Here is a 72,089-nt window from a genome sequence, read left to right as displayed (position 1 = left end):
GGACGCACCGGAGGGACTACATGCCGGATCCCTTGTACAAAGGTGCTCACTAGAGAGTGAGACGCCAGGGGTCATTGGAAAAAGACAGCCAAAGCTGATATCTGTCCCTTAATGGTGCTTAAAGCCAGTTTCTGGTCTACTCCTCGCTGTAGGAACAGCAGGATCCTGGAAACAGAATAGGAGTGCGGACTCCACCCCATCTCCTCACACATGGAGATATAAGCCTTCCATGTACAATGGTATAGCTTCCGAGAAGAAGATTTCCATGCCCTCAACATAGTTGAAATCACAGAGTCAGACAGGCCTCAGTTCCTTAGCACCTGGCTCTCAACAGCCATGCCGTTACAACCAGCGATGGTAAAGCAGGATGGAGAATTGGACCTTGAGACAGAAGGTTATTCCACATCGGTAGCCACCAGGGAGCATCCGCAACCAGGCGTACTAGGTCGGTGTACCAGGGACACCAAGGCCAATCTGGGGCAATCAGTATCACTGGAATGCCCTCTGCCTCCACTCTGTGGAGCAGACGTAGTAACAGTTTTAGCGAAGGAAAGGCGTAGATCAGTTGGTACTGAGCCCATGGAGCCACCAATGCATCTGACGCGTCCGCCCAAGGATCTCTTGTCCTGGATACGAACCTCGGCACCTTCCGATTAAGCCGGGAGGCCAGTAGATCCACTTCTGGTGTGCCCCACCACAGGCACAGAAGCCTGAATGCCTCCGGATGCAAAGACCATTCTCCTGGGTCCAGAATCCGGCATCTTAGATAGTCCACCTGCCAGTTTTCTACTCCCGGAATGTAATTGACCAACAAGGCCGGTACATGTCGCTCTGCCCACCAAAGGATGTGAGCAACCTTCCGTGCTGCAGCCGAACTTCTTGTTCCTCCTTGATGGTTGACATATGCCACCACCATGGCATTGTCTGACTGGATCCTGATCAGACGCCCTCTTTGTCTCATCAACCATATGGAGAGACATAGCCTGATTGCTCGGAGCTCAAGCACATTGATCAGCAACTTGGATTCCTCCCCCGTCCAGAGGCCCTGGATCGACTGTACTCCCAGTACTCCACCCCATCCGGTCAGGCTGGCGTTCCGTTGTGAGCACTGTCCAATGCAGAGGTAGGAACGACTTCCCTAACCGAAGTGCCGGGGGTCTCAGCCACCAGAGCAGGGAGTCCCTGACTGACTGGCTCACCCGACTCTGCCGAACCAGGGATTGTCCCATTTTGTCAATATCTCCTTCTGCAAGACTCTGGTTTGAAACCGGGTGTACGGTACTGCCTCAAAGGAGGCCACCATGAGGCCCAGGACTCACATGCAGAAGCGCAGCGACGACCACCTGCAGTTCATCAACAGCTTCACCGCGGCTCTGAGAGTCTGCAGCTTGTCTGAAGGGAGAAACACTCTCTTTTTCACGGAGTCCAGCAGTAAGCCTAGGTACAAGCACCGACTTCTTTAGGTTCAACAGCCACCCAAATTCCTGCAGGGTTTGCATGGTGATCGCCACATCCTCCTTTAATTCTGAGGCAGAAGCTGCTCTCAGGAGGAGATCGTCTAGGTAACCCACAATTGCGATCCAGCGTTGTTGCAACAATGCCAAAATTGGAGCAAATACCTTGGTAAAGACTTGGGGTGCTGAAGCCAAGCCAAAAGGGGAGAACCACAAACTGCTAGTGGGCTTCCCCTGCTGCAAATCGTAGAAACCTCTGATGCCGGAGGCATATGGGTATGTGCAGGTACGCCAGGAAATCCCCCTGATGGAGTGCAGCGACAACTGAGCGAACTGATTCCATTCTGAACTTCTGTACTTTTACAAAGCAATTGAGGGCTTTCAGGTCCAAGATTGGACGTACCCCTTCCTTTTTGGGGACCTACAAACAGATTGGAGTAGAACCAATGAAGCCTTTCAGTTTCCAGAACAGGCACTATCACCTTGCTGCTTAGCAGGTCCCTTACCGCCCCCAACAGGGCTTCCCGGTGAGCTGGGTATGCTGGAGGGGAAGAATCTGTTTGGTGGCCAAGAGGGGAATTCTATCTTGTAGCCCGATGAAATCACTTTGCAGACCCATTGGTCGGACAACCCAGAGGCCCACCGGGCTGCAAACTTCCGAAAGCGACCCCCCACCCAAGTGACGGGTGGGGGCAAACCTTCATGCAGAAGCATTTCTGCTCGCTGGCTTGTTAGGCTTGTGAGTCCAGGGACGCCTCTGTCCCTCAGTAGTCGCCCTGCCGGACTGGGAACGTTTAGCCGAAGTCACGGGTGGACGAAAAAGTCTCTTTTTAGCAGAAAATGAGGGCCCTTGCCTGCGGCGTGGCTCCTTACTTTTCATGGCCTGTGGGAGCAAAGTGCTCTCCTCACCTGTGACATTCTTAATAATGTCATCCAACGAGGCTCCAAATAGCCGCTCCCCAAGGAAGGGTAGATCCGTCAAGGCTTTTTTAGATACCTGGTCCGCAGACCAGCATTTTAGCCCAATCAGGTGCCACAGCACCACTGCTGACACTGCAGCCCTGGAGAGCAAATGAAGCGTATCCAGGGCCGCATCACAAACGTTCTTAAGGCCGTGCATTAACTGGTCTGCTAGTTCCACGCAGACAAGAGAAGCCTGCTGCTTCTCCAATTCGTGGTGCAAAAGTTTTGCCCGTTCAGTAAGTGTCTGCAACACTAGTGCTGTGGCCAGTACTGCTCGTATTGCTGACCCCACAACCATACACAAGGAACGGGCCACTGCCTCGGCCTTCCTGTCGGTAGGGTCCTTAAATGCAGGAGTCCCCTCTACCGGGATCGTGGTTTCATTATTTAACCTGGTTACCGGGGGTCCATGACCGGAGGAGCCAACCATTTTTTAAGAAGGCTCTCCCCAAAGGGGTAACGCGCCGCCATTCTTTTGGGGACTGAGAAGGTCCGTTGCGTGCTTCCCCATTCCTTGTATATAAACTTATCGAAATAAGTCAGATACGGAAACACCTTAGGTGTAGGGATGAGCTTCGAGTTCGAGTCGAACTCATGTTCGACTCAAACATTGCCTGTTCACCTGTTCGGCGAACAGTGAACAATTTGGGGTGTTCGCTGCAAATTCGAAAAGCTGCGGTACACCCTGTCTAAGTCTATGGGAGAAATCTAAAGGCTAATATGCAAGTTACTGTCCTAAAAAGTGTTTGGGGACCTGGGTCCTGCCCCATGGGACATGTATCAATGGGACATGTATCAATGCGGGAGCAGTGATTTTAATAATGCTTAAAGTGAAACAATAAAAGTGTAATATTCCTTTAAATTTCATATCTGGGGGTGTCTATAGTATGCCTGTAAAGGGGCGCATGTTTCCCGTGCTTAGAACTGTCCCTGCACAAAGCGTAATTTATGCAGAAAAAAAAGTCATTTAAAATCACTCGTGGCTATAATGAATTGTCGGCTCCCGTACAGAGAAAGTCATTGATTAAAAAAAAAAGTGTGGGGTTCCCCCTAATTCAATTACCAGGCCCTTCAGGTCTGGTATGGATATTAAGGGGAACCCCGCGTCAAATAAAAAAAAAAAATTATGTGGGGTTCCCCCTAAAAATCCATACCAGACCCTTTATCTGAGCACGCAACCTGGCAGGCCACAGGAAAAGAGGAGGAGGGGGGACGAGAGAGCGCCCCCCCCGAACCATACCAGGCCACATGCCCTAAACATTGGGAGGATGCTTTGGGGTCTCCCCAAAGCACATGTCCCCATGTTGATGAGGACAAGGGCCTCATCCCCACAACCCTGGCCGGTGGCTGTGGGGGTCTGCAATTTTAAATGACTTTTTTCCTGCAGAAATGGACACTTTAAGCACGGGAAACATGCACCCCTTCACAGGCATACTATACACACCCCCCAAGTACAAAATTTAAAGGAATATTACACTTTTATTGTTTCACTTTAATCATTATTAAAATCACTGCTCTCGAAAAAACGGCCGTTTTTAAAACTTTTTTTTCATTGATACATGTCCCCTGGGGCAGGACCCAGGTCTCCAAATACTTTTTAGGACAGTAACTTGCATATTAACCTTTAAAATTAGCACTTTAGATTTTGAATGTTTGAGTCCCATAGACTTTAATAGGGTTCTAAAGTTCACACAAAGTTTAGGTCTGTTCGCAGGTTCTGGTGCGAACCGAACCAGGGGGTGTTCGTATCATCCTTACTTAGGTGTAGAGGCTGGCTTATAGGACCCATAGGGGAATGCTACTTCAACAGAGGATCCTGCTGTATCCTGAATTTTCAGGGTATTACGCACAGCTGTGATAAGTGCTCAAACTAGTGCTTTGTCTTGCGCAGACACGCATCCTCACTGTCAAAATAAAATAATGTAAAATGAACAATAAAGAAAAAAAAATTAAAGCGCCCCTGTCCCCATGTGCTCGCATGCAGAAGCGAACGCATACGTAAGTCCCGCCCACATATGAAAATGGTGTTCAAACCACACATGTGAGGTATCGCCATGAACGTTAGAGTGAGAGCAATAATTCTAGCCCTAGACCTCCTCTGTAACTCAAAACATGCAACCAGTAAAAACATTTAAAATGTTGCCTATGGAGATTGGCGCCATTCCACGAGCATGTGCAATTTTGAAGAGTGACATGTTAGGCATCTACTTACTCAGCATAACTTCATCTTTCACATTATGCAAAAATTGGGCTAACTACCGTTTTATTTTTTTTTAAGCACAAAACTGTTTTTTTCCCCCAAACAAAAGCGTTCGAAAAATTGCTGCGCAAATACCGTGCGAGATAAAAAGGGTTAGAACGGTTGCAACAACCACCATTGTATTCTCTAGGGTCTTTGCTAAAAAGAACTTATATAATGTTTTGGGGTTCTATGTAATTTTCTAGCAAATAAATGATGATTTTTTACATGTAGGAGAGAAATGTCAGAATTGGTCTGGGTGCTCCAGAATGCCTGATGGTGCTCCCTGCATGTTGGGCCTCTGTATGTGGCCACGCTGTGTAAAAGTCTCACACATGTGGTATCGCCATACTCGGGAGTAATAGCAGAATGTGTTTTGGGGTGTAATTTGTGGTATGCATATGCTGTGTGTGAGAAATAAACTGATAATATGACAATTTTGTGAAAAAAAAAAGGAAAAAAAATCTTGATTTTGCAAAGAATTGTGGGAAAAAATGACAACTTCAAAAAACTCATCATGCCTCTTACTAAATACCTTGGAATGTCTTCTTTGCAAAAAGGGGTCATTTGGGGGGTATTTGTACTTTTACGGCATGTTAGGGTCTCAAGAATTGAAATAGGCCGTCAGTACTTTAGGTGTGATCAATTTTCAGATATTGGCACCATAGCTTGTGGACTCTATAACTTTCACAAAGACCAAATAATATCCACCAATTTGTACTTATTTTTACCAAAGATATGTAGTAGTATAAATTTTGGCCAAAATTTATGAAGAAAAATTACTAATCTGCTAAATTTTATAACAAAAACGAAGAAAAATTCATTTTTTTACAGAATTTTCTGTCTTTTTTTCTTTTATAGCACAAAAAATAAAAAAAACAGCAGTGATTAAATACCACCAAAAGAAAGCTCTGTTTGTGTGAAAAAAGGACAAAAATTTCATATGGGTGCAGTGTTGCATGACAGAGTAGTTGTCATTTAAAATGTGAGAGCACCAAAAGCTGAAAATTGGTCTGGTTATTAAGGGTGTTTAACCACTTCAGCTCCGGACCAATAAACACCTTAAGGACCAGAGGTCTTTTTGCAATTTCGCACTGCGCTGCTTTAACTGGTAATTGCGCGGTCATGCAATATTGCACCCAAACGAAATTTGCGTCCTTTTCTTCCCACAAATAGAGCTTTCTTTTGATGGTATTTGATTGCCTCTGCGATTTTTTTTTTTTTGCGATATAAGTGGAAAAAGAGCGAAAATTTTGAAAAAAAAAGATATTTTCTTCTTTTTGTTATAAGAAAAATCGAATAAACTAAATTTTAGTCATACATTGAGGGCAAAATTTATTCAGCCACATGTCTTTAGTAAAAAAAATGTCAATAAGCGTATATTTTTTGGTTTGCGCAAAAGTTATAGCGTCTACAAACTAGAGTACATTTTCTGGAATTTACACAGCTTTTAATTTATGACTGCCGATCTCATTTCTTGAGGTGCTAAAATGGCAGGGCAGTACAAATCCCCCCCAAATGACCCCATTTTGGAAAGTAGACACCCCAAGGAAATTGCTGATGGGTATGTTGAGCCCATTGAATATTTTTTTTTTTTGTCCTAAGGGATTGAATAATGACAAAAAAAAATAAAAATTTTTTTTTACAAAAAGTTGTCACTAAATGATATATTGCTCACACATGCCATGGTTATATGTGGAATTGCACCCCAAAATATATTCCGCTACTTCTCCCGAGTATGGGGATACCACATGTGTGGGACTTTTTGGGAGTCTAGTCGCGCACGGCACCCCGAAAACCAATCACTACCTTCAGGATTTCTAAGGGTGCAAATTTTTGATTTAACTCCTCACTACCTATCACAGTTTCGAAGGCCATAAAATGCCAAAATAGCACAAAACCCCCCAAAATGACCCCATTTTGGAAAGTAGACACCCCAAGCTATTTACTGAGAGGCATGTTGAGTCCATGGAATATTTTATATTTTGCCACAAGTTGCGGGAATATTACAAACTTTTTTTTTTTTTTTGCACCAAGTTGTCACTAAATGATATATTGCTCACACATGCTATGGGCATATGTGAAATGACACCCCAAAATACATTCTGCTGCTTCTCCTGAGTACGGGGATACCACATGTGTGGGACTTTTTGGGAGTCTAGTCGCGCACGGCACCCCGAAAACCAATCACCTACTTCAGGATTTCTAAGGGTGCAAATTTTTGATTTAACTCCTCACTACCTATCACAGTTTCGAAGGCCATAAAATGCCAAAATAGCACAAACCCCCCCCCCCCCAAATGACCCCATTTTGGAAAGTAGACACCCCAAGCTATTTACTGAGAGGCATGTTGAGTCCATGGAATATTTTATATTTTGCCAAAAGTTGCGGGAATATTACAAACTTTTTTTTTTTTGCACAAAGTTGTCACTAAATGATATATTGCTCACACATGCTATGGGCAGAAGTCAAATTACACCCCAAAATAAATTCTGCTGCTTCTCCCGAGTATGGGGATACCACATGTGGGGGACTTTTTGGGAGCCTAGCCACGTACGGGACCCCGAAAACCAAGCACTGCCTTCCGGATTTGAATATAAAATGCTACCAAAAAACCTGTTAGCGATGGCAGGGATCAGGCCTGACTCTGCGATCGCTGCAGTTATGTGTTTAGTGTTTTGTAAGTGACAGTGATCGATCGATACTGCACTTGGGTGGGCTGGGCAGAGGGGCAAAACGCAGGTGCTAGCAGGTATTTGGGCTGATCCCGCTAACAATGCGTTTTTTTGGAACCCTAAACTGCTGGGGACGCTAGTATAGATCTGATCAGATCAGATATTGATCTGTTCAGATTCTATACCACTACGGGAGGTGTATGCTTTGCGTGTGGGTGTTAGCGGTACTGGCACTAACCTAGCGCTGCCTGGGGCGACGCAGACCCTGACCCTAAAACCTAATTGATATCACCCGCCGGGTGATCAGGGGGTTAAACCTTTATTGGGTAATAAATGGTGGGTGCCCTGATGCTATAAAAAACAAACTAACCAGAGTCACCCGTAACACTTATACGGTGATCAGTGGTGAAAGGGTTAACTAGGGGCAATCAGGGGGTTCAAATTTTTATTAGGTAGTATATGGGGGTCCCTGGCGCTATATAAAAACCTGACGGGGAACCTAAATAACTAACTGGCTAACCAGTGTCACCAGTGACACTTATACTGTGATCGCTGGTGAAAGGGGGTGAAAGGGTTAACTAGCAGCAATCAGGGGGTTAAAACCATTATTGGGTAGTATATTGGGGTACCTAGCGCTATAAAAACCTGGCGGTGAACCTAAAAAAATAACTAGCTACCTAGCGACACTAGCGACACTGATGCAGCGTTCAGAAAAATTAACGCTTAGTGACACTGGCAAAAGGGGGTGAAAGGGTTAACTAGCGGCAATCAGGGGGTTAAAACCATTATTGGGTAGTATATCAGGGTACCTAGCGATATAAAAACCTGGCGGTGAACCTAAAAAAATAACTAGCTACCTAGCGACACATGCAGTGATCAGAAAAATGATCGCTTAGTGACACTGGCAAAAGGGGGTGAAAGGGTTAACTAGCGGCAATCAGGGGGTTAAAACCATTATTGGGTAGTATATCGGGGTACCTAGCGCTATAAAAACCTGGCGGTGAACCTAAAAAAATAACTAGCTACCTAGCGACTGTAGCGACACTAATGCAGCGATCAGAAAAACGATCGCTTAGTGACACTGGCAAAAGGGGGTGAAAGGGTTAACTAGCGGCAATCAGGGGGTTAAAACCATTATTGGGTAGTATATCGGGGTACCTAGCGATATAAAAACCTGGCGGTGAACCTAAAAAAATAGCTAGCTAGCGACACATGCAGCGATCAGAAAAATGATCGCTTAGTGACACTGGCAAAAGGGGGTGAAAGGGTTAACTCTAGGGGCAATCAGGGGGTTAAATCTTTATTGGGGGGTGATAGGGGGCTACCCTGGACCTAACACTAACTGTCCTGACAGTTTTTACTGTCACAACTGACACTGAATGCATTGATCAGTAAAGAAATGATCAATGCAATCAGTGACACTGTGACTGGGGGGGGGAGGGGGGGCGGGGGGATCGGGGGGCGATCGGGGGGGGGGGGTTTGTGTGCCTGTGTGTACCTACATGTCAGTGTAGTGTTGGTGCACACTTACTATTAGTCTTCTCCTCGTAGTCCGGTCAAAAAGACCGCCCCAAGGAGAATGACATCACTTCCTCCTTCCTGTGTAAACAATACACAGTGGGAGGAAGCTTCTCATTGGCCAGGAGCGATCCAGAGGGGGTGGCCGAAAACCAACGGCCATCCCCTCATCACGGAGCGCTCCTGGAGCGAACCGGACCGCCGTAACCAGCGGGAGGGGGTCCGATCGGACCCCCCACCCGCTGGAAGGCAGGCACGTACATCTACGTGATTGAGCCTGCCTGTGCCATTGTGTTGACGTACATTGGCAATACGGCGGTCCTGAAGTGGTTAAAGAGGAAGTAAACCCTGATGGGTTTACTTCCTCTTTGATTCCCTGCAAAGGTAAAGCATAATGGACTACTATGCATCGCATAGTAGTCCATTATGTGTCACTTACCTGACACAGGAGCCAGCGAAGTCACCGCTGTCCCCTGTAGTTCCGAGCGTCCATCTTTTTGGTGGGTCTCGCTGCTCCGGCGCTGTGATTCGACGGAGCAGCGATGACGTCACTCCCGCGCATGCGCATGGGAGCCGACACTTGCGGCATATCACCGTGATCTGCGGCTTACCCAGTGCGCCTGCGCGCCGCTGTCTACGGCGCATACGCCGTAGACAGCGGTGGCTGTCTTCAGGTAAATATCTCCTAAACCGTATAGGTTTAGGAGATATTTCTTGGACCTACAGGTAAGCCTTAATCTAGGCTTACCTGTAGGTCAAAGTGGTTTGTAAGGGTTTACAACCACTTTAAGTGCCCAGTGGTCAAGTGGTTAAATCCACAAGGGCTTTGTGGGAGGGACATCCAAATCAGAGACAGTTGGAAGCCATGTGTACCTATGTTATCCTACAACTTCTTCTAGATAAACCTCGTGCATATAAATGCTTTCAGGCATCGGGTGTAAACTAAAGACATATTTCGGCACCTGGGAGAGAATTCTGCTGCATACCACCAACCTGTATGTAATGTATGGATGTACGCTATCTATATGCAAGTATACACCGAGCTTGCGTAAACTCTTGCATGGGCGTAAATTCCTGAACATGGCTTTTGTTCATCAAGGGATTTACACCTGTGTGCAATGTTTAGAAAAGCATGGTGTATATCCATGTACAGTCATTCATTACTACGGACAGCGGTGTGCTGCAGCCAGTGTCCCTCCCAGGTGTGGAAATGCTCCCGCAATTTACACTGAATGCCTGAAAGTGTCTGTGTGCATAAAGCCCTAGAGATTTTCCTATATGAACATCTTCCAATACCTGTTGATGCTGAAACTTCTGCTGCTATCACATAATAGGACTTTTTGTCTAATCTTCTCATCGTGTGTACTAGGCATTAGGGACACCTCTCAGTTTTTTGCTATCTGTCTCCTACTGGGGAGATTTCTCTTTACTTCCTGCCCCATAGCCAAAATAGAAAGCAAGAGGAAATCCCTCCAAAGGGAGGGAATCCCTGATTGTCACCAGGGCCACTAGAACTAGTGTCACCACTGGAAAATTTCCACTCTATTCATTATCTGGTGACAACCCCAAATTTGGGATTTTCTTTCGCTTTCGGTGATAACAGTAAACAGGGCAAGTGGAGAATCTTCCTAATGGCAACACTAACAACAAAAACAATGAAAAATGTTCTAATCCCTCTCCACTCTATACTAAAATAAAAAAGTTTTTTCAATTATAGTCATAGTATTAATTCTTATCAGGAACACTGATGATAAGCTGTGTGAAGTTGGCACCCCATGTTTGTAAAACCTGAATAAAAATATACCATTCGTTTGTGCCGCAAAAATTAGCGTTTGTGCCGGTTCGGTTTCTGAGATATTAAACATTCAATTTAATGCAAGCCCTGCCCACTTTGCACCCCACGTTGCTGAATTTGAAAAACGAACGCGCAATTCGTTTGTGCCGCGTTTGTGCTGGTTTCTGCTGCAAAAATAAACGTTTGTGCCGCTTTGAATGCGGAGATATTGTGCTTTATATGTTGTGAAACCCCGCCCACTTTACACCCCACGTTACCGAATTTGAAAAACAAAAGCGCCATTCGTTTGTGCCACGTTTGTGCTGATTTGTGCTGCAAAAATAAACGTTTGTGCCGCTTTGGTTGTGGAGATATTGTGTGTTATATGTTGTGAAACCCCACCCACTTTACACCCCACGTTACCGAATTTGAAAAACAAAAGCGCCATTCGTTTGTGCCGCGTTTGTGCTGATTTGTGCCGCAAAAATTAGCGTTTGTGCCGGTTCGGTTTCTGAGATATTAAACATTCAATTTAATGCAAGCCCCTCCCACTTTGCACCCCACGTTGCTGAATTTGAAAAACGAACGCGCCATTCGTTTGTGCCGCGTTTGTGCTGGTTTGTGCTGCAAAAATAACCGTTTGTGCCGCTTTGGTTGCAGAGATATTGTGCGTTATATGTTGTGAAACCCCGCCCACTTTGCACCCCACGTTACCGAATTTGAAAAACAAAAGCGCCATTCGTTTGTGCCACGTTTGTGCTGGTTTGTGCTGCAAAAATAAACGTTTGTGCCGCTTTGGTTGTGGAGATATTGTGTGTTATATGTTGTGAAACCCCACCCACTTTACACCCCACGTTACCGAATTTGAAAAACAAAAGCGCCATTCATTTGTGCTGCGTTTGTGCTGGTTTGTGCTGCAAAAATAAACGTTTGTGCCGCTTTGGTTGTGGAGATATTGTGTGTTATATGTTGTGAAACCCCGCCCACTTTACACCCCACGTTACCGAATTTGAAAAACAAAAGCGCCATTCGTTTGTGCCGCGTTTGTGCTGGTTTGTGCTGCAAAAATAAACGTTTGTGCCGCTTTGGTTGTGGAGATATTGTGTTATATGTTGTGAAACCCCGCCCACTTTACACCCCACGTTACCGAATTTTAAAAACAAACGCACCATTCGTTTGTGCCGCGTTTGTGCTGGTTTGTGCTGCAAAAATAAACGTTTGTGCCGCTTTGGTTGCGGAGATATTGTGTGTTATATGTTGTGAAACCCCGCCCACTTTACACCCCACGTTACCGAATTTGAAAAACAAAAGCGCCATTCGTTTGTGCCGCGTTTGTGCTGGTTTGTGCTGCAAAAATAAACGTTTGTGCCGCTTTGGTTGTGGAGATATTGTGTGTTATATGTTGTGAAACCCCGCCCACTTTACACCCCACGTTACCGAATTTGAAAAACAAACGCGCCATTCGTTTGTGCCGCGTTTGTGCTGCAAAAATAAACGTTTGTGCCGCTTTGGTTGCGGAGATATTGTGTGTTATATGTTGTGAAACCCCGCCCACTTTACACCCCACGTTACCGAATTTGAAAAACAAACGCGCCATTCGTTTGTGCCGCGTTTGTGCTGGTTTGTGCTGCAAAAATAAACGTTTGTGCCGCTTTGGTTGTGGAGATATTGTGTGTTATATGTTGTGAAACCCCGCCCACTTTACATCCCACGTTACCGAATTTGAAAAACAAACGCGTCATTCGTTTGTGCCGCGTTTGTGCTGCAAAAATAAACGTTTGTGCCGCTTTGGTTGTGGAGATATTGTGTGTTATATGTTGTGAAACCACACTGACTTTACACCTTGTTACTACATCTTACATACAGAACTTACAGAACCTATACTCAGCTTGGGTTTCCTTAATGTAAAGCTCCTCCCACTGTGCCGAGCCCTGCACTTCATACTGTACCCTGGAAAAGGCAGCATTGGAGCTCAAACAACTTTTTGCTTGATGGTTTCATTCTAGCTCAGGGAATCCAGGGTAAATTAATTTTTAACATCTTTAATTTTAGTTATTATTAATAATTATGCAATGTATTCAATTGCAGGGAAAATAATACATTTGGAATAGGTGATCGTGTGTTTGCTGTGTGTATACAAACAATTTTTTTTGCAATACTAGCACATCAACCTAATATAGTGGTCAGGTGGCAACACTAGTTGTGTTAATAACTGATGTCCCTATGTACTGTATACATCCTTTGTTCAGGGGTAGCCAGAATGTAAAATCATTGTAGTAACATACAGAAATGCTTTAAACTAGGGATGAGCCGACCACCCCCCGGTTCGGTTCGCACCAGAACTTTCGAACGGACCGCAAATTCGCACGAACGTTAGAACCCCATTGAAGTCTATGGGACTCAAACGTTTGAAATAAAAAGTGCTAATTTTAATGGCTAATATGCAAGATACTGTCCTAAAAAGGGTTTTGGGACCTGGCTCCTGCCCCAGGGGACATGGGTCAATGCCTAAAATGTTTTTAAAAATGGCCGTTTTGGCGGGAGCACTGATTTTAATGACGATTAAAGTGAAAAAAAAGTGAAATATTCCTTTAAATATCGTGCCTGGGGGGTGTCTGTAGTATGCCTGTGAAGTGCCACGTGTTTCCCGTGTTTAGAACAGTCCCTGCACAAAATGACATTAAACGGAAATAACATCATTTAAAACTGCTTGCGGTTTTAATGTTATATCTGGTTCCTGCAATATGGATGAAAATCATTGAGAAAAATGGCATGGGTAGCCCCCCCCCGCCCATTACCAGCCCCTTTGGATCTTGTACGGATATTAAGGGGAACCCCGTACCCATATTACAAAAAGGAAAGACGTGGGGACACCAGGCCCTATATACTCAGAACAGCAGTATACAGGGGGTGCAAACAAGACAGGGACTGTGTAGGTTTGTTGTGTTAAGTAGAATCTGTTTGTAATTTTCAACTGGTACATTTTTAAAGTGTAGCTCCAGTCAAAAAATCTATTTTTAAGCTTTTTGGAAAACATAGGGAAGGGTTATCACCCCTGTATAATTTGTTTTGTCGTCCATCTTTTTTCATCTCACTTGCTGTTGTCTCCTTCCGTTTGCAAGTAGCAGATGTTTGTAAGTTGGATGTTTGAAAGTAGGGGCCTGCCCTATATGCTCTGCAGAAATGGCGGAACAAGGTGTTGGTGTTGTCACAACATTGTAAGCCCTCAAAGTGACTCTTGGTGGGTGCTGGAGCGCCCTGCTGTGAACGATTATATCAAGAATTGTAATTACATGCCATTGTTGAACAGTGGTAGAAAAATTGACCTTTGGTGGTTGTGGTGCTGGTGCCACAACACTATAAGTCCTCACAGTTACTCTGGGTGGGCACAGGAATGGGCCCTCCTGTGAACTATTATATCAAGAATTGTAATTACATGCCCCTGTTAAACAGGGGCTGAAAAATTGGGCCTTAGGCACTGGTGCTGGTGCCACGACACTGCAACCTCTCCCATATACTCTAGTTGTGGTGCAGGAATGAGCCCTGCTGCAAAGCATTGCATCAAAAATTGTAATTAAACGCCCCTGTTAAACAGGGGCTGTAAAATTGGGCTGGTGGCATCACCCAGAACCAAAAATGTTCTTCCAACATATCAGCGGAGGAGGAAGAGGATAGACAATCAACATAACAGGACAGTCACTCAGCATCAGCATAGGTAGTCTTGAAGGGATGTGATATTTCAAAAAAAATTATTCGGTTACATCAGCTTCAGGTGCTTGGTAGCTGTGGGTGATCCAAGACTGATTCATCTTGATGAAGGTCAGTCGATCAACTGAGTCGGTGGACAGGCGCACCCTGTGATCGGTAACAAAGCCACCAGCAGCACTGAAGGTGCGTTCCGAAAGAACGCTGGATGCAGGAGAGGCTAGTAGCTCAATTGCATACTGTGCAAGCTCTGGCCAGTGATCCATCCTCAAGACCCAGTAAGCCAGAGGATTTTCGGTGGGAAAGGTGTCCAAGTCTGACCTTGCCCCTAGGTATTCCTGCACCATGTAAATCAGACGCTGGCGATGGTTGCTGGAACCGATCATACTTTAGGGCTGCGGACTAAAAAATTGTCTGAACGCATCGGTCAGACGGCCACCTTCTCCACCGCTCCTTCTGACCGATGCCTCAGCAACACGTTGTCCAGGACCAGGAGTTTGTAACCTCCCAGTCTCTGGAAACGCGTTGCACAGACCTTTCTGCAAGGCCTCCCGGAGATGTCTCATCCTCTGCTCCCTCTGCGACGGCAAGATAACGTCGGAAACCTTACCCTTGTACCGTGGATCAAGGAGAGTGGCCAGCCAGTAATGGTCCCTCTCCTTGATCCGAAGAATACGAGGATCCTTCCGCAGGCTTTGCAAGATCAGGGAGGCTATGCAGCATAGGGTAGCTGAGGCATTCGGTCCAGAGTCCTCTGGGTCACTAATGACAACATGATCTGCAGCTACCACCTCTCAGCCACGTACAAGTCCACGGGTTTCTTGGGACTGTAAATCATCCCTACAAGATGCTGCTGCTGATGCTGAGTGCCAGCATCCACCTCCATGCTGACACAATCATCCTCCTCCTCCTCCTCCTCATCCTCTTCCTGTGTGATGGGTGGCACAGCAGGAACACTGTCCTGATAAAGGGGGCCTTGAGAGGCAAGGAAGTCCTCCTCTTCCTGCCTCTGTTCTGCCTCAAGTGCCCTGTCCATTATTCCATGCAGCGTATGCTCCAAGAGGTGGACAAGAGGTACAGTGTCACTGATGCATGCACTGTCACTGCTCACCATCCTTGTGGCCTCCTCAAACAGTGACAGGACAGTGCATGCATCCCTGATCATGCCCCACTGGCGTGGTGAGAAAAATCCGAGCTCCCCTGACCCTGTCCTGGTGCCGTAGTCACACAGGTACTCATTGATGGCCCTCTGCTGCATGTGCAGCCGCTGCAGCATGGCCAACGTTGAGTTCCACCTGGTGGGCATGTCACATATAAGGCGGTTCTTGGGCAGGTTCAACTCCTTTTGGAGCTCAGCCAGCTGAGCACAGGCATTAAATGATTGGCGGAAATGCACACAGACTTTCCTGGCCTGCTTCAGGACATCCTGTAAGCCCGGGTACCTGCCCAAGAACCGCTGCACCACCAGGTTAAGGACGTGAGCTACACAGGGCACATGGGTCAGTTGTCCCTGTCGGAGGGCGGAGAGGAGGTTGGTGCCATTGTCGCAAACCACCATTCCTGGCTTAAGCTGGCGTGGCATCAACCACCTCTCGGCCTGCCCCTGCAGAGCTGACAAAACATCCGCCCCAGTGTGGCTCCTGCAGCGCAAGCACGGCATGGCATAGTTTTGCCTGCGTACTTGCGTAGCCCCTGGAACGCCTACGGAGCACCACAAACATTCAACATATTACGTCACTTCTGATGTTATATTTTGTCGTATGAATTTTTTTTTCATATTGTGAGTAACCTCTTCACTTTTGACACGAGACTAGCATGCCACAAAAAAGCGGACATTCGGTCATCCGAAAATCTAAGCTTGTGTACGAGGCTTTAGACTTAGTTCAAACCTACAGGTGTCAAAGAGTGGATGCGTTCCCACGTGTTGTGTGTTGGGCAGTCAATTAATTCTATTTGGGCTGCACTAGATGCAAGAAATACAGAAAAGTCCAACTGTTTTAGAAAAAATGTACCACACTGAACTGCATGCAGATGCATAACAATGGCATGGCTGCACATCTTCTACGGGCACCTTCTACGTGTGAGGAATGTGTAGAACATTTTGAGAAGGAAGCACTGTTTGGAATCATAAAGTGGTTGAGGAAATGGCAAAAAAGGGTTAATATTGCTAAACGTTAATGAAAGGTTATTGCTGTGGACAGTGGAAGAGTGTGCACATGAAGGAGAGAGTCATGGTGTGAAAGGTTTGGAAAAGATTACAGAGGAAAGGGCATGCTGGCAATGTAATCCTTATCTGTGCTTACTATGGTGGACAGGAAGTGAATGTGTGTTGAGTGTAAGGGGAGAGGATGTCTGTGTGAGAGCAGACTGGAGAGGAGGGGTTGTATTAAAGGAGTATGGCTGACACAGGGAAAGGAGGGGTTGTATAAGACGAGCATGGCTGACAGAGACCGTGTGCACTCAACCTCTTCTCCTTCTCTCTATATTCAGGGAGTGTGGGAGGAAATACCAAGTGAGGTGTGCAAGAATGTATACCTTCCAAAAACAACCGTCACATCTGTAACCACACTGTCAACTATTATTTCTTGCCAATACATCAGACAGAAAGCACCATCTTTCAATCTGGCAAACAGTCAGCTATAGGGCAGGTTCACCCATGCCATCTTGTTTTCAAAGTGAGGCTACAATCAACTTCCTTACTGCAATCCTGGCTGAATATACAGTCTTTCTCTTTGGGTTGTGTACAGATACTTTACTTTTAGATCACGTTTGCACATCTGGGTGCCACAAAGTTTATACATGGAGTCTGAGTGTGAAAATGAGATCTGTGAGCGAGCGACTGCAGAGAGCGACACAGTCCTGCCTAGCAATGAACCTAAGAGCAGCTGTCATCTGATACAGGTAACAGTGCTACACTAACTGTACACATGTCATCTGTTACAGATAACAGTGTTCACTGACACTGACTGTACACGTCATCTAATACAGGTGACAGTACTAAATCTTCACTGACTGTACACCTCATCTAATATAGGTAGCAGTGCTACATCTTCACTGACTACACATGTCATCTAATACAGGTAACAGTACTACACCTTCACTGACATTGACTTTACATACACCATCTGACACTGGAAACTGTACTGCACATTCACCAACACTGATGATACACATGCTATCTAATACAGGTAACAGCTACACCTTCACTGATATTGACCGTACACACGCCATCTGATACTGTAAACTGTGCTACACATCCACCAACACTGATTAGACACATGCTATCTGATACAGGTAACAGAACTACACCTTCACTGACTGTACACATGTCATCTAATACAGGTAAGAGCGCTACACCTTCAGTGACTGTACACATTTAATACACATAACAGCACTACACCTTCATTGACTGTACATATCATCTAATGCAGGTAACAGTGCTACAACTTCACTGACACTGCCTGAACATATGTCATCTGATTCAAGTAACAGTGCTATTCATCTGACGACACTGGCTATACATGTCATCAGATTTAGGTAACAGCACATAACCAGCAAGACAAGGAATCCAGTGAAGAGCTGATAGAGGAGAGCTGTTGTGATCCAGGCTGCAGAGTGATAGAGAAACAGAGGGAGAGATCCGTCTATCCCTGGGCTTGTTACACACATGCTGTCTGTCCATTTATTTACAAATGTTGTGATGGACACTTTTCTGTTAGCACATGGGATTACTAATTTATCTAGTTGTGGGTGTTATATGATTATTTCAGTCACTATATTTATTTCATTTTTAAATTAATGTAATGGTTTTGTTGATTTATTTACACCGTATTTTTACTGTGTTTTATTTTATTTTATTCTATGCATATATAATTGTTTGGCACATGGAATCTGGATTTAGAGTTTTGAGGCTGCCGTTTTCTCAGAGGTATTTGGAAATAACATATATTGGTTCCTTTGCTAGCCGCCCAGTTATCCATTAGCGCAGACTATAGGATGCTGACATTCCCGCTCAGTTTACGCTGAGCTCTATGTGACCGAAATGGATGCAACCTTTTTTACTGGGCCTGGATACCAGTCAGTTTACACCTGCCTATCCATAGGGTTCCATGGACCCTTTGATCAGGTCTGCCTGAAAAACTAACAGGTGGACCTGATTGGAATGCCTGTGTGAAAGAGGCCTAATGCTGGCCATACATTATACAATTTTCTTCTATAGATTTCCTTTAGATTTACCAAAACCATATAATATGAGGTCAAATCTAAACACTTTCAATTTGTGTGCAATCAGACAGGCCCTTGTACCACACAGTTGAAGGTAAATCTAAAGGAAATTGAATAAGAAAATTGTATGGTGTATGGCCAGCTTAAGGCCCCTTTCACACAGGACGGATCCGCGATGATCGGCCCCGTGAACATCCTCTTGCTCAGTGGGGATCGCTCAGTTTATCCCTGCTGACCCGGCGGATGATCTCCGCTCTCCTCTATGGGGGATCGGATGAACAAGGACTGTCTGTCCATGTTCATCCGATCCGCTCTGCAGATGGATAGAAAAATAGGATTTCTTGATCATACATCACAGGACACAGGAGCTTCATTACATAGTGGGTTATATAGGCACCTCTGGTGATTGGACACTGGTTGATCCCAATTAACGAGAATTCCTCCCCTATATAACCCCTCCCATATGGGAGGCACATCAGTTTTTTCGCCAGTATCTATGGTGGTTGGTCACGTAAAACTTTAGCTCTGTGCAGGTCCCTGCAGGGGCCTAAGGGCTACAACAAACCGGATCCATACCTCGGGCCGATATTTGACTCCCAAGATGGTATGGTACCCGGGCCTCGTCAGCCGAAGAAACGAGGTTTGGCCTGTAAGTCCTCTCCATTGGAAGACTGGGCTCTGGGAAAACCAGACTTGGTGTACTGTTTACACAGAGCGCACAAAAGTTTCTGGCAGAGTCTTTACATGGTCCAGGTAGGAGGCTCTTCAGAGAAAGAGCCCCAGATAAACCCGAAGGTTGGCTAACACTGCCCGCCGTGATGGGTGAAGGCTGAAATTTGTCTGATTCAGCAATTCCTGTGGCGGGGACAGGTAAGGGAAGTTAATCCTATATATGTTTATTATATGATGGATTTCTTCATTGTGAGTAGTTGTATGTCTTTCCTGGTTTCCACCACTAGAGGGAGTAAGAGCAGCCTGATGCATACTTGCATGCCTTTCAGTACACACGCTCAGTGAAGCCTGGTTCTCCAGCTGTCTCACATCTCCACTGCAATCCCTGCCACAACAAGGTAACACAGGGGTCCCACGTAGCCTGGGGGTCCCACGCAGCTCCGGTGGAGTTCTCCTTCCCCCCCCCTGGATCCTGCGGTCCTCATGCATGCGCGCGGGCGCGTTCCCGGCCTAATGGAGGAGGGGGGAGTGTGGTTGTGAGTCGTACATGTTGGAGTGCACGGCGCTGTACTGCGCAGGCGGCAGTTTTAAAAAGCCCAGAGCGTCAGGGGGCTGTTAGTGGAGACACAGGAGCTGTGGGCAGTAAGCATCCCAAGGGATTGGATCCAGGCAAACCTAAGACACCTACTCAGCATCAGGTTGTGCAGTTTAAGCATATATATTTATTGTGAGACTTTAAGCACAACAGTGATTGCACTAGTACTAATACCTCTGCTTTGTAGCTTAGGACTATGTCTCCTCGTAAGAGGGTCTCAGGGGGAGGTAGCAAGGGCACTGGTAAATCACCGCCTAGGTCCAGGGGTTCTAAAAGTGCCTGTAAGTTACCACCCCCCCCCCCTGCAAGACTGGAGCCAGCCTCTCAAGACGAGTCAGTGCCCCTGTCAGGTTTTGCAGCCTCTCCTAATGTCCCAGCCCCGGTTTATGTCACTGAGGACTCCCTTAGGGCTACATTGGAGGGTTTTGAAGGGAGAATAATGAATTTTATTTCTGCTTTCCTGAAAGATAGCAGGAAAAGGGGTAGATCCCCTCCCTCTGCTGAAATTCCTCTCTCAGATGATTCTTCTGAAAATGAGGAGAGATCCCTGTCTGGGGACAGGGATCATGAGCAGTTGGATGAATCAGAGGAAGAGGAGAGTCCCCTCCTCCCAGGCGCTCAGAAAACAGGTGCAGTATTATACTGAATTGGTGCGTACCACATTCAGAATGCCTGCTGCTGAAGTCGCTACGTCCTCTGTTTCCTCTGTTTTTTCCCTGGGAGTCAGGAAAGCCCCACAGACTGCCTATTCCTTTCCAATCCATCCCTTAATGGATGAATTGTTGTATGAGGATTGGGGACATCCCGATAAACTGTTTGCTCCTCCTAAAAGGTTTTCTATGCATTATCCTCTGGAGGAAATTTTCACCAAGAAGTGGGGGGTCCCATCTGTTGATGCGGCTGTTTCTTGCGTGAATAAAAGCCTGACTTGTCCCTTGGATAATGCGCAGGTATTTAAGGATCCAACTGATAAGAAGCTGGAAACCTTATTAAAAGCCTCCTTTTCCATGACTGGCGCTGTGGTGCAACCTACAGTCGCAGCCGTGGGGTTGTGTCAGTTCCTCAAGGAACAGGTTAAGCGGATGCTTGGGCTCCTTCCCAGTGAGGAAGTAGAAAATTATGCAGAACTGCCTCATATTCTGTGTTTCATGATTGATGCGATTTTTGATTCTGTTCAACAAGCATCACGTTTGTCCCTCATGTTGGTACACATGCGAAGGGCCCTATGGCTAAAGAATTTTTCAGCTGAGCTGTCATGCATGAAACATTTGATTGGGTTCCCATTTAAAGGGGAACGTTTGTTTGGAGAAGAATTAGACAAATTCGTCCAAAAAATTTCAGGGGGTAAATCTACTCTCCTTCCAGTCAAAAGGAGCAAGCGTCCTTCATTCAGGCGTGCTCTCTCTCCCGGAGCATCAAGCTCTAAGCAGTGGCGATGGCCTTCTCAACCCTCCTCTACAGGAAAGGCTCAAGGCCGAGCCCAGGGACAGAAAAAGACTTGGGGGCGAAAGCCTGCCAAGCAGAGCCCAAAAGCTTTCCTGTGAAGGGGCGCCCCCGCTCGGCCGAGTGGGGGGAAGGCTCCTGCGATTTGCAGGAGCCTGGCTGGAAGAGATCCGGGACAAGTGGGTGATCTCTTCAGTATCTCTGGGCAACAGGCTAGAGTTTCAGGAGATTCCACCTTCTCACTTTCTAAGGTCAAGTATCCCCAGGGATCCAGTAAAGCAAAAACCGCTATTTCTCCAGTCATCTTCCAGGACGGCACACCTGAGATGACTGGTCCACCTGACAGGAAACACAATCAACAACAAGTTCAAAAGTCCCCACCCCTCCCTCAGACCCTCAGTTATTGATTGTGTTTCCCACAAGTGGCAGGGAAACCAAGTTTTTTCTTTTTTTATGTTTTTTAATTGGAGGGGTCTGGGACCTTTTTCCTCTAAATCTTTCCCCAGACTTTGAGACTCGAGCAGACAGGGAGTCTGCGGTAGTCTCAAGCAAGGTCGGATGCTGACCTCCATGGGGTGATCTTCTCCTGAGGGAGACTAATTACAGGCTCACAAGACAGGGGAGTTGTCTTGGTAGCGCTGCTCCCCGTCTGGAGGGTTTTGCCTCTCTTACCTAGAGGGGGGGACCCTTAGAAAAGGGGGTCGGGGACCTCTCGTTTTTCTTAAACCCCTTTTTTTCCCCAGCTGGGCTCAAGTAGGCAGGGAGCCTGCGTTAGTCCAGAGAGGTCACCGGAGACAATCGGGGGGAGTTCCTGCCTAGTTACAGGAATAGTTCAGGCTGCATAAACAGGGGAGTTGTTTTCTGCAGCTCTGTTCCCCGTTGGTACTGTTTGCCCCCCTTTACCTTAGGGATCTCGGGCAGCGTCGGTGTAGGAGCAAGGCTCCATCTGTGGTGCATAGTGCTGGATACAACGGCGTGCGTTGCAGCGTCTGTGCGCATGCCCAGAAGTCCGTCGCACCGTCCGAACGTCACTTCCGGGCGACGGACTTCTTGAAAAATGGCGCCAATCACCGGGACAAGACGCTGTAGCTGGCGCAGTGGAAAGCACCCAGGCAGCACGGACAGGGCTGGAGACGGGTTGACCGCAGATCCAGACCCACGACCACACTACCTTGGCAGCAAACAGGAGGGGACGCTAAGGACAGCACCCGGTCCACTTTAGCAATCCTGCGGGGCAGTGAAGACGCCATGGACATGGAAGGGGCATCCGAGCAGACAGCCAGTGAGGTCGCCACAGGGGGTGAGTGATCCGGCTGTTTATTGTAGGAGCAAGGTACTCTGTGAGACCCCCCTTCTCCTTTAGGACATGTGTAGCTAATGGGGACTTTTTTATTGTCTCTAGGGACCTAGGATTCTGCCCAGGGGTCAGCCAGTAGGTCCAAGGGTAAGGCTACTTCTAAGTCCAGGCGCTGCGGGTATTGTAACTCTAAGCTGCCACAAGACCACAGCAAGCCCTTCTGCGATAGGTGCATTTTTAAGCTCGCTGGCAAGGAGACCGCTCAGGTAGTGAAGGATTGTCGGGCCTTACAGTCAGAGATGTTAGCTACCCTTCAGGCCTTCCGTGCTACACTGGAGAAAGGTCGGGATGAGGGTCCCTCTGGGAGGGATACCCCTCTTTCACAAGAAGACTTATCTACGTCCTACACGGGTTCCCAGGACCAGGTCTCTTTTCTATCCGAGGCAGAGGAAGGTCAGGTCCCAGATTTTAGTACTGGGGAGGAGGATTAGGACCAGGATAGCCAGGGAGAGGCTAAACCTGGAGGTCTCTTATTCTCGACAGACGATATGGAAGGCTTATTAAAAGCCATCTATGCCTCAGAGGGTAGAAGCGACCAGAGGAAGAAGTGGGGTCTTGGGAAGGGAAAGGAAAAAGGTGCGATCCTTTTTTCCGGTTCTGCTCCTTCCCATAAGGAAGCCAAATGACGCCCCCGTAAAGGTAGGCGCAAGGCTCCGCGGTTTCCTTTCCGAGTGGCAGAAGGTTACGCAGAGTCCATATATTTTAAGCCTCTTAAGAGAGGGGTACAGACTAGAGTTTCAGCTGTCTCCTCCACAAAATTTTCTTGTCACCTTTCTCCCCAGGGATCCTACCAAGGCAGAGGGTCTGCTGGGAAGTATACGAGAACTGGCAGAGCAAGACGTTATTGCTCCGGTACCAGTCAGTCAGTTGACCCAGGGCTTTTACTCACATGTTTTCGTGGTTCCGAAGCCCTCGGGCAAGTTTCGGTTGATAATAAATTTAAGAGGTCTCAACCGTTACTTATTACACAAAAAGTTCAGAATGGAAAGCATCTATTCTGTAAGGAGACATCTTCAGGCAGGAGTGTTTATGGTCACTCTGGACCTGAAAGACGCATATTTGCATATACCCATTGCTCCAGAACACCAGAAATACTTACGCTTCGCAATACAGATGCAGCAGAAGATAGAGCACTGGCAGTTCAGGGCACTCCCCTTTGGTCTGGCAGCCAGTCCAAGGGTTTTCACAAAGGTAATGGCCGAGGTGGTGGCATACCTACATCTCCAGGGAATAGGTTTGATACCCTACCTGGATGATTTACTGGTCTACGGGGTGGATCAGACGCAGACCTTGAGAGACAGGGACACAGTGCTGAGGACCCTGGAGTCCTTGGGTTGGATGGTCAGCCGGGAGAAGTCCTCGCTTACTCCATCTCAGACCAAGCTTTACCTGGGCTACCTGATAGACTCGCAGTCACAGAGGGTGTTCTTACCAGCAGAAAAGGTAGCGAAAGTCCAGGCCGCAGTTATCACCCTCCTCCAAGGGGGGGTAGCCTCCCTGAGGTATATCATGAGACTCTTGGGTCTCATGACCTCTTGTATACCGGCAGTGACTTGGGCGCAACTCCATTCTCGGCAACTCCAAGCCTTCCTTCTTGCCTCCTGGGGAGGAAGAAAAGAAGCATTGGAAAGAAGAGTGTCTATCACAGAAGAGGTTGCTCTCTCTCTACGGTGGTGGCTCGACTCAGACAATCTGTCGAGGGGTCGCTCCTGGTTCCAGATAGACCCGCTGGTCCTAACCACGGACGCCAGCGCCTGGGGTTGGGGTGCTCGCTTGGGAGATCGGTATACCCAAGGGTCCTGGAACTGCAGCCAAGCCAGAGAGTCCTCCAATTTCAGGGAACTTCTGGCAGTAGGCAAGGCGCTAAGCTCCTTCCAAGAGCAGCTTCAGGGCAGAGAGGTCCAGATCCTCTCGGACAACCTGGTCACGGTTGCCTACCTGAACCACCAGGGGGGGACAAGATCAGGCAGGCTGAGGAAGTTGACTCAGGAGATCCTAGAGGAAGTGGAGGGGAGCATCCTCTCGCTCTCAGCGGTACATTTAAAGGGGTCCCTCAATTTTCAGGCTGATTTCCTAAGCAGACAACCCATCCTTCAGGGAGAATGGGGGCTGAACAAGGAGGTCTTTGCCCTGGTGTGCAGACATTTTGGCAGACCAGAAGTAGATTTATTTGCTTCCCGGAGGAATGCGAAGGTCCGCAGGTTTTTCTCCCTCTTCAAGGAACAGGGGGCAGAGGGAGTAGACTCCTTTGTACAGATGTGGGATTTCAGGCTGGCCTATGCCTTTCCCCCACTAGCACTCATTCCCAGAGTTCTACAAAAGTTGGCTCAGTCAAGGACAGACCTGGTGTTGATAGCACCCTGTTGGCCGAAGAGGGTTTGGTTTCCCTCCATTCAGAACCGTTTAGTAGCTCCCCCGCTGCATCTGCCGGTACAAGGAGACCTGCTCATTCAAGGTCCAGTCTTTCACCCCAACCTGGGACGTCTCTCTCTGACAGCATGGCTCTTGAGAGGGAAATCCTCCGTGATAGGGGGTGGTCGGAGAAAGTGATAGATACACTTCTCCTCAGTAGAAAGGGAGTCACCAGGAGAATTTATGCAAAGGTCTGGAAAGTTTTCTCCCGTTGGTTACAGTCTAAGCAGGGGGCTCTCCAGATGATACCTACCATCCTAGATTTTCTTCAAGAGGGGGTGGACCAGGGATTGGCAGTTAGCACTCTTAAGGTCCAGGTAGCAGCCCTGTCTGTGTTTTTTGACGGGAGACTAGCACAGGAACCCCTGATAAAAAGATTTCTGTTGGCCAGGGAAAGGATGACCCCAGTCAGGTCGGTCAGGTGCCCTCCGTGGGACTTATCCCTGGTGTTAGATGCCCTGACAAGAGGGCCCTTTGAGCCAGTGGCTCAGGTTTCCGTTCGATTATTATCATTTAAGTTAGCCTTCCTTCTGGCCATTACCACGGCCAGAAGGGTTAGTGATTTACAGGCTCTTTCGATTAAGGAGCCATTTTTGCGTATCCTAGAGGATAGGATAATCCTCAATCAGGATCCCCTTTATTTGCCGAAGGTAGCTTCGGGTTTTCACAGAACACAAGAGATTATTCTCCCGTCCTTCTGCCTGAATCCTAAGAATAAGGAAGAGGAAAGGTTCCATCTCTTAGACGTCAGGTGCTGTCTCCTAGCGTACTTAGAGAGAGTAAGAGACTTTAGGAGATCCAGTCACTTACTAATCACCTTCTCAGGGAAGAGAAAGGGTTTGCAAGCTTCTAAGCCAACGATAGCGAGATGGATCAGACAGACCATAACTATAGCTTATGGGCAGGCAGGTAAACCAGTGCCTACCCACCTTAAGGCGCATTCAACCAGGTCCCTGGCGACCTCCTGGGCAGAAAGGGCAGGCGCCTCAATCGACCAGATCTGCAGGGCAGCAACATGGACGAGCCACAATACATTTCTGAGGCACTACAGAGTGGAGCTGTTGTCTCCTCAGGACTTGGCATTCGGCAGGAAGGTCTCACAAGCGGTTGTCCCGCCCTAAGGTAGGCCTGAACCTCTTGCTCATCCTCTCAGGTGTGCCGTCCTGGAAGATGACTGGAGAAAATGACCAGTTACACTTACCGGTAACAGGTTTTCTATGAAATCTTCCAGGACGGCAGGCCTACTTCCCTACCCTTGTTTTGTTGGTGTGGTATGTTCATTCCTCACAGAATGTTCCCTCTGACACTGGTGTGGGGTTTTTCCTTTGCCATAACTGAGGGTCTGAGGGAGGGGTGGGGACTTTTGACTTTGTTGTTGATTGTGTTTCCTGTCAGGTGGACCAGTCATCTCTCAGGTGTGCCGTCCTGGAAGATTTCCTAGAAAACCCGTTACCGGTAAGTGTAACTGGTCATTTTCTGGCCTTAGATCACTTACTATCCCAGGGGGTGATAGTAGAAGTGGACCCAAAAGAACAGGGTTCAGGGTTTTACTCAAATCTCTTCACCGTTCCAAAGCCAAATGGAAGTGTCAGACCTATCCTAGATCTGAAGGATCTGAACCGTTTTTTACGCATCCGGTCCTTCCAAATGCAGTCAATTCGCACTGTGGTCTCCTCCCTGTAAGGGGGAGAATTTATGGCATCAATAGATGTCAAAGATGCATATCTCCATGTGCCAATTTTTCCCGCACACCAAAAGTTTCTAATGCCCCGTACACACGACCAGACTTTTCAACATCAAAAGTCTGACGGAATGATTCCGGCAGACTATTCGAATGTGTGTGGGCTGCAGCGGACTTTTGATTTGCAAAAGTCTGACAGACTTTAGAAATGGAACATGTTTCAAATTTTTCCGACAGAACTCTGCCGGACCCAGAAATCCGCTCGTGTGTGTGCTAGTCTGACGGACTAAAACCGACGCTAGGGCAGCTATTGGCTACTGGCTATGAACTTCCTTATTCTAGTCCAGTCATACGTCATCACGTTCGAATCCGTCGGACTTTGTGTGTGGCCAAGTCCGTTCATTCGGAAAGTCCGTCAGAACTCTGTCAGAACTCTGTCAGAACTCTGTCAGAACTCTGTCAGAACTCTGTCAGAACTCTGTCAGAACTCTGTCAGAACTCTGTCAGAACTCTGTCAGAACTCTGTCAGAACTCTGTCAGAACTCTGTCAGAACTCCGTCGAAAGTCTGCCGGACTTAAGTCCTGTCGTGTGTACGCGGCATAAGTTTTGCGGTAGAGGGGTGCCATTTTCAATTTGTGGCCTTGCAGTTCGGGCTTGCTACGGCCCCTCGAGTCTTCACAAAGATTCTGGACCCTCTCTTAGCAAACCGTCATGGCTTATCTAGACGATTTGCTTCTCATGGAGAAAACAGCAGCGTTCCTGAACCACAGCGTCACCAGAACGCTAGAACACCTGGAACGCCTAGGTTGGATCATAAACCTAGAAAAGTCATCCCTACAGCCTGCTACCAGGTTGGAATACCTGGGCATGATCATCGACACCGCTCAGGGCAAGGTGTTTCTTCCAAGGCCAAAGGCCTTGGCCATTGGGGATCTGGTGCGCCTAATTCTGGACAGAAGATCTTCCCCCCATTCGGTTGTGCATGAGACTGTTAGGGAAAATGGTCGCCTCCTTCGAGGCCGTCCCATTCGCCCAGTTCCACTCAAGGCCTCTGCAAAGATGCATCCTTGCGGCTCGGAACAGGAAGCCCCAAGCCTTGGATTTTCCTATGCGTCTATCCCCAGGGACACGCAAGAGTCTCGTCTGGTGGTTACAAACCAAGAATTTGCTGAAGGGCAAAACTTTTCTTCCTCTTCCATGGAAGATTATCAGAACAGATGCCAGCCTGACAGGCTGGGGAGCAGTATTGGAGGAGACGTGCTCGCAGGGGAAATGGTCTGCGATCGAGAAGCTATTGCCCATAAATATCTTGGAGATCCGGGCAGTTTATATGGCTCTCATAAAGTGGTCTTACCGACTACGAGGTCTCCCGGTTCGGGTTCAGCCCGACAATGCCACAGCAGTGGCTTATATCAATCACCAGGGCGGTACCAGGAGTCTGGTGGCCCAAAAAGAGGTGAATCGCATACTTGTCTGGGCAGAAAAGCATGTTCCGTGTCTTTCTGCAGTCTTCATTCCAGGAGTGGAAAATTGGCAGGCAGATTTTCTGAGCCGCCAGAAGTTGTGCCCAGGAGAATGGGCTCTGCACCCCGGCGTGTTTTGGAACATATGTCACAGGTGGGGTACTCCAGACGTAGATCTGTTTGCATCCAGGTTCAACAGGAAACTGGACAATTTTGTGTCAAGGACAAGAGATACACTTGCTCAGGGGTCAGATGCTCTGACAGTTCCCTGGGATCAGTACAATCTGATCTATGCCTTCCCCCCCGAGCCCGCTTCTGTAACGGTTCCTGGGAAGAGTCAAGAGGGAGACAAAGTCGGTCCTTTTGGTGGCCCCGGCTTGGCCCAGGCGACCACGGTACGTGGAGATCATGAAGTTGGCAGTAGGCAGGCCATGGATCCTCCCTCTCCAGCCAGACCTGCTCTCGCAGGGTCCAATCTACCATCCTGCTTTACGCAGTCTGAATTTGACGGTTTGGCTGCTGAGACCCACATTCTGAGAGACCGTGGCCTTTTGGGGCCAGTCCTTTCTACTCTGGTCAATGCCAGAAAGCCAGCCTCCAGGCTTATTTATTACAAAATCTGGAGGGCATATGTTTCCTGGTGTGAACTCAGGAAATGGCATCCTAGAAAGTATGTCATTAGCAGGATCTTGGCCTTTCTCCAGTCAGGCCTAGAAATGAATTTGGCCATAAGTACTATCAAGGTGCAGAATCGGCCCTGTCAGTGTTTTTTCAAAAGCCACTTGCATCGCATTCCCTGGTGCGGGCTTTTATCCAGGGGGCCATGCGGATAAGACCGCCAGTCACACCTCCGGTATGCCCTTGGGATCTGAATTTGGTTCTCTCGGCTTTGCAGGGGCAACCATTTGAACCTTTGCATCTGGCTTCATTAGTTCTCTTGACTAAAAAATTGGTCTTCTTGGTAGCCATTAGACATGTGCAGAGTAAAATATTTCGTTTCGGAACTTCGTTTTCGTCCGAAAACTTAATTTATTTAGTTACTCCCGAAATTAGTTTTTATTTATTTTGTTTTTCGTTCAAAAATTGCATTCGTCCGAAAATCCACATGAATTACGGTCGAATCTGTCTTTGAAGGCTTATGGTGTCTGTCGAATGTATAAAGAAGATTCGACGGAGCTAATATATAGCATACTCTAGAACCCCTATTAAAGTCTATGGGACTCCAACGTTCAAAATCTAAAGTGCTAATTTTAAAGACTAATTTGCAAGTTACTGTCCTAAAAAGTGTTTGGGGACCCGGGTCCTGCCCCAGGGGACATGTATCAATGCAAAAAAAAGTTTTAAAAACGGCAGTTTTTTCAGGAGCAGTGATTTTAATAATGATTAAAGTGAAACAATAAAAGTGTAATATTCCTTTAAATTTCGTAAGGGGGGGGGTTGTCTATGGTATGCCTGTGAAGGGGCGCATGTTTCTGGTGCTTAGAACTGTCCCTGAACAAAGTGTCATTTATGCAGGAAAAAAAGTCCTTTAAAATCACTCGCAGCTATTATGAATTGTCGGCTCCGTAATACAGAGAACACTCATTGAAAGTCATTGATAAAAAATAAATTAAAAAAAAGCGTGGGGGTCCCCCAAATTCAATTACCAGGCCCTTCAGGTCTGGTATGGATATTAAGGGGAACCCCGTGTCAAATTTAAAAAAAAATTGATGTGGGGTTCCCCCTAAAAATCCATACCAGACCCTTTATCCGAGCACGCAACCTGGCAGGCCGCAGGAAAAGAGGGGGGGGCGAGAGATCGGCCCCCCCCTCCCTCCTGAACCGTACCAGGCCACATACCCTCAACATTGGGAGGATGCTTTGGGGGTCTGTGACCCCTCAAAGCACCTTGTCCCCATGTTGATGAGGACAAGGGCCGGTGGTTGTGGGGGTCTGCGGGCAGGGGGCTTATCAAATCTTTTTTCTCTGTCGAATATTTTCTCTATATAATCTTGGACTAATAGAGGTGAGGTTAGGCACATTCGACCACAGGTTCTATAGACAGATTGTTATTGTCAGAAGCACATCGAATCTCCTATTCTATATCGAACTGTTGTAACAATGAAAACGAAAATAAAGCATTTATTTATGTCGGATCTTTCGTTTTTCGGATTCTGTGCTTTCGTTATCGTTTGTCAAAACGAAAATAGCTGAAATTCGGACGAAAATGCATTCGGACGAAAACGAATGCACATGTCTAGTAGCCATATCCACGGCTAGAAGAGTATCAGAGCTAGCAGCTCTTTCCAGCAAGGAGCCATATCTAATTATTCATAAGGACCGGGTGGTAATGCGTCCCAACAGGTCCTTTCTACCTAAGGTGGTTTCGGGATTCCATTTGAATCAAGATGTAATCCTACCATCCTTTTTTCCGGACCCACAGTCCGCAGAAGAAGAATCTTTGCACACTTTGGATGTGGTTAGAGCAATCAGTATTTATCTTCAAGCAACTGCTCAGATAAGGAAAACTGATTGCTTATTTATTTTGCCGGATGGCCCTAGGAAGGGCCAGGCGGCATCAAAATCCACTCTCTCAAGGTGGATTAGACAGGTTATTTCTCAGGCCTATAGTGTAAAGGGGAAGATTCCTCCTTTTCAAGTGAAAGCGCACTCTACTAGGGCTGTAAGTGCTTCTTGGGCAGTGCATCACCAGGCCTCCCTGGCTCAGATCTGTAAGGCTGCAACTTGGTCATCAGTCCACACATTTACCAGATTCTATCAGGTGGATGTCAGAGGGCAAGAGGATATCGCCTTGGGGGCGCAGCGAACTGCAGGCTGCAGTTTAGGTCCTCCGGTCCCTGGCGGTCTATAATTATGATCTGTGTCTCCCTCCCCCTCAATCTGAGCATTGCTATGGGACATCCCACTATGTAATGAAGCTCCTGTGTCCCGTGATGTATGATCAAGAAAATGGGATTTTTATATACAGCACCTGTAAAATCCTTTTCTTGAGTACATCACGGGACACAGAGCTCCCGCCCCTCTTGGGTTTTACGTGGTTTCTTATTGCTTTGCTACAAAACTGAGGTGCCTCCCATATGGGAGGGGTTATATAGGGGAGGAATTCTCCTTAATTGGGGTCAACCAGTGTCCAATCACCAGAGGTGCCTATATAACCCACTATGTAATGAAGCTCCTGTGTCCCGTGATGTACTCAAAAGGATTTTACAGGTAAGCTGTATATAAAAAATCCAATTTTTTCTCCTCCGTCTGCAGAATCAGACCATAGTGAAGATGGATGTTCATCCGCAGACACCCGCTATCCCATAGGGATGCATTTATGTCCCTATTTCATCCGAAAACAGATGGATGAAATATGGACATACGGTCCGCACGTGTGAAAGGGGCTTAACAGTGCTACCCATCCACTGACGCTGACTTACACATCTGTTTCTGGTAATGCTGGGGTCCATCCCCCAAAAACTGACTGATGCAGATAACAGTGCTACAACTCCACTGTCTGTACACATGTCAAATGCTACAGGTAAAAGTGCTGCCCAACCCCACTGACTGTATGCATGTCACTGGACTTCCATTAAAGTGTTTGAAAAGCTATCATTTTTTTGTATTATTAATATAACAAACATGTCACACTTTCCTGCTTTGTGCAAAGCTTTTGTACAGAGCAGCCCCAATCCTCTTTTACCCCAGTGCTCTTGATGCCTCCTCTTCGGCCACAGCTCCATAGAAAGCCATTTTTTTATGGGGGAACTCGTCTGGGCTCGCTCCCAAGCCATCCTGTCTTTGTCTGTACACACAGACAGTGTGGCTGTCAGTTTTTTAGGTCGGACCTGAACGGACACTCCATAGAGGTCTATGCAGGGATGGATGTCAGTGGTGACCTGTCCCTGTCCACTGACATCCGTGTCTGTGTACGGAGCCCGCTCTGCACACTGTGCAGGGACAGACCTGTCAGAGCGCCGCTCTCCCCTATGGGGGATCGTATAATGACGGACCGTAGAGTCCGTCGGCACCCGATCCAATTCTCAGACGGATAGAAAAGTAGGCTTTTCCTGCGTCACACTTTTCCGGATCGGAGCGTGTCGGATGTTAGCGGACATGTCCCCACTGACACCCACCGCTCCATAGAGGTCTATGGAGTATCTGTTCAGGTTCGCCTAAAAAACTGACAGGTGGACCCATACAGATCGTCCGTGTGAAAGAGGCCTTACCTGCTAGCAGCTTCAGTGATGTGTCACGATCACCGGCCGACTCCTCTGCTCGTATTCAGACCAGCCAGAATGAGTCATTCAGAAAACCGAAAGTGATTGGCTGGTCCACTAAAAGCACCGCCCTATGTTTTATGGACCAGCCAATCACTAACCACCAACAGGACAGATAATGCCAGAGTGGTAGTGCAGAAACCACAGAGCGCAGAGCTAGATTTGCTTGCACGCAATCACATGTTTACGATTATGTAATGCTTCCGATAGCACCTCTGTGTCTGACGCCCCGCACCCCCCCCCCCCAAACACACACACTTAAAGGGACATGTACAAAAAAAAATCTTTTTTCTGATGAGTAACTTTGGGGGTGGGGGGGGGGGGTAGCAACCCTGGCGCCCCCTATGGACAGGCCGCAAACTGATATGTATCTATATCAGGCATGTTGTAATGACATTTCTTATTTTGGCCCCAAGATGGAGACAGAAACACAGAGACTCTAAGCACACTGAAAAAAGGGGAGTTTCAGGAAGTGCAGAGGAGGGAGGGAGAGAGAGATTTTCCCACACAGCAGTACACTACAGAGAGAGTGCTGACAGAAGATTTGAGGAAGGCTGTCTGAGGAGAGCGGTCAGAGGTACCAGCATCTGATTAACCACATAAGTCCCAAACCATTTTGCTGGCCAAAGACCAGAGCACATTTTGCGATTCGCCACTGGGTCATTTTAACTGACAATTGAGCGGTCATGCGACGTGGCTCCCAGGCAAAATTTATGTCCTTTTTTCCCCCACAAATAGAGCTTTCTTTTGGTGGTATTTGATCGCTTCTGCATTTTTTATTTTTTGCACTATAAACAAAAATAGAGTGACAATTTTGAAAAAAAGCATTCTTTTTTACTTTTTGCTATAATACCCCCAAAAAATATATATTAAAAAAAAAACATTTTTTTTCCTCAGTTTAGGCCGATATGTATTCTTCTACATATTTTTGGTAAAAAAAAAAAAATGCAATAAGCATTAATTGATTGGTTTGCACAAAAATTATAGCGTCTACAAAATAGGGGTTTTATAGTGATTTTATTTATTTTTTTACTAGTAATGGCGGCAATCTGCAATTTTTATCGGGACTGTGACATTATGGCGGACACGTCGGACAATTTTGACACATTTTTGGGACCATTGTCATTTTTACAGAGATCAGTGCTATAAAATTTCACTTATTACTGTAAAAATTACACTGGCAGTGAAGGGGTTAAGTGTGTCCGGGGCATGATTCTAACTATTGGGGGAGTGGCTGTGTGTAACACATCACTGATCATAGCTCCCGATCACAGGGAGCTTTTTTTTTAAATTTGGTAATTTTGATCAAATACCACCGGTACAGTGTTGTATGACCACGCAATTGTCATTCAAAGTGCATGAGCGCTGAAAGCTGAAAATTGGTCTGAATAGGAGGGGGGTTTAAGTGCCCAGTAAGCAAGTGGTTAAATTGAAAGATATTAGGTAGGAGGTGGCCAAGAGGACCACACGCTGATCGAATTTCAGCCAGTTCCTCGGGAACCAGACAAAATTTTCTGCGTATTGCCATCTTTAGGGTGGCTACAATCACTCGCTGTACTATACAAAGGAGCTGCATTGTCAACCTGTGAGGAGGTTAGTGTTAGATATTGATTTAGATAAACTTCTAATAATTGACTAAAAAAATGTAATCTTGACCCCAGGTTGCACTTTTTTAAGCAGGTACGGAAACCCATTTTGTTTTCCTTTTGAATGATGAGATTTAAAGCCCATCTCTTGGGAAAGAAAAAATGCTCCCTTGCAGTGAGACTGGCCCCACACTGCAAGGGTTAAATGCTCATTTAGGTCTAGGCAGCTTCAAAAAGCAAATTTTACTTACCAGATTGCCCGCTTCCCTGGCAGCTGGCGCTCTTCTCTACTCTTCTATGCCCCAGCAGTGGATTGTCCCTTGGCATCTTTTCATCCATTGCAGGGCTTTGGGCTCTGCACTGGACTTGGTAAGTTAATGTGTATAACACCGTGAATTCCTGCGCCAAACAAGTGACTACAAAAGGAATCATTGATAATGAATTATAAAGATGAGTGATCACTAACGTTCAGGGTTGCTGCTCTCAAAAGTGCATGTGCCTTTACATATGTGGTCAAAATAAAAGCGCTACCTTGTGCTATACTAATACATCATTAGCGCTATAAAATAAAAATTGGATAAATGGAAAAATATAGACAATAATATGAATATAGTTAAAAAAAAAAAAAAACCCACAATGAATGTGTATGAACTTCCAACACAACATCAACCTATGTGTTGCACAAATTCAGTCCATATAGTGTGCACCCGTGTATAATCTTGTAATAAACACCACTAAGGCCGCGTACACACGGGCGGACTGTTGGCTCAACTTTGTCCGCTGAACAGTGTTTCAGCGGACAGTCCGCTCGTGTGTGGGGCTTCAGCGGACAGTTTCAGCGGACAGTTTGACGAACAAAGTTTTTCGGAAATTCCGAAAAACTGTCCGCTGAAACTTGGTTTGAGCGAACAGTCCGCCCGTGTGTAGGCCACTTTCGAAATGAGCAAACTGTTCCCGCTCGGAGGGAAGTCTGCTCATTTCGAGCGCGTGTGCAGGTAGGCGGGGCCCGCGACGCAGACGTCGCGGGCTCCGCCGCCTAGAATGGACTTAAAGGGGAACCCCAACGCCGGAAAAAATCGGCGTGGGGGTCCCCCCAAAGTCCACAACAGACCCTTGTCCGAGCACGCTACCCGGCCGGCCAGGAAAGGGGGGCGAGCGAGCGCGCCCCCCCTCCTGAGCCGTACCAGGCCGCGTGCCCTCAACATGGGGGGTGCCTTGGGGAAGGGGGGGCCGCGCGGCCCCCCCACCCCAAAGCACCTTGTCCCCATGTTGATGAGGACAAGGGCCTCTTCCCGACAACCCTGGCCGTTGGTTGTCGGGGTCTGCGGGCGGGGGGCTTATCGGAATCCGGGGGCCCCCTTATTAAATACCGGCCCCCCACCCTATGTGAATGAGTATGGGGTACAATGTACCCCTACCCATTCACCTGTAAAATAAAAGTACCCAAAAAAAAAACACAACACACGAGATAAAATATTTTATTGCACAGCTCCGGGGGTCTTCCGTCTTCAGGGGTCTTCTCGCCGGACTCCTCCGCTATCTTCTTGTAGCTCTTTTGCTAGCGGAGGAGTCCGGCTTTCTTCCTCCCCGCCGCCGGCCTCTTCTCCCGACTTCGGGGGTCTTGTCCCCCTCTTCGGTTCTTCTGCCGGGCCACCGCGCCTTCTTATAGCTCTTTTGCAGGCGGTGGCCCGGTCTTCTGTCGCCGCTGTCGCCGCCGCCTTCCGTTCTTCTTCTTCTTGTTCTTCTTGTTCTTCTCCAGGAGATGTTGACACGTCGCTCTCTCCGGCCGGAATGCCAGAGCCGCGCTGAGCGGCCACTTGTATAGTGACAATGGGGCGGTGTCACATGGTATATGTCACATGGGTTGGTCACATGGGTTGATGTCACATGGGGACTATGACATCGTAATGGGGCGGGGTCACCATGTGACCAACCCATGTGACACCGCCCCATTGTCACTATATAAGTGGCCGCTCAGCGCGGCTCTGGCATTCCGGCCGGAGAGAGCGACGTGTCAACATCTCCTGGAGAAGAACAAGAAGAACAAGAAGAAGAAGAACGGAAGGCGGCGGCGACAGCGGCGACAGAAGACCGGGCCACCGCCTGCAAAAGAGCTATAAGAAGGTGCGGTGGCCCGGCAGAAGAACCGAAGAGGGGGACAAGACCCCCGAAGTCGGGAGAAGAGGCCGGCGGCGGGGAGGAAGAAAGCCGGACTCCTCCGCTAGCAAAAGAGCTACAAGAAGATAGCGGAGGAGTCCGGCGAGAAGACCCCTGAAGACGGAAGACCCCCGGAGCTGTGCAATAAAATATTTTATCTCGTGTGTTGTGTTTTTTTTTTGGGTACTTTTATTTTACAGGTGAATGGGTAGGGGTACATTGTACCCCATACTCATTCACATAGGGTGGGGGGCCGGTATCCGGGGGCCCCCTTATTAAAGGGGGCTCCCGGATTCCGATAAGCCCCCCGCCCGCAGACCCCGACAACCAACGGCCAGGGTTGTCGGGAAGAGGCCCTTGTCCTCATTAACATGGGGACAAGGTGCTTTGGGGTGGGGGGGCCGCGCGGCCCCCCCTTCCCCAAGGCACCCCCCATGTTGAGGGCACGCGGCCTGGTACGGCTCAGGAGGGGGGGCGCGCTCGCTCGCCCCCCTTTCCTGGCCGGCCGGGTAGCGTGCTCGGACAAGGGTCTGTTGTGGACTTTGGGGGGACCCCCACGCCGATTTTTTTCGGCGTTGGGGTTCCCCTTTAAGTCCATTCCAGGCGGCGGAGCCCGCGACGTCTCCGTCGCGGGCCCCGCCTACCTGCACACGCGCTCGAAATGAGCGGACTGTTGCCTCGTGTGTGGGCGAGTCCGCTCATTTCAAAAGTTGCGCGGACTTAGTACGACGAACAAAGTTTGCCGTATTTGTCCGCTCAAAAAGTGCCGTGTGTGGGCGTGTTCGTTCATTCAAAAGTTTGAGCGGACTGTTTGACGAACTTAGTTTCGGCAGACAGTCCCCGCGTGTGTACGCCGCCTAAGAGACAGTGCACCTCCACCACATAGAGTGCATGCTTACCAGAAGGCAAGCTCTTATGGGCCTGCGGCTATAAACCCAGCCAGGGGGAGTGTTGATAATGCACAGATATTGAATGGGAAAAATCTTGGATCAAGCACCAGGCGACCAGGGAGACTCGAGCATTTCATCACAATCTGACGTTCCCTGAGATGTCAGATTCTGACAAAACGTGCTATGGGAGGTTTGACATGCTGACGTCATCATGCTGTAATGCAATGGACGGGTGTTAGCAAGCCGCCCGGCTGTTTCCTGATGATTTTAATCAGCATTTCTGTAAGTGCAATTTTTAGCTTCAATAAACCTTATATGGTACGTTTTACACATGGTGAGTCTGTTTACATTTTTGGGCAACGCTTGACCTACCCCCCGGCTGGTTGATGATCGAGTCTCCCTGGTCGTCTGGTGCTTGATCCAAGATTCTTCCCATTCAATATCTGTGAATTATCAACACTCCCCTGGACAGAGACCCTAGCTGGGTTTATAGCCACAGGCTCATTAGAGCTTGCCTTCTGGTAAGCATGCACTCTATGTGGTGGAGGTGCACTGTCTCTTATGCTGCATCAGACTATCCGGCGGACTTTGCAACGGAGGTCCCTGGACTTTCCGAATGAGCAGACTTGCCCACACACGACCAGACTTTTCCGGCTGACTAGGTCTGGTGGACAATCCGCCGGACTATAGCAACGGATATAGAACGGACTTGCCCACACACAGAGTAAAGTCCGTTCATTTTGAACGTGGCTCCAGGTAGACGGGACTAGCGAAGGAAGTCAATGTCGTGGCCTCCAACGGCGAGATTGACACCTCGCGAGCCCCATCGCCTGGTATGGATTTCAAGGGGAACCCGTACACCAAAAAATGGCATGGGGGCCCCCCAAAGTCCATACCAGACCCTTATCCGAGCACGCAGCCCAGCCGGTCAGGAAAGGGGGTGGGGACGAGAAAGCGCCCCTCTCCTCCTGGGCCATACCAGGCCACGTGCCCTCACATGGGGGGTGCTTTTCCCCATGTTGATGCGGGCAAGGACATCTTCCCGACAACCCTGGCTGGAACTGTGACATCACCCGGTGACCCCACCCCTTATGCCTATATAAGTCGCCGCACACCGCGTCCCTGCCATTAAGGCCCGGAGAGAGCGTTGTGTCAACATCGGAAGGAAGAAGAGAAGAAGGAGGCGGAAGAATGAAGAAGAAAAAGACAGCGACAAGACCGAGCCAACGCTAGTAAAAGAGCTGTAAGAAGATAGCGGAGGCCCAGCAAGAAGAACCAAAGAGCAGGAGAAGACCCCGAAGTGAGAAGACCCCTCGCTCATCCCCACCCCCTTTCCTGACCGGCCAGGCTACGTGCTCGGATAAGGGTCTGGTATGGACTTTGGGGGGACCCCCACGCCATTTTTCACTTAAAGGGTTCCCCTTTAAAACCATACCAGGCGACGGGGCTCGCGAGGTGTCAGTCTCACCGATGGAGGCGGCGACATTGACTTCCTTCGCTAGTCTTATCTAAATGGAGTCACGTTCAAAATTAACGGACTTTACTCCGTGTGTGGACAAGTCCGTTTATTTCAAAAGTCCGGCAAACTAGCGTACAGACAGGCGGATTGTCCGCCGGACAATTTTGAATCAAGACTTCGTTTTAAGTCCGCCGGAGCCCACACATGGGCAGATTGTCTGGTGGACTCTGGTCCGCCATATAGTCTGATCGTGTGTACGTGGCATTAGTGGTGTTTATTACAAGATTATACACTGGTGCACACTATATGGACTGAATTTTTGAAACACATTGGTTGCTGTTGTGTTGGAAGGTCATACATATTCATTATGGGTTTGTTTTTTTTGCATTATATTCATATTATTTTCTATGTTTTTCATTTATCCAATTTTTTTTTATTGCTATTTTATAGCACTGCTTTATTCAACTTTATATTTGTATATGTGTGTATTTAACGTTTTTAACAGCTGCTTTGTTTTTTTGTTTATTTTTATTGGTATTTAGCATGGTATTCTCTACTTTTATAATTACTAATGTATAATTATCACTAGTGATGGCCGAACGGTTCGCCCGGCGGTCGTTTCGCGGCGAATTTCCGACTTTCGCCGTCCGCGGGTTCGAACGCCTTTTTCCGTCGTTCGCCCCGGCGGACTTACGTGTTTAATGTATACAAGAACTTTAACCTTTCGTGACACGTTTATCATGTGTTACAGGACAACCAATTGAGACATGACAGCTCATGGACACTTGGACATTCCCCCTAACCTATAAATACACCCGATCCGGTGGCCATTTTACATTCTTTCTTCTGTCACTGTAGGGAAAGGATCCTGTGTGGAGTAGGGACAGAGAAAACGCTAGCTATTTGGTACACAAAAGTTCTTTTCAGGACTGGTATAGGTGTTAGGTCAGCAGCCTGAGTTTCTTTTGTCAGTTTAGATAAAGGGACAGAGCGCTGTATGCTGCTATTTTAGGGACAGCTCAGCCAGATTAGTCTTTCTTCATCATCATCATCATCATCATCATTAGCTGTTACTATCAGGTCCACAAAAGAGCTGTTCCAGCTAATCGTTCCAGCCTACTCTTTTTTGCCAATTTGTATAGGGACAGGCAGGAAGCAGTGTGTCAGGCAGTGAGGATAATTTTAAAGACTTGCTGTTACTATTAGTTCCACAAAGGTTCTTTTCAGGACTGGTATCAGTGGTACGGTAATAGGCTTGTACACGTATAATATTCTTTCTTCCAAATATAGAAAGAATATTATACTTGACTGCTGCCCTTCTGCTGCAGTCTGCTAATCATTCACAACTCACTTGTTCCACAAAAGTTCTTATAAGGACTGGTAACTTGGTCTGTCTAGGGTGCTACGGTACATAGGCTTGGGTGCGGTACAGTCTGCTGTTCTGTAAGGACCGCTATCGGTCCACAATAGATAGGGTTGCCGTGCACTACTGCTGACCGCTGCCCTATACTGCAGCAGTCCTTCAGCGGTATAGGGACTGACGCACAGTCTGCTAAACACTAATACACAACCTGCTTGGTCCACAAAAGTTCTTATAAGGACTGGTAACTTGGTATAGGGTGCTACGGTACATAGGCCTGAGTGCGTTACAGTCTGCTGTTCTGTAAGGACCGCTATCGGTCCACAATACATAGGGTTGACGTGCACTACTGCTGACCGCTGCCCTATACTGCAGCAGTCCTTCAGCGGTATAGGGACTGACGCACAGTCTGCTAAACACTAACACACAACCTGCTTGGTCCACAAAAGTTCTTATAAGGACTGGTAACTTGGTATAGGGTGCTACGGTACATAGGCCTGAGTGCGTTACAGTCTGCTGTTCTGTAAGGACCGCTATCGGTCCACAATACATAGGGTTGCCGTGCACTACTGCTGACCGCTGCCCTATACTGCAGCAGTCCTTCATTGGTATAGGGACTGACGTACAGTCTGCTAATCACTAACACACAACCTGCTTGGTCCACAAAAGTTCTTATAAGGACTGGTAACTTGGTATAGGGTGCTACGGTACATAGGCCTGAGTGCGTTACAGTCTGCTGTTCTGTAAGGACCGCTATCGGTCCACAATACATAGGGTTGCCGTGCACTACTGCTGACCGCTGCCCTATACTGCAGCAGTCCTTCATTGGTATAGGGACTGACGTACAGTCTGCTAATCACTAACACACAACCTGCTTGGTCCACAAAAGTTCTTATAAGGACTGGTAACTTGGTATAGGGTGCTACGGTACATAGGCCTGAGTGCGTTACAGTCTGCTGTTCTGTAAGGACCGCTATCGGTCCACAATACATAGGGTTGCCGTGCACTACTGCTGACCGCTGCCCTATACTGCAGCAGTCCTTCATTGGTATAGGGACTGACGTACAGTCTGCTAATCACTAACACACAACCTGCTTGGTCCACAAAAGTTCTTATAAGGACTGGTAACTTGGTATAGGGTGCTACGGTACATAGGCCTGAGTGCGTTACAGTCTGCTGTTCTGTAAGGACCGCTATCGGTCCACAATACATAGGGTTGCCGTGCACTACTGCTGACCGCTGCCCTATACTGCAGCAGTCCTTCATTGGTATAGGGACTGACGTACAGTCTGCTAATCACTAACACACAACCTGCTTGGTCCACAAAAGTTCTTATAAGGACTGGTAACTTGGTATAGGGTGCTACGGTACATAGGCCTGAGTGCGTTACAGTCTGCTGTTCTGTAAGGACCGCTATCGGTCCACAATACATAGGGTTGCCGTGCACTACTGCTGACCGCTGCCCTATACTGCAGCAGTCCTTCATTGGTATAGGGACTGACGTACAGTCTGCTAATCACTAACACACAACCTGCTTGGTCCACAAAAGTTCTTATAAGGACTGGTAACTTGGTATAGGGTGCTACGGTACATAGGCCTGAGTGCGTTACAGTCTGCTGTTCTGTAAGGACCGCTATCGGTCCACAATACATAGGGTTGCCGTGCACTACTGCTGACCGCTGCCCTATACTGCAGCAGTCCTTCATTGGTATAGGGACTGACGTACAGTCTGCTAATCACTAACACACAACCTGCTTGGTCCACAAAAGTTTTTATAAGGACTGGTAACTTGGTATAGGGTGCTACGGTACATAGGCCTGAGTGCAGTACAGTCTGCTGTTCTGTAAGGACCGCTATCGGTCCACAATACATAGGGTTGACGTGCACTACTGCTGACCGCTGCCCTATACTGCAGCAGTCCTTCATTGGTATAGGGACTGACGTACAGTCTGCTAATCACTAACACACAACCTGCTTGGTCCACAAAAGTTTTTATAAGGACTGGTAACTTGGTATAGGGTGCTACGGTACATAGGCCTGAGTGCAGTACAGTCTGCTGTTCTGTAAGGACCGCTATCGGTCCACAATACATAGGGTTGACGTGCACTACTGCTGACCGCTGCCCTATACTGCAGCAGTCCTTCATTGGTATAGGGACTGACGTACAGTCTGCTAATCACTAACACACAACCTGCTTGGTCCACAAAAGTTCTTATAAGGACTGGTAACTTGGTATAGGGTGCTACGGTACATAGGCCTGAGTGCAGTACAGTCTGCTGTTCTGTAAGGACCGCTATCGGTCCACAATACATAGGGTTGACGTGCACTACTGCTGACCGCTGCCCTATACTGCAGCAGTCCTTCAGCGGTATAGGGACTAAGAGTTTTGTCACAGGGTGATTTAAAAAATGACAGGCAGAGGAAGAGGCAGGCCCTTCCGCAGGGGTGGTAGGGGTAGGGCAGGAGCAACAGCCTTGAGCCAAAGTGGGAAGTTGCAGAAGGTGCGTTCAATTACTTTAAAGGACGCACCAGACTTGGTTGAGTGGCTCACTCAGCCTTATTCTTCTGCACCCTCCTCATCCTCTCGATCTGCACCCTCTTCTTCACTCTCTGCTATGTGCACCCCCAAAGACACTACCACCAACAACACCACCACCACCACATACCTTCCGCTTGAGTGCAAATGGGGGCCTTCATGCTCCAGTGTTTTAATAGGGACCCCCGTATAAAAAGCATGAGGGTCAAGGACCAGTACTGGGTGGCAACGTACTTAGATCCCCGGTACAAACACAAAATGGCGGAAATGTTACCGCCGTCGCAGAGGGCTGTCAGAATGCAGCACTTCCAGGCCTTGCTTCGAGAAATGCTGCATTCTGCTTTTGCGTGCGCTGGCAGAGGAGCAATTCCCACTCCCAGAGAAGGATTTGCGGGTACCAATCCAACAGCGCCTGCAAGAAGAGGCCGGTTTGAAGATGTGTTGGTGACTTCGGATATGAGGTCATTCTTTCAGCCGACCCATCGACAGGTGTCATCCGGATCCAGCATCAGGGAACGCCTAGACCGTCAGGTGTCCGACTACATTGGGTTAACGGCCGATGTGGACGCTCTGAGGAGTGATGAACCCCTAGACTACTGGGTGGGCAGGCTTGACCTCTGGCCAGAGCTTGCCCAATTTGCAATCGAACTGTTGGCTTGCCCCTCATCCAGTGTCCTGTCCGAAAGGACGTTCAGCGCAGCAGGGGGGATTGTGACCGATAAGCGTACTCGCCTAGCTCACGACAGTGTTAACTACCTCACATTTCTAAAAATGAATGAGGCATGGATCTCGGAGGAATTCAACACATGTGATCAGTAGACCATGTATATGTCTATAAACAATTTTTGGAATCAAGCACACAGACCTTCTTAATTCATTTGGCTCACTTCCCTGACCCAAAAAAGCACACCGTACTATATGCCCCTACCCTCCTCTTTGAAGAGGTTGAGCGGTGTCATATTTCTACTGGGGCTGCTTATTATGAGGGGTTCCCACCATCCCTGTGCTGTGCTGACTTCCTCCTGGGTGTTCTTATTATGAGGGGCTCCCACCATCCCTGTGCTGTGCTGACTTCCTCCTGGGGGTTCTTATTATGAGGGGCTCCCACCATCCCTGTGCTGTGCTGACTTCCTCCTGGGGGTTCTTATTATGAGGGGATCACACCATCCCTGTGCTGTGCTGACTTCCTCCTGGGGCTGCTTACGGTGCTGCTGTCAGCGCTGTATGTCACGGAGCTGCTGTCAGCGCTGTATGTCACGGAGCTGCTGTCAGCGCTGTATGTCACGGAGCTGCTGTCAGCGCTGTATGTCACGGAGCTGCTGTCAGCGCTGTATGTCACGGAGCTGCTGTCAGCGCTGTATGTCACGGAGCTGCTGTCAGCGCTGTATGTCACGGAGCTGCTGTCAGCGCTGTATGTCACGGAGCTGCTGTCAGCGCTGTATGTCACGGTGCTGCTGTCAGCGCTGTATGTCACGGAGCTGCTGTCAGCGCTGTATGTCACGGAGCTGCTGTCAGTGCTGTATGTCACGGAGCTGCTGTCAGCGCTGTATGTCACGGAGCTGCTGTCAGCGCTGTATGTCACGGAGCTGCTGTCAGCGCTGTATGTCACGGTGCTGCTGTCAGCGCTGTATGTCACGGAGCTGCTGTCAGCGCTGTATGTCACGGAGCTGCTGTCAGTGCTGTATGTCACGGAGCTGCTGTCAGCGCTGTATGTCACGGAGCTGCTGTCAGCGCTGTATGTCACGGAGCTGCTGTCAGCGCTGTATGTCACGGTGCTGCTGTCAGCGCTGTATGTCACGGAGCTGCTGTCAGCGCTGTATGTCACGGAGCTGCTGTCAGCGCTGTATGTCACGGAGCTGCTGTCAGCGCTGTATGTCACGGAGCTGCTGTCAGCGCTGTATGTCACGGAGCTGCTGTCAGCGCTGTATGTCACGGTGCTGATGTCAGTGCTCTGTATTACGGTGCTGCTGTCAGTGCTCTGTATCTCCTGCACCCTCTTGTTTGCCTACCCTGGTCCCTGACCTTCCCTCTCCTCCATTGCCTTCATTAGCTCCATAGTCCTGAATTGTCAGAACAATTTCCCAAATAAAAAAAAAATGCTTGTAGTTATCGATCCCAAATTCACCTCATACATGTATTATGCTATTGTCCAGGTGGTGGGACTGCGTGCTACCCCCTAATAATTACCCCGTGGCCGCAAATTCGACCTAAAGGTTTGCGAAATTCGCCTCCCATTGAAGTCAATGGAGCCCGCGGCGAACGGTCGTTTTCGCGAACGTTTGTGCCCGTTCGCGTTTCGCGTTCGCGAAACGTCCCGTCGGAAGTTCGTCCATCACTAATTATCACTAAATAAATTCATAATGCACTCAAACTAAATAATATATGACAATGAATAGATAATAAAGTCCACAGATTCAAATAAATAAATGAATTAAGTTCATGTGATTTAAAAGTTTTTGAGGTGCAGCTTAGATTTTGACCGCTCTGGACATGATGACATCAGAGGACCTGCAACTGGCAGAGCATAGAAGAGCAGATGTTGCAAGTATAGGAAGAAAACAAAAGAAACAGCGCAACCCCATAGTGCAGCATAAAAAATAAAATAAATTACAATCTATTGAAAAATAGAAATTCACTCAAAAAAGTATGCATGTGTAGGGCATGGCATAAAGCAGGGCTCTGCAAAACCCAGGCGCCGGGTCGCATTTGCGACTAGAATTAGTGACCTGGCGCAGCACAGCTGGGGGCATCCTGTCTCCGTGGACCCTCTGGCGTGATCACGCCGGGCCGTTACGCCGGCAATTGAGGCCGCGGCTTTGAGGCCTTCTGCGGTCCTATGATTCCTTCTGGAATCTGGTGCCCTCTTGTGGTGGCCGTTGGTATGACAACCAGCAATGCTAATGGAGCTTTACCTGCCTCTTTTTTTCATTGCCTGCCTATCTCCTTCCCTTTATTTAGCACCCCTAAACATTTTATATATTTTTTATTCTAACACCCTAGAGAATAAAATGGTGGTCGTTGCAATACTGTCTGTCGCACCGTATTTGCTCAGCGGACTTACAAGCGCACTTTTTTGGGGAAAAACAATTTATTTAATAAAAAAATAAAACAGTAAAGTTAGCTCAATTTTTTTTTATATTGTGAAAGATAATGTTACGCAGAGTAAATTGATACCCAACATGCCATGCTTCAAAATTACGCCCGCTCATGGAATGGCGACAAACTTTTACCCTTTAAAATCTCCATAGGTGTTGTTTAAAAAATTCTACAGGTTGCACGTTTTGAGTTAGAGGAGGTCTAGGGCTAGAATTATTGCTCTCGCTCTACCGATCACGGTGATACCTCACATGTGCGGTTTAAACACCGCTTTCATTTGCGGGCGGGACAGGGCGCGTTTAAAATTATTATTTTTTTCTTATTTTAACTTTTTATTTAGATTTTTTTTTTTTTCACTGTTCTTTTAAAAAAAAAATTGTGTCGCTTTTATTCCTATTAGAAGGAATGTAAAAATCCCTTGTAATAGAAAAAAGCATGACAGGTCCTCTTAAATATGAGATCTGGGGTCAGAGAGACCTCAGATCTCATATTTACACTAAAATGCAATTAAAAAAAAATTGTCATTTGAAAAATAAATAAAATGTTCCTTTTAAGAGCTACGGGCAATAACTTGGAGACAGGTGGCGGGGGGGTTGGGTGGGCTATCTTCCCCTCACTCGTCTCCATGTCAGGCCAGGGACAGGTCCAGATCGCCGTTACGGACCTGGCTCTTAACTTTTTTAGCTGGCTCCTAGATTCCAAGCAAATTTGTCAAGCATAAAGGTAATGTGGAAGCCAGAAATGTCCAAGAGGCAGCCAGAGAACTACCAGCTTTGGCCACCAGCTGGGGATGAAAGATGCTGAAGATGGGGGAAGCCACTGTCACTGCAACTGGTGTTTAACTCAAGACTGGAATCCCCAATGTCACTGTAGATACATGCAGTGTAGACTAAAAATATGTTTTGAAGCCAGTTGGCTTCCTCAACAGCCTCATGCTGCAAGTATACTGTAAGTCTTGCAGCCTGGAGAAAGTCTGCATGAGCGGAGGATTTGTAAGTAAAACTGCTTTTTCTGGTCCCCAAGACCTAAATGAGCATTTAACCCTTGCAGTGTGGGGCCAGCCCGACCACAAGGGAGAATATCTACTTTTCCTGGAGTTCATAATAAAATAAATAATAAATAAATAAAAGTTGACCATTGTAAACCCCCTTGTCATCCTTCTCAGATCTTATTCATACTATTGTCACATGACAAATCTTGCAAAATCCTACAAATTTTCACATGTGCATGAAACATGAACAGAAAAAAAAGTGCATGCTTGCAGCGAAATTTATTTATGGCATCCCAAAGACACCAAGCAAGCAGAGCATGCTTACGCGTGCAAAACAACGAATGGTACTACAACCACAGCGAAGCTCAAAAGGTACCCTTACTTTGCCACATCTGTTGCATGTATGGCATCCCATTGAAATTAAGCTCTCACATTACACTCTCGTGTAATGTGTAAAGTGCTGCATTTCAAGGGGACAAGTGGCACTATAGGGGGCTGGGTTGGGTTGGTAATTTTCTTATTTTGAAGAGGTTTACTTCAAGGTCCCTAAGTTTTTATGACAATATATATTTACAGTATCTGATTTCTATAAGTGTGTACATACCTGCTATCTTCCTTACAATCAGGACACTGAAATCTCTAACATGAGTCCTCTTGATTACGTCATGGAACAAGAAGTTGCAGAAGACATGTGCATTTCGAAGAGAAAGCTGAACCGGAGAAAAAAGGATGGAAAAAGCATTAGAAAAAGAGCACAAAATTATTCTCCTCAAATGTCAAAAGAGGCAGGTATGAACCAGTGTTATATAAAAGGATACACGCATGGATGTTTGCAGGTGCAAGGGAACTCTAACGTGAAACGCCAGCATTTTTCCACACCTGGTGAGCTGCAAAGGATGCACTCATGCTTACCTGTGCATATGACGTATGTACGAAACAAGGAGGTTTTACGTTCAGGAAATAAATCAAATGCGTGGATAAAAGCCAATGAAAAAAAAAAGCATTGTACTTACATGTAACATGAGCATAAGTGGCCAGCTGTACGGGTCACCCGCGACTCCACAGGCAAGGGAAAACGCCAGGAATTTTAAGATAGACCTCCTTGTGTCTACACATCTGTGTGTATGTACCCTAAATTCGATTCAGATACCCCCCAGTCTCTGCTGTCACATACCTATCCTGTATGTGACAGCAGAGACTGTACTTTTCAGGTACCACCAAAGCTGCCTCTATTTGTAGTGAAAACGTCAAGGACTTATAGAATGGATCAGTTTGACCTATACGCGCCACATCCCTATTATACTTAAACTTAGACTTATGCCTCGTACACACGATCGTAATTCTCGTAGGAAACAGCTCTGATGGTTTTCCCGACGGAATTCCGATGGAATTCGGCTCAAGCTGTCTTGCCTACACACAGTCACATCAAATTTCGATCATTTATAACGCGGTGACGTACAACACGTACAACGTGACTAGAAAAAGGAAGTTCAATAGCCAGTAGCCAATAGCTTCTCTCTCGTAGTTGAATCTGAGCAATGCGTGATTTTTGGCGTGTTGGAATTGCATACACACGATCGGAATTACCGATAGAAAGTTTTTCCGTCTGTAAAATTGAGAAACTGCTATCAATTTTTGGCTGGCGGAAATTCGGACAGCTAAATTCCGATGGAGCATACCCATGGTCGCATTTTCCGATGAAAAGCTCTCATCGGTCTTTTCCTGGCTCGAATTCCGATCGTATGTACATGGCATTAGATTTAGAACCTGTTTGGCATGGTGGGACTTTCAAGGCACAACAAGACTTATGCCGCGTACACACGACCGGACTTTTCAACATCAAAGGTCCGACGGAACGATTCCGGCAGACCATTCGATCGTGTGTGGGCTGCAGCGGACTTTTGATTTGCAAAAGTCTGACAGACTTTAGAAATGGAACATGTTTCAAATTTTTCCGCCGGAACTCCGCCGGACCCAGTTCCTACCGAGAAATCCGCCCGTGTGTTTGCTAGTCCGACGGACAAAAAACCGACTCGAGAGCAGCTATTGGCTACTGGCTATGAACTTCCTTATTCTAGTCTGGTCGTACGTCATCACGTTCGAATCCGTCGGACTTTGGTGTGATTGTGTGTGGCCAAGTTCGTTCATTCGGAAAGTCCGTCAGAACTCTGTCAGAACTCCGTCAAAAGTCTGTCGGACCTAGTCCCTCAAAGTCCGGTCGTGTACGTGGCATAACAGTTAAAAATATATAACGTTTATTTAGGCAACAAAATATTTTATTTTTCATGCCTGCTCAGGTGCCCCCAGTGCAAGCTGTTTGCTCTGGGGGCACTCGGCAGAAGGGAGAGGCCAGGAGCACCGCCGGAAAACTCAAGCAGAGGAGGATCAGGGCTGCTCTCTGCAGCGCAGGTAAGTATAACAGGTTTGGTTTTTTAACCACTTACTGACAGGCTCATGCATATATACATTGGCAAAGTGGTTCATTCCCGTGAAACGCCATACATGTACGTCAGTTCCCTTAAGAGCCATAGCAGGCATGTGTGCTGCACGGCAGAGGACCAAATGCTCATGGCCAGCATGAGCCATGTAAACACACAAAATCCTTGTTCTGACAGGCGAGAAGAGACAGATCTGCTCTTTGTAGTAATTATGAACAGCGATATTTCTCCTCCTCCAGTCAGTTCAATCCCTCCCCCACAGTTCGAAACACGCACAAGGGAACACATTTAACCACTTGATCACCCCTTGTGTACACCCCTTCCCTGCCAGTGACATTTACACAGTAATCGGTGCATTTTTATAGCTCTGATCGCTGTATAAATGTCCGCCACAATATCATAGTCCCGCTAAAAATCACAGATCACCGCCATTACTAGTAAAAAATAATAATAAAAATGCCATAAATCTTTCCCATAATTTGTTGTGTTTTTGGGTACTTGGGCATCTTTTCTGCTTGAAAGCCCCTCAAGAAAAAGCGAGTTTGGTGGGGGGGGGGTACTGCATGTAGGAGCATATGCCTGTTGACTCCTGCAAAAGCAAAATTGTGTACATGGACACATTGGGTAACATGGAGGGGAGTTTCCAGGCAGAAAAAAATGAGAGCTCAAGCTCAGAGCTCTAAAAAAGCTCAAAAGATTGTAGGGGTTGCTTCTTTTGAGATGCAGTGTGCATGAGCGCTAAGTCTTGTGCCTTGAAAGTCCCACCATGTCAAACAAGTTCTAAGTCTTTCAAGGCTTTCTAGCTAATCTCTTCAGTGTGCAGAAACATGAGCTCATTCATCTTAGTGAACTGAGCCTTTCATGTGCCTGTCTTGTTGCCCTCAACCACAACTGATGAAGACTTGACTGATGGCCCACCCATCTTTCTTGGAATAGCCAATCTATTCTGGCCCTCGAGGATAGCTGACACTTGTTTATCCAGTATACCTTAATGAGGTTAGCTGCAGTAATTTGGTATAAGGTATTACCTAACATACTCCTCCTGGCCAGACCTGTACCTGGTCTTCTGCTCTAGTCATTGGTTCTCTAACAACTCTGCCTCATCGGCAGATTTCCCTTCACTTCATATCCTAGACTCTCACCAGGAAGTTAGATAATATCTTTCCAACATGAGGAACTCCTCCCCTTACATAGTTATCATGGAAAAAAGTGTCCCGTGGAAAGATTTCTCCTACATTTCTAGTCTGGTGACAAATCAACATATTGGGTTTATCCACAATTTAAATAACTCTGGTTGAATAAAAAAAATGATCCGATTTCCCCATCCACACATTCAATGTGGATGAGGGGAATCCTCCAGCTGTGCCATTGTGCTCTGGCAGTGAGACTTCCCTGCATCAGAATAAAATGATCAGTGTTGCTGGCTATAGCCTGTGGCACTGATCGATCAGGAAAAACCTGACAGCCTGGTTAAACAGAAGTCAATTGGTAGATTGACTTTTGTACAACCAGGGAGCCCAACCAATGGATTGACATTGATCTGGTTCAGCACAGATTGGCTGAACTTCGATCCATGTACGGTTTGGGACATGGACAGCAATAAAAACCTGACCATGGTTCTAACACCTCAGCACTCTATTCAAATCTAGAAAAAGTGTTGACTTTAGTTATACTTTAAAAATGATTTTGATAATATTCCTTGTGCTCCCTTTTCTGACAGTTTATAAAGGTTTTATATTGAACTCATTGAGGGAAACTTATCAGAACTCGCATGGCCAGAATCTGGAGCAGCAGGGCATGGAAACCAATCAACTTCTTTCATTTTTAAAGCTTAAGTGAAAAAGTTGAAGATAGACATTGATTGGTTGCCATGTCCAGCTGCTTGGAATCTGTCTGCTCTATTTTTGCTAAATTATCCCCATTGTATTTCAATTATTGAGTGTCAGTGCCGCTGTTTATAAGTCTTTGTAAGATGGTCACCACTTTGTAAAGTAAAACCTATTCCAAAAAATCTGTTTAAATACTTATGTTTGAGGTTATTGTTTTATAATGCTGCAGTTTATTCTTCTCTCTTCTCTTCCATCAGTGGAAGTTCAGTCCAGTATTGGAGACCTGGTTTTGGCAGCAGAGATGATGGAGAAAGCAAGTGAAACAACATTCCAAGACCCAGGTGCAGTAAATGAGTACATTATACATGACCATGGAGATTATTGTGTACCCAATGATCCTGAGCTCCTGAAAAAGATGGTGAGAGAGCTAAAGAAGGTATCTCATCAGCAGAGCCAACTACTCCTCTCACTGCAAGAAGCGCTCAGCAGCAAAGATATTCAATGCCGTACACTCCAGGTACTGTACAAATAGGAGTACCATACTACTATATCACTGTTGGGCAAAAGGCCTTTTTCACCCTGTGTTAAAAACGAAAAAGAATTGCAATTAGCATTGCACCGATTCAGAAGGTGCCATTGCCGGCAATAGCTACCGATTTATGCCATTTGCCAGCAATGTCCGAATTGGTGCAACTCTGCATTTGCAGCACCACACAGATTCCCAAAAGTAGTTTCTGTACTACTTTTGTCTTTGAAATCTCCTCAAAGTCAGGACTGACATTCAGGAATGAAATTGTGTGAGTTCAGCTCAACTTGCACGATTTCATTCCCACTGTCAGTGTGAACCTGGGCTTACACAGTCAAGCTTGGAAACCTAATTTTCCTCTACTGCAGTAAGGTATTATTAACTAGGTCCACCCCTTCAACCTCTGCAGCAATGCTGGCAGCACTCAAACGTCTATTGATGCCGAGCACATACACTCAACTTCTTTGGTCGACCATGGAACCAATGGAACCTGTCCTCTTAAACTGCTGTAAGGTCTTGGCCACTGTGCTGCAGCTCAGTTTCAGGGTCTTGGTAATCTTCTTATAGCCTATGCCATCTTTATGTAGAGCAACAATTCTTTTTTTCAGGTCCTCAGGGAGTACTTTGCCATGGGGTGCCATGTTGAACTTCCAGTGACCAGTATGGGAGAGTGAGAGCAATAACACCAAATTTAACACACCTGCTCCCCATTCACACATGAGACCTTTTAACAATAACAAGTCACATGACACCAGGGAGGGAAAATGGCTAATTGGGCCCAATTTGGACATTTTCACTTAGGGGTTTACTCACTTTTGTTGCCAGCAGTTTAGACATATTGGCTGTGTGTTGAGTTATTTTGAGAGGACAGCAAATTTACACTGTTATACAAGCTGTACACTCACTACTTTATATTGTAGAAAAGTGTCATTTATCCAGTGTTCTCACATGAAAAGATGTAAATATTTTATTATAAAAATGTGAGGGGTGTACTCACTTTTGTTTGATACTGTATTGCAAATCAAATCATTGTTTGTAAGGAAGCCAGCAGTGGTATTGAAGTAGGGGAACATCTGCTGTTGCAGGGCAGGGGAGAATGTGCACCTCAGCATGGGAAGAAGGGACTGTGCCAATCAACTGCGGACTGAGTAAAATCTTGTAACGGGCTGCAGTTTGAAGATCCCTGCAAGCTGAACCCTCATAACTCTCTTGTCTTGAATTGTACTGCAACAGTATTATTATCTAAAGCACAGTGAAAGCTGTTGAAGTTATATAAATCCTTTATAATAATAATAAATATATGAACTAAACCGATCTGTCCACAAAAGAAGAATAACAAAGCTGCACAAGGTTGCAGAAAGAAAACTAGTTAAAATCATCTGAATAGTTATGATTGGTGCAAGCTACAATAGATACACTGCTGACAGCTTGAGAGCACTGAGCAGTCATCTTCTATAATGAATCACTGGCTGAATGACCAGATCCTTCTATTTGGTATTTGTTTTAAATAATGATAGCAATTAAGAATATCATCTCCTGAACACAATCAGAGAGGATTCTGCAATAAAGGTTTATAAATTTCTTTCACATTTGGTGAAATCATGCAATGTACTCTATTGTAGCACAATAACAAGCCTGTCTTTTTAAAGCAGAACATATATAAGAATTTTTAATTTTTTTTTTAACTTGCCCAATGACTTCTCATTTCTGAGATTTAGCCTAGGTTCACACTGACAGCGGGAATGAAACGAGTTCAGCGGAACTGGCACGATTTCATTCCCGCATGTCAGTCCCGACTTTGGGGGCAATTTCAGGGACATCTGTGTGGGTTTCTGCACAGGTGTCTATTGAAATCAAACCCCCAAGTCTCTAAAAGTAGTACAGAAACTACTTTTGGGACCGATTTCAGATGGTTGCAGCGATTTGGCATGCAATTTGACATGTCAAATCGCTGCAACCATCTGAATTGGACATGTCAAATCGCATGCCAAAACGGTGACTATTGCCGGCAATGACACCGTGTAAATCGGTTTGATGCCGCATGTGCGGTGCCGCGCAATTCCCAAAAGTAGTTTCTGTACTACTTTTGGCAACATCAGGGTGCAATTTCAATAGATACCTATGCAGAAACCTGCACAGATGTCTCTGAAATTGCCCCTGAAGTCAGGACTGACATGCAGGAATAAAATCTTGCCAGTTCTGCTGAACTCGCATGATTTCATTCCTGCTGTCAGTGGGAACCTGGGCTTGCACAGTCAAGCCTGGAAACCAAATTTTCCTCTACTGCGGTAAGGTATTATTAACTAGGTCTTATCCCTGCTAATAGCCTGTCAATGAACTGTGAAGAAGGAGCAGAAGAAGACTGATGAGCTCTTCTCTCTATCACTCTGCTTCCTCTTCCTGTCAGCTAAACGCAAAGTGGAAGGCTTAATATAACATTTTCTACTTCTATTCTCGATTAAAGGAGCAGTGGGAGAATGAGAGATGGACGTTGATGACTGACATGGGTCAGCAAATTTCCCAGCTGGAATCAGAGTTAAGAAATTTGCGCTGTGAGAATGAGATTCTAGAGAAGAAAAACAAAGATTTAGAAGAACAACTCGAGAGAAGTTCAGGAACAGTTCTGTACTTGGGCCAGCAAGTAAAGCAACAGGAGAACAGCAGGAATGATGGTGGATTCTGTATGAACAGCATCAAAAGTGATGGCAAGTGGATACGTTTCTATACAGGCTTTGACAGCTATGAGCATCTCACAGACTTCCTCAGCTTTCTGACTGCAGACCAAAAACTGTGTTCTGGCAAAATTCGGAAAAGGTCAGAGGTTGGACCGCAAAGTGCTCTGAGTTCAGAAGACCAGCTCCTGCTTGTCCTCACAAGGCTGCGTTTGGGGTTGTTGCTTCAGGATTTATCCTTTCGATTCAGAGTATCCGAGTCCACTGTCTCCCGTTACTGGCTGAATTGGACAGATCTTCTACATGCAAGACTTACTCAGGTAACATTCTGAAAAGTGGCCATTTTCCTACAGGGTTTATTCACTCTTTCAGACAAGTTAGTTACATAGTTAGTCTGGTTGAAAAAAGTCCATCCAGTTCAACCAATAGAAGGGAAAAAATATTATACGATCCTATATACAGAATCCTATATGCACAGTTGATCCAGAGGAAGGCCAAAAAAAAAATCCCAATAAAGCATGATCCAATTTGCTCCAGCTGGGGAAAAAAAATCCTTCCTGATCACTTAGGAGGCAATAGGATACTCCCTGGAACAACGTAACCTATAAATATTAGTATCCAGTTATATCATATATATCTAGGAAAGAATCCAGGCCTTTTTTTAAAAACAATCTACTGAGCTGGCCCCAGCTCTTGAGGGAGTCTATTACACATTGTTACTGTGAAGAAGCCTTTCTGTATTTGGAGATACATTTTCCTCCAGACATAGTGCCCCCCCCCCCCCCCGTACTCTATGATGACCTTCAAGTGGATAACTATGTCTACAGAACAAAAGTTCACTATATGGACCACTTTTGTATTTATACATATTGATCATATCCCCCCTTAACCACTAGCCGTCCAGTGCACGACTATGTACATTGGCACAATGGCACTGCTGGGCAAATGGGCATACAGGTATGTCCCTTTTAAATTGCGGCATTGTGGGCACATGCCCGCCGTGTGCTCTGTGACCGTGCCCGCGTGTCCCATGGACTCGATATCCACCAGGGGCCCGCGATCGTGTCACGGATTGGAAGAATGGGGAGATGCCTTTGTAAACAAGGCATTTCCCCGTTCTGCCTAGTGACATGACAGGGATCTACTGCTCTCTCATCAGAAGCAGTGATCGCTGTCGTGTCAGTGGAAGCCCATCCCCCCTGCAGTTATGACACCTCCCTAGGACACACTTAACCCCTTGATTGCCCCCTAGTGTTTAACTCCCTCCCTGCCATTGTTATTTACACAGTAATCATGCATTGTTATAGCACTGATCGCTGTATAAATGACAATGGTCCCAAAATGGTGTCAAAAGTTTCCGATGTGTCCACCATAATGTCGCAGTCACAATAAAAATCACAGTGAGGCTGCAATTGATAGGCACAGATGTACAGACCAGGGAACTCAGCACAGGGATAGTGGGAACCCCTCATAATAGGCTCAGTGAGGCTGTAATTGATGGGCACAGTGATGCTGCATTTGATGGGCACAGTGAGGCTACAATTGACGGGCATAGTGAGCATAATGAGGCAACAATTGATGGACACTGTGGCTGCTTACAGCTTACATTCAATTAAATCCTGTTATGGTCACTGCTAATCAGTTGTACATTTATATTAACATTAGTAATCATTCTATTTGGGTGCCTCTGTGAACTGTACCATAAAATTGTCTTGTAATAGGTTTATAAATGTTTGTCCTGTAAATATTGCTGCAGTGGCATTACTCCAGACAATGTCAGGGTAGTTAAAATCCCTCATTATTATAACTGTCCCAGCTCTTGCAGCCCTTTCTATCTGTGCATGGAGTTGAGTCTCCAGCTTCTTATTAACACTGGGTGGCTAATAACAGACTGCAATGATTAACTTTGAACTATGCATATGCAGTTCCAACCATAATTCTTCAGCCTCATCGCTCTCTCTCCATCAACTAGGTCCTCTTTCACTTCTCACATACAGACACCACCACGTTTTACGTTTTATCCTGTCTCTCTGAAAGAGTGCATAGCCAGGAATATTATTAGCTCAGTCATGTCAAGAATGAAGCCAAGATTCAGCAATACCAATAAAATCATAGTTCTTTGTGCACCAAAGCTTCCAACTCTATTTAGCTTGGTAGACTTCTGGCATTGGTGAACAAACACTTTAATTCATTGTCACATTTTGTACTTGTGTTTTGCATATCTTTTTTAGTAGTACAATAGTATGAACATTTCCAATAGTTGTTTGTAATGTGGGAACCTTATTATCACTTGCCATAACCCCCACCCCATCCATTCCCATTTTACCCTCCAGTAATGTCTGACACCTAACTCACCTGTCTGCCTGATTGAATTCTAGTTCACCCTCCCCCCTCAATGCTAGTTTAAATACTCATCCAGTCTTACCATAAACCTCTCCCCCCAGCACAGCAGACCCTCTTCCTAGTGAATCAGTACAGCTGCTCTTATTGTCTATACTGCAGGGGGTCTCCAAACTATGGTCCTCCAATTGTTCAGGAACTACAATTCTAATCATGCCTAGTCATGTATGTGAATGTCAGTTTTACAATGCCTCGTGGGATGTGTAGTTCCGCAAAGGGCCATAGTTTGGAAATCCTTGGTCTATAGCATAATTAGTTGTGGGTTCATGTAAGTATTTAAAGCATATTTCCAGGCTCCTTCAGAAAAAAATCTGACAAATACAAATACTGTAGCTACTAAATTTGAATATTAGGACACTTACCTATCCACAAATCCAGCGGTGTCTTCACCCCAGCTGATTTCCCAGTCGCCTGTTGGGTGCTGCCATCACCATCCCCACTAAGAGAAACCATCGGTGAAGCCTCACAGGCAGTTACGTACTACACATGCACGCTGTGCTTTGTGAATGGCTCAGTGGTGGGAGAAGGAGAAGGGGGGTCAATTTTTCGGCTGATCTCACCACGGCAAGATCAGCCGGAAGTGTGAGCAGGTACCTGTTAAATCCAGGTACCTGCTCCCCCCCAAAAGGTGGCTAATATGGCAACGGGGGGGGGGGGTACATTTTCTCAAAGTTGGTGGTGGTTGTCTTTTTCACACACGTGATGCCTGCTGATACCATAAGGACTTGCCCTCCTTTCTTTGGATCCATTTCAACACCTGTTCTTCACCTATGTGGACTTATTTTGATTTGATACCTTCTACAGTTTTTCTTTTTTGTGTTTACTCACCTTTCATCACAGTATCCAATCTGGTTTACTCACCTATCAGTGTGAGATTCATATTCATGTATATTTCATGGTACTATGTTGATTCGTGATTTTTCATGGTGCACAGACTTTTATTGATGCACCTACCTGATCATCCTGTAGGTTCACTGTTTATTCATATATCAGTGTGAGATTACTATTTATGTATGAATAATAAGAGGACAAGGGCGGAGGGATTTTAATGGTGCAACAGATTATTCATATTTTATCACATACTATTGCCAAAAAATTGTTTTTAAATTAAATATTTATTGAAATCAAGGTTAAAATGCATTTCCATGCATTCCATGAAATGTACAAACAATAAAAACTTTGGTCATAAACAGTACTGGACAACAGTATTTTCCTATATATATATATATATATATATATATATATATATATATATATATATATATATATATATATATATATATATATATATATATATATATATATATATATATATATATATATATATATATATATATATATATATATATACACTATCCTGACATGTTTCGCATAAATTTGCTTCCTCAGGGGATGTGCGAATATTCCAGCATAAGAGATTTACTTTTTGCCCTCTACGGTTTACTATGGCAACGGGCAACTTGTGAGGTGGATCAAATAACTGTTTAATCATGTGCACAGTTTTGAAGGTGGGTTTTGTGTCTTTGGGGTCCTTTGCTGTCCGCCAACTTAGTTGGTGCTTTTAGTCAGTGCGCTGCTTTTTGCATAATTGTTTATTCACTTATTCCTATGTAAATTTGATTGTAACCTTGTGAATTTTTGTCTAATTTAGAATCTCATATGCTGGAATATTCGCACATCCCCTGAGGAAGCAAATTTTTGCGAAACATGTCGGGATAGTGTATATATATATAGGAAAATACTGTTGTCCAGTACTGTTTATGACCAAAGTTTTTATTGTTTGTACATTTCATGGAATATATGGAAATGAATTTTAACTTTGATTTCAATAAATATTTAATATAAAAACTATTTTTTGGCAATAGTATGTGATAAAATATGAATAATCTGTTGCACCGTTAAAAACCCTCCGCCCTTGTCCTCTTATTATTCATGAAAAATTTCTCCCATTTCTGTGGGTGCTTGCTATGTTTTGTTGAACAGTCTCCAATTTCTACTATTTATGTATATTTCATGGTATTTTGTTGATTCCAGATTTTCCACGATTCACTGACTTCTGTTGATGCACATGGCTGCTTTAAATATTTAAAACATTGTACCGTATTTATCGGCGTATAACACGCACCCCAAGTTTAGGAGGGAAATTTAAGGAAAAAAAACTTACATTTAAATGCCCATCAATGCAGCCTTATCAGTGTCCATCTGAAGCCTTGTCAGTGTAATTTGCAGCCTTGTCATGCAGCCTGTCCATCATTGCAGCCTTGTAATGCAGCCTGTCCATCATTGCAACCTTGTGCATCGTTGTCCCCTCAGTGATGTCAGCTTTTATTTTTAAAAATGGTGCCACCGAGATGTCCTGTGTATCTCGCCGGTGCCCTGTAGTTCTCGGCAGCTTTCGGCCGTACTCGGTGGTTTTTGGCCGTTCTTGGCCCTTCTGTGAGGTTTTCGGCCGCCGAGAAGGGCTGAAAGCCGCCCAGAGCCCAAAAATCGCGCAGAAATCGTGGAGGATCGGCATATAACACACACCTGCAATTTTTTTTTCCCCCTGATTTTAAGGGGAAAAAAGTGCGTGTTATACGCCGATAAATACAGTATTTATTTTTTGGGCTATCAGGGCAGCATTTCTTTTTTTCCTTTCATAAGTGTCAACTGTTAGTGCTTGTATTAAGGGTTTTTTGCTACCGCCTTCTGCATATATTAAATCCAGTACTTTTATTTGCTGCTAGATGTCGGGCCAGCATTATTCAATCTACTTCTCTCTGAACCCAGGTGGTCCCAGGTCCGCTCTATTTACTAGACAGTGAAGTAAAGGTGAACTCATCAATTCATTTGCACATATTTTTGTTTAGCTCTTTACATCCTTTAAAAAAAAAAGTCTGTTAGAGAACACAGTAGCTCAAACTAAAATTTACACACAGACGTTGATGGTTTAGCTGCCCCTTCACCGAAAGCCCAGTCATATGTTGGGGTGTTTCGCTTTCCTCTGGATCAACTGTGGGTATAGTTTTGTGTATATGGGATTGTACAATTTATTTTATTTTTTATTACCGTATATACTCGAGTATAAGCCGAGATTTTCAGCCTCTTTTTTTTTAGGCTGAAAGTGCCCCCCTCGGCTTATACTCGAGTCACCGCCGTCTGTCTACCCGATCAGCGTGTCGAGCAGACAGACGGCGGCCATTCCACTATTCAAAAGCCGCGCCTCCCTGTCTGTGATAGGCGGAACACTCAATTTCCCAGCAGTCAGTGGTCCGCCTATCACGGACATCCGCTCATCCTCATACTACGGACGAGGATGAGAGGATGTCCGTGATAGGCGGAACACAGACTGCTGGGAAATTGAGTGTTCCGCCTATCACAGACGGAGGCGCGGCTTTTGAACAGTGGAATGGCCGCCGTCTGTCACAGACGAGAAGAGGTGCGGCGATCCTGGCATGGCCACCGTATGTGCAGAAGGACACAGGCTCAGGACACAGGCTCAGGACACAGGTAGGCTGCACACACAGGTAGGCTGCACACACAGGTAGGCTGCACACACAGGTAGGCTGCACACACAGGTAGGCTGCACACACAGGTAGGCTGCACACACAGGGCTGGACACACAGGGCTGGACACACAGGGATGGACAGGCATGTCTCACCCTCGGCTTATACACGAGTCAATAAGTTTTCCCATTTTTTTTGTGGTAAATTAGGGGCCTCGGCTTATATTCGGATCGACCTATACTCGAGTATATACGGTAGTTAGATGGACTTTTTTTTTTCAATCTGACTATGTTAGAAATGTGCTGTAAACAGAAGTTTCAAAACCTATAACTGTAAAAAACTAATAGTCAATAAAATAAAACAGACCAAAAAAATATATCTTTTATAACAATACTGAGAAACATAAGCTGCTATTGAGGACCTTCTTCTGAAACTGCTACTTGCCTGGATGTCTCTGGCTTCAATCATTTGAATCAATGACCCAAAATAAGCAATCAGCCCGTGAAATTAGAACCTGACTTATATATTCAGTGCTACAGGCAGGTAAACAGCATTTTTACAAGGAGAGGGGAGGAATGACAGTCTATATATTGATCTCTTGGAAAGTTAACTTTTTATATGGCAGTGTGTAAAGCTCAGCTAGAATTCGGATTTCACAAATATGACATTTAAACAGAATTCTGGTTGCTGGGATTTTTTTTTACATCTTAGTATTAATGTATGAGGGTGTCAAGGTTGCTTTATCAAACTCCCAGTTCTTCACTGGAAGGATGACCTTCCCTTTTTTCTTACCGTGTGAATGTGGGCTCAAACTTAGAATTGTACATATGACTTGTATGCCTATAACAATTATGGACTAGACAGCTGATGATTGGTTTGTTCACAATTGTTTATTCCCATTTCTAGGTACCCATCCTATACAGTACAAGATACCTAGAGCTCTTTGAACCCAAGAGAACAGTTCAGTATCAAGGACTCAACTGTACTGTAATGGACTGTACAGATCTGTTCTTTGAAGTCCAGGCCAAGGACCGCACTAAGCCATCTTCTACACACCCTTCCAGAAACCATTATTTAAGGCGAGGTTACGCCATTGCCTCTTCCAATGGATTCATCACCTTTTCATCTAGCTTACCATTTGGAATAGCTACCAAGGTCATGGATGGACAACCACAGGAAGAAATAGTTGGTGGAATTAGCCAGCTGTTGCACTTTCCAAATTTCATGCAAAATTCTCCAGTCCAGCTGACCCATCAGCAGCAGGAAATGAGCAGACAAGTTCTCAGTCTCCTGAGCCTCATAGACAAAGCATTAAACTTCCGATTTTTAAAGTGTATATATCCACAGAATATGGAAGTACAGGTGGATCGAGCTTGGATAATCTGTTGCTACTTGGCTTGTTTGCTCCACGATCCCATGGGGTTATCCTGAAATGGACTGTGGGATATAACCATCTAACAGACAATGCTTTCCTTGGGTCCAGTTTTATAATTTTGCACTAAAAGATTTTTATTCCAGTTTGTTTGGGACAGTTTTACAGAATGATGATCCGAATAGATCCATATTCTCAGTACAGTGGACAATCCTCTTTTTGCATTGGTCTGCTTATGACAAAAAAAAAGCTCTCTGCCTGTATGAGAGGTATGGGCAGACAGCTATACTGAGTATATATGTATATACTATACTGATCGTGGGTGCAGTGCTTTACAAGCTACAGTGTAAATAAAATATATGCACTTTTTTTTGCATGTGCATTTATTTTTTTTATTTCATTTTCATTTTTACAAAAGGTGAACTTATGCTTTAAATATAAAAACAGTAAGGTTGCCAGAAAAGGGGTGTTTTTTTCTACCGTATATGCAACTCTATTTCCTTCCATGAAGGAATCTACTCTTTGACCCCTTTCACACTGGGGCGTTTTTCAGGTGCTTTTGGGCTAAAAATAGCTTCTGTAAAGTGTCTGAAAAACACCACCTCTGTAGTCCCAGTGTGAGAGCCTGAGTGCTTTCACACTGGGGCGATGCACTTGCAGGACGTTAAAAAAAAGTCCCGCAAGCAGCTTCTTTGGGGCGGTAAAGGACTGCTCCCGCCCATTGAAATAAATGGGCACCGCTGCAAAAGCGGCAATACATGGGGTGCATTTAACCCTTTATTCAGCCACTAGCACCGGTTAAAAGAACCCCTCTAATGGCCGAACAGTGCAGCTAAAATGACGGTAAAGCGCCGCTAAAACTAGCGGCGCTTTACCGTGAACGCCTACCTGCCCTAGTGTGAAAGGGGTCTTACTGTTTTAAACTGCCCAGGTTTTGAAAGTTACGCTTGCCTACTTTTTTTTTGCTAATTTTGCCTGCCAATTTAAATTTATGGGCTGGCAGTAACACATAAAAACGTGTGAACGCTCCTGTTAAAGTGTGAAGGGCAGCACACAAACTCTCCTTATTGTTTTTTTTTTTTTTTTATGTGGATCGTGCCTTACTGACCAGTAGGAGGTTCATGAGGTGGTAGTGTGACATCCCAAGCTCACTATTTGCAGAAAATGTTGAGATTTACACATAACTTAAAGTAGACTTAAATATCTTAACTGCTTGCCGACTAACCGCCATCATTATACTGCCGCAGGTCGGCATGATCCCGCGAACCATTGTAGCTGTACGTTGGCACTTTAAATGCCTATAAGCAGACGTGCACCCGCTGCACTGCGGGGGAACCGATGTGTATGGCCAGCGGTCGCGATGACTGCTGGCCACGCACAATTGTGGGCCACAATTGTGGGCACAAGAGCCAGAACAGGTGTGTGTGTGTGTGTGTGTGTGTGTGTGTGTGTGTGTGTGTGTGTGTGTGTGTGTGTGTGTGTATATATGTATGTATGTATATATATATATATATATAACACAAAAATCCATGTTCTGTGAGGAGAGGAGACACAGATTGTCTGTTCCTACTAGCTAGGAACAATGATATGTCTCCTCCCCTAGTCAGTTCCATCCCCCCCACAGTTAGAAACACAAATGAGGGAACACATTGATCGGTCCCTAGTGTTCCCTGCCAGTGACATTTATACTGTAATCAGTGCATTTTTTATAGCACTGATCGCTGTATAAATGTCAGTGGTCCCAAAAATGTGTCAAAAGTGTCCAATCTGTCCGCCGCAGTACCACTAAAAATCACTGATCACCGCCATTACTTAAAAAAAAAAAAAATGCCATAAATCTATCCCATAGTTGGTAGATGCCATAACTTTTGTGCAAACCAATCAATATACGCTTTATTTATTTTTTACCAAAAATATGTAGAAGAATATATATTGGCCAAAACTGATGAAATTTGATTTTTAAAAACATTTTTGGAGATATGTATTACAGCAAAAATTAAAAAACTTGATTTCCAGGTATCTTCCAGGATGGCCTTATGAGAGAGTAGCTCCTCCCACCTAGCACAGGAAACACAAATCCACATTAGTATAAAAGAACAAGTACTATGCATGGTCCCTCAGTAATAACAAATAACCTAAGGCCTATAACATACACCCCTAATAATCATTATTACAATTACATAATCATAGGGTGGGAACAGTCCCTTCCTGGAAGATTCCTGGAAATCAAGTTAACAGATAATAACTTAGTTTTACCAAGTCATCTTCCAGGACAGCTTCATGAGAGCAACATCAAAGAAATAATACCTGTTAGGGAGGGACAACTGCCTGTAGCACTTTTCTCCAAAAAGCCTGGTCGGTAGATGACAAGACATTCCAGATGGTAGTGTCTTACAAAAGTCTGGAAACTCGACCGGGTGGCTGCTTTGCAGATCTGGATCGGGGTAGCCCCTGCTCTCTCCGGTCCCAGGAGGTGGCCAAGGCTCTAGTGCAGTGATGGAGAACCTCGGCACCCCAGATGTTTTGGAACTACATTTCCCATGATGCTCCACTACACTGCAGAGTGCATGAGCATCCATCATGGGAAATGTAGTTCCAAAACATCTGGGGTGCCAAGGTTCACCATCACTGCTCTAGTGGAATGTGCATTCAGTTTTGGCGACGTTGGCAGTCCTGCTATGGAATAGGCTTCCTCAATAGAAGATCTCATCCACCTAGTGATATTTGTTTTTGAGGCTCCTTGTGCTTTTCTAGGACCTGAGTACAACACATACAGATTCGGAACAGCTCTTCATTCTTTTGTACTTTCGATGTATCATAACAGGCATCTCCTGACATCCAATTTGTGAAAATTTTCTTCTTTTAAATTGCGCGCTTGCCAGCAGCAAGATCGAATTACTGTGTCCTGAGACCTGTGAAAATTGGTGGACACGTTTGGTAGGAACCCTGAATCCATGGACAAAATGATTTTGTCTGGAAAAATTAGGCAGTAAGGTTCAGCATTTGATAATGCTTGTAATTCACTCATCCTCCTGGCTGACACCAGGGCTACCAGTAGCTGTTTTTTTTATGTTAGGAGTTTTAGAGAGCTTTCTTCTAGAGGTTCAAATGGTTCTTTTATAAAACTCTGCAGTACTGCCGATAGATCCCAAGAGGGACATCTCCTTTGTTGAGAAGGTCTTTTCCTAGACTGCCTTAATGATCCTTTTTATCAAAGTGTTGTCTGCTAATTGCATGACTAACTAGTTGGATAATGCCACCACTTGCACTTTAACCGGTTCCCGACCACTGCACACCGATGAACGTCGGCAGAATGGCACAAGTGGTCAAATGGGCATTACCTGTATGTCCCTTCCTCCCTGTGGGTGAGGGGCGCGATCGCACCCACCCTGCGCACGGTCAGATTCGTTAGAGGACTGATTAGTCCCCAGGGCCAGACCAATGATTTATGGATGAAACCTTCCCCTGTCTGTGTCGGGCTACTTTCACACTGAGGCGCTTTACAGGTGCAACAACGATAAAAATAGCGCCCGCAAAGAGCCTCTCCTATGTCTCCAGTGTAAAAGCCCTGTCTCCAGTGAAAAAAGCATTTTTCGGCTGCTAACGGGAGTGGCCGAATAGCACTGCTAAAATGACGGTAAAGCAGCGCTAAAAATAGTGCTGCTTAACTGCCAGCGTCCGCCCGCCTCAGTGTGTCAAGTAGCCTAAGTGTAAACACAGACAGAAGGAAGTGATGTCATCTCACCTCGTGGAATCTTTTCTCGATTATAGTGAGAGGAGAGATAACATCTAACTGTGAGTTGCACCAACACTACACTAACACAGGTACACTTGTCACCCCCCCCCCTCAGTTAACACCTTCACTCCCTGTCACCAATTGCAGTTTTCAGATTTTTCACTGATCACTGCATTGGTGTCGTTTGTGACTGAAATAAGTGTTAGAGCAGTTAGTAGTAGCCCCCGTTAAGTCTAGGTTACCCCCCTAATAAAGGTTTAACTCCTTGTTGGCCCTCAGTTAACCCTTTCACCCCGTCACCAGTGTCACTAATCGATCCTCATATTTGTGTCACGGGTGACGCTAGTTAGCCAGTTAGTTGATTAGTTTCACTGTCAGGTTTTCAGTGTCAGGTACCCCCATATACTACCTAATAAAGGTTTTAACCCCCTGATTGCCTCCTAGTTAACCCTTTCACCCTGTCACCAGTGATCACTGTATTAGTGTTACAGGTGACCCTGGTTAGTTTGTTTTTTATAGCATTAGGACACCCGCCATATATTACCCAATAAAGGTTTAACCCCCTGATCGCCCAGCGGGTGATATCAGTTAGGTTTTAGCATCAGTCAGGGTCTATGTCACTCCAGCAAGTGTCAGATTAGTGCCATTAGCGCTAACACCCATGCCAGCACCATACACCTCCCTTAGTAGTATAGTGTCTGAACGGATTGATATCTTATCAGCTTTATACTAGCGTCCCCAGTAGTTTAGGGTTCCCAAAAATGCAGTGTTAGCAGGATCAGCCCAGATACCTGTTAGCACCTTCATTTAGCCCCTCCGCACAGCCCACCCAATTGCAGCATAAATCAATCACTGTCACTTACAAAACGCTAAACCCACATAACTGCAGCGTTCAGAGTCAGGTCTGATCCCTACAAACGCTAATGCCCCGTACACACGAGCGGACTTTTCAACATCCAAACTCCGACGGACTGAGTCCGTCAGACTATTCGATCGTGTGTGGGCTGCAACGGACTTTTGATTCGCCAAATTCTGACGGACTTTAGAAATGAAGCATGCTTCAAATTTTCCCGACGGAACTCCGCCGGACCCGGTCCCCTTCGAAAAATCCGCTCGTGTGTATGCTACTCCGACGGACTAAAACCGACGCTAGGGCAGCTATTGGCTACTGGCTATGAACTTCCTTATTCGAATCCAGTCGTACGTCATCACGTTCGACTCCGTCGGAGTTTGGTGTGATGGTGTGTGTCCAAGTCCGTTCGGTCGAAAAGTCCGCCAGAACTCCGCCAGAACTCCGTCGGAACTCCGGCGGAACTCCTTTGGAGGTCTGTCGGACATAAGTCCTCTCGTGTGTACGGGGCATAACAGTTTTTTGGTAGTGTTTGAATCGGTCGCTGAGTCCAACTGGTACACTAGTGAGTCTCACTAGTGTACCAGTAAATTTAGAGACCAAAATGTAAAATCGAAAGGTACACTAGTGAAGAAGCCTACATGTTTCTGAGCATGACAGATAGTGAAGAGGAAGTCACTCATCTGTCAGATTCAGGCTCAGAATATGATCCTGTAGACAGCGGCACCCTGACAAATAGCTCTGACGATTTGTGGTCCCTGCCAGGGTCAGGTATACCCAACCCCATTTTTCTGCTGCCATTGATATGCAAAAACCACAGGGCTCTCGTATGAAGCAAAGAGCCAGTGCTAGTGCCACTCATCCTTCTGGTGAACTAGCAAGCACCAGCAGCCTAGTACACCCTGGTCGTAGTCAAACCAGCACCGCAGTAACACGTGGTGATGTGACGAGTCCCATAAGTGCAGTTCAAGCTGGTGAGGTGAATAGCACAACTAGTGTCCTGCAGCCACCAAGAAGACAAAGAGAGGCCCGTTGAGCCCATAGTGCACTTCCTGCTGCATTTGCCAATCCTATTTGGGAGCCCACTACTTTTGCAGCACCCGTACTTCCCCTATTCACTGGCCAATTCAGATGGAAACAGTTGATTTTACGTCACTTGATTTTTATTCGCTGTTTTTCACAGAAGATCTCTATAGATCTATTGTGAAACCAAAGCAATTTGTGTGCTGGTCAATTCATCGCCACTAATCCCCATTTGACCCTTGCCAGAGATTGGAAACCTATTATGGTTTCCAAATTTAAGACCTTTCTGGGCCTATCCCTCCTCATGGGCATAACTAAAAAGAGTGAGTTGCTGTCATATTGGTCCACTGACCCAAATCACTATATACCTGTGTTCTCTGCCTCCATGACCAGGGTGCGATACGAGCAGATCTTGCGGTTCATGCACTTCAATGACAATGAACTCTGTTGTCCTTGGGGTGACTCTTGTTTACTCCCCCAGCAAGTTATCTGCATTGATGAGTCTCTGATTAAGTTTTCTGGCCAAACAGTATCTTCCCAGAAAGCGTGCCAGATATGGGGTCAAGATGTATAAGCTCTGTGACAGGACCACAGGCTATACATATAGTTTTATGGTTTACGAGGTGAGAAATAGTCACATAGAGCCGGAGAACTGCCCAGATTATATAGGGAGAGATAAGATTGTGTGGGACTTGGTGTCACCCTTATTCGGAAAGGGGTATCACTTGTATGTGGACGATTATTACACGAGCGTGCCACTTTTTTATCAAGGAATTGGCGCATGTGGCACCGTGCGATCTAATCGCCGGGGCTTACCCCGGTGGCTTGTAGTTTCCCATCCTAGGCTGGAGGAGAAAGCCTGCTTGAAGTGTAATAATTTGCTCGCTGTGAAGTGGAGAAATAATCTGAATGTTTTTGTTCTGTCCTCCGTTCACGCAGACACGATGATCCAAATTCCTATGGCGATTGGTGTTGTGGAGAAACCTCTCTGTGTCCACGAATATAACCTTAATATGGGAGGGGTGGACCTAAATGACCAGTTGTTGGCGCCGTACCTAATTGCCCGTATGGCCACATGCTGGTACAAAAAAAGTGTCTGTATACTTATTTCAGTTGGCTCTGCTGAATGCTTATGTGCTATACAAAGCTTCAGGATGAACTGGATCCTTCCTTAACCACTGGGCACTTAAATCCCCTTCCTAACCAGACCAATTTTCAGCTTTCAATGCTCTCACACTTTGAATGACAATTACTCAGACATGCAACACTGTACCTATATGAATTTTTTGTCCTTTTTTTCAAACAAATAGAGCTTTCTTTTGGTGGTATTTAATTATCACTGGGTTTTTTATTTTTTGCTCTATAAATCAAGAAATTAGGTAAAAAATAAATCATTCTTTGTTTCTGTTCAAATTTATTGCAGAGTATTGGCAGAGTATTGCACAGTATGGGCAGAGTACTGCAGATTATTGTCACTGAGCAGCGCTGTGGGCACTACACTGCTGCAATCTCTCCCCCTCTCCCCTCGCATTGTACCGATCGGTACAGAGAGGGGAGGGAGGAACGTCATGACGCCGGTTTGTTTACAAGTGATCGCTCCGTCATTTGATTTTGGGAGACCTGGAACCGAACCATTACAACCGTTACAGTTACAAATAAAAGTGTAACAAAAAAAAGTTTAATTTTTTTTTATATTATATATGTGTATGAAATAGAAAAAAAATTGTCGTTTTATTGTTCTCTCAATTGTTCTGCTTTTTTTTTTACTGTATTCTACAATGCAATGTTTTATTGTTACTATGTTTTATCATGTTTGCTTTTCAAGTATGTAATTTTTTTTATACTTTACTGTTTACTGTGTTTTATTGTTAAACTTTTTTTGTTTTCTGATACGCCATTCAGCTACAGCACTGATTTACTTATCTTGACATCAACAGCTTTTCCTCACACGATATGCAAATCAGCCACTCCAGCACTGTAGAAGGTGATTTCACTGTCTGATTTGCCCCTAGCATTAGAGGCGGATTACCCCCCCCCATGCGTCAGCATATATTTTTTAGCCACAGATTGCATCATTTTTTTTTTTTTACTATGTTCTACTGTATTTGCTTTGCAGGTATGGTAAGTCTTATGCCGCGTACATACGACTGGACTTTCCGGCAGCCTAGGTCCAACGGGATAAGTCCGTCGGACAATCCGATCGTTTATGGGCTAATTCAATCGTTTTTCATTTAAAAAAATCCGACAGACCTAGAAATAGAACATGTTTCAAACCTGTCCAATGGACTCTTATTGGGAAAACCGTTCGTCTGTATGCTGGTCTGAAAGACCAAATACAACGCAAGGGAAGCTATTGGCTACTGAACTTCCTTTTTTAGTCCCATCTTACGTCATCACGTTCAAAAAGAACGGACTTTCGAACGGACTTAGCCCATTCGTGTGTGGCCAAATACATTCATTCGGAAGTCTTTCGGGAAGACCCTTGGACCTAGTCTGCCAGAAAGTCTGGTCGTGTGTACACGGCATTACTGTTATACTGTAATGTTACTTTGTTTTATTGTTAACCATCACTTGCTTACCAAGTACGCCATTTAGCTGCAGCACTGATTTACTTATCTTGGACAGCAACAGCGTTTGCTCCTATGATCCATAAATCAGTGACTCCAGCGATGTAGGAGGTGATTTCAACACCACAGTTAAAAAATAAATTGGTGCATTTATGCCCATCATTAGAAGTGGGTGGATGAAGGGTGGTATTCTAATGGTGGGCATACCCACCGATCAATCTCGAAAGGCTGCTCGAAAAAAAGAACATTACAATGTATGCCCAACAAGGACCAGCAACAGTATTGGTATGTTGCTGGACTTTGAGTGGTTATACCAGAATGATGCCTGCAGGTTTAGGTATTATCTTGGTATCATTCATTTCAGCCAGCGGTCAGCTTTCATGTAAAATAAATTCTAGCGGCTAATTATCCTCTAGACTGCTTTTACAAGTAGTGGGAGGGAACATCCCCCCCCCCCCCCCCACCATCTTCCATGTTTTTCTTGGGCTCTCCTGTCCCAACAGTGAACCTGAGAATGCAGCTGGTGGTTCCACCAGCTGACCATAGAGCTGACCAGAGACCAGAATGGCTTCAATCATCTCTATGGCCTAAGAAACCGGAAGCTACGAGCATTTCATAACTTAGGTTTCGTTGGATATAAACAGTACCATTGGGAAATTGGCAAAGCATTTTATCACACCGATCTTGGTGTTGTCAGATGCTTTGAGGGAAAAGGAGAGATCTAGGTTCTAATGGACCCTGTTACCACCTATTGCGAGTGTTTAGGTGGCCTGGGGTTGAGTACTCCGTGCGCACAGAGGAGTGGAAACCCTGTCCGATCCATCGCGATAGCACAGAACAGCACATCGGGACACCACAAACAGCCAGGAGAGAGGCATCTACCCCCAGTGAGAGTGAGAGAGTACCCGGCGTGTGAAGCTGGATGTTGCTGATCTTTGAGGCTACAATCAACAAAACGTGAGTTAATGCTGGGATGAAGGAGAATCGGTGTGTGAGAGGGCTTGGAGCGGTGTGTGAAATACCTGAGCAGTGAATCTCGTCGCATGTAAATGTGCCTAGTAACTATAACAGCTGCTACAAGATAGACTCCATCTTAAGCATCAATGACTTTCTAAGCAAGATAATATAATAAGGAAAGGTCCAATAGCAGCGGAGGAATGGTGTTAAAAAAATTGTTAAACTCCCCTTTTTAAAAGGACCCGCATGCATTGCATTATTAATGCCATAATAGTACCGCTGTTTATTTTCCTCGCTTGCTGTCTAGCGTAATAGACAGTACCCCGGAGAAGTAGTTGGGTAAACTTAATAAGGAGCTTTACTTCCATTATACTTCACAGAGTAACCTCAAACTTTAAGCTCTAAGCTCTAAACTGCTACTTCGCTTGTGTATTCGATAACGGAGGAGTCTGTTTGGAGGAACCACGGAAGGAATTTTACGAGGTGGGGAGGGGAGTGCAACCGTAAATTAAAGTCAAGGCTTTGACGTCCCGTACAGATACTGGACTGGAGAGATCCGGTTAGGGTGCATCAACAGAGACATTACTACTATCATGACACCCTAGATTCTGGCAGTGGACAACACAGACACGGAAGCAGAGAAAGGTTGACCACCCCAGTATCCACCTCGTAAAGTATATGGTCAGCCTAAAGGTTGAATGCAGAGAGGGTGAACGTTAAGGGGCTAAAGTGCTGAGGTCATCAACTAGAGTAAACAGGGGCCCGAAAACAGTTTCATACTACCACCGTGGCTTCCAGCTCTGTTCCGCTACATTATGGGCCAGTTTGTTAGCACATCGAGTTCGCCCTGAATGAGGGCAGTAGAACTGAAATACAGAGACCGCAGTAGGTATCGTGGTAACATACGGAGAATCTCTGTTCCTAAGTTAAAGGAAGGAAGACAAAGGACAAACCCGCGACAGAAGTTAGTTATACGGACAAAGACACTGCAGAATAACTTCCATAATTTAAAGTGTGAATACATTTTCTGTTCTGTGTGTATTTAATTACTGTATAAAGGGCCTGTGCAGTATACTGAAGTAAGGGGACGCTGGAGTGGGAAGAAGAGATGCGGGGAATTAGAACTTGGTAGAATTTTGCCAGAGCAGCAGATAACTCCCTACTTTTTGTTTCCCTTGCTGTCTCCCTTCCTCTTGCCCCTTCGGGCTAGGGAGAGGGGAGGATAACACCAGGAGGGAGGGGTGGGTGGTGAATTGGGAGGGTGTCCTGCGTGCTAGTGGGTTGGTCGAGGTGTGGCCCCCCCGCCCACTGCCCCCTTATTATTGACCCGGTATCCCTTGAGTTCCTCTGGTGGACTGAGGAAGAGAGGGAGGCTGGAGGGAGGAAGTGAGAGGTTCTAGGATCCCCTCAGAAAGTCAGGAGGGAGGGGGTAGGAGGAGAAGGAAGGTGAGGGAGAGGAATAGAAAATAATTGGGAGGAGCTAAAGAGAAGAATGAGAGGGAAAGCTAAAACAGGTAAAAATATACCACCGGTACCCAGCCCAGGGGGTATTCAGCGGTATATGGCAAGCAACACCAGTATAACAGAAGATAGACCAAGCAGTCTCAAGTCAGGAACAGCGCGGAGATCGGGTTTAAATAGGCAGAAGATATTAGAAGAAAGCAAAGGGGGGGAAGGTAAATGGAGCTAAGACTGGGGGGCTGAAAGAAGTAAGTAACCCC

At 46.0% G+C, this 72,089-nt stretch overlaps 1 protein-coding gene across 1 annotated transcript; it reads left to right on the top strand.

Annotated features, from left to right (window-relative positions):
* Window positions 1-16,735: 16,735 nt before the first annotated feature.
* Window positions 16,736-61,609, top strand: LOC143934088 (uncharacterized). Its single transcript, XM_077457399.1, has 5 exons — window positions 16,736-17,229; window positions 47,140-47,302; window positions 51,038-51,297; window positions 53,771-54,298; window positions 60,770-61,609. The coding sequence occupies exons 1-5, from the start codon at window positions 17,128-17,130 to the stop codon at window positions 61,292-61,294; spliced, it is 1,578 nt and encodes a 525-aa protein (XP_077313525.1). The 5' UTR covers window positions 16,736-17,127; the 3' UTR covers window positions 61,295-61,609.
* Window positions 61,610-72,089: the final 10,480 nt, after the last annotated feature.

This window comes from Lithobates pipiens, unplaced genomic scaffold, assembly GCF_037356315.1.
Source record: "Lithobates pipiens isolate NorthernLeopardFrog02 unplaced genomic scaffold, aLitPip1_a1.2 Scaffold_27, whole genome shotgun sequence".
NCBI classification, from domain to species: domain Eukaryota; kingdom Metazoa; phylum Chordata; class Amphibia; order Anura; family Ranidae; genus Lithobates; species Lithobates pipiens.
This window is presented reverse-complemented; position numbering and strand designations above follow the sequence as displayed.

Excerpts from the sequence above, each read along its gene's own strand:
- LOC143934088 (XM_077457399.1), top strand. The coding sequence starts at position 17,128 with ATGGAGTCTGAGTGTGAAAATGAGATCTGTGAGCGAGCGACTGCAGAG. Across the intron at positions 17,230-47,139 it reads GCAGCTGTCATCTGATACAG|GACACTGAAATCTCTAACAT; the intron begins GTAACAGTGCTA and ends CCTTACAATCAG. Across the intron at positions 54,299-60,769 it reads TACATGCAAGACTTACTCAG|GTACCCATCCTATACAGTAC; the intron begins GTAACATTCTGA and ends TCCCATTTCTAG.